This window comes from Xyrauchen texanus, chromosome 28 (genome assembly GCF_025860055.1).
Source record: "Xyrauchen texanus isolate HMW12.3.18 chromosome 28, RBS_HiC_50CHRs, whole genome shotgun sequence".
In the NCBI taxonomy this organism is placed as follows: Eukaryota; Metazoa; Chordata; class Actinopteri; order Cypriniformes; family Catostomidae; genus Xyrauchen; species Xyrauchen texanus.
In genome coordinates, this window is record NC_068303.1 from 30970382 (window position 1) to 31042470 (window position 72089).

Sequence of the window (72089 nt, forward strand, 5' to 3'; positions counted from 1 at the left end):
CAATTTGTCAGATATTGCATTAAATTCACCCTGTATATGCATGTTGTCATACTCGCATATCTATTATTCATAAAGCATTTTACAGTAAATGAATTCTTAATCATTATTAAAACCCTTAATATTAAAACTATTAACAAATTGACAATTAATGTAATGTGTCACCAACATTTTCTTTCCAAAACTTTTTTAGACTTTAGGAAATTTTAGAAATTAGATTTTGAATGTCAGATTTTCAATCTGAACTCTAACTTTTGAACCTCACTGTATCTTAGGGGATGCAAGGGCTGGCAGCTCCAGGTGTATATAGTTAGGGAATCAATCTCAGTCTTCTCTAAGAACCATTTCCCCTGATTTCACTGCAGAACTCAAGAGGTCATTTTTAGACAAAGGGGTTAAATCCCTGCCAGATTTTTTTTTTGATCATTTAACAATTTATCAACTACAAGCCTGGCGGTGTGTGTGGAAAACACTGGTGTGCAGATACAGCTGGATATCATTAGAAGAGAAATGGAGACCAACAGAGAAGACGGCAATTCATCTTCTCACAGACCCGCTGTCTTTTTTTGCTCAAACACAGGAGGGAACCTCAAGAGTACAGCTCAGCCTGAGACAGACTGACAAAAGGCCCTCACCTCACAACTCAGGAGGAACCGTCTGCTCTTCATAACAAAACCTCATCCTCTGCATCACTGTCACAGTCTTTCAGTACTCTTCAAATCATAGCCGTCAGTGGGGAATCTGATACGGTGTGGTTCCAGGGCCCATTCAGAATTAGTGTTTTTCTGCTTGTCCGAGCTCTACCAATCAATTTTCTTACTCTTTCTCCTTCATCTTATGTTTTTTATTCAGTTTTTAATTTGCAAGACTATTCCAAGTGTTAAATGAAATGCTTTTAGAAATTCTGATAAAAATGGATTGCTCATAAGCTACTAAAGATACAGTATTCTTGTTACAATGAGTGTCTAGTTAAGAATAATTTATTATATATTAATTTTAATTGCACATTTTACACTTTCTTTTTGTAGAGAAATCATATTAGATCAATTATGTGTGTTTAGGGGGCTCACATAAGACCAGTGAAAGATGTTAAGAAATATGAAAAATATATGTGGAACATTCACTGACCACTTTATTAGGTATTTGTGGCAGGGCGGAGGGCGGGGCCGGGTCGTGAGATAGATAGTTTACGGACATGTCCATCAGGTGTGTAACGTAGTTCAATGGAAAGGAGGAGATATGGTTCAGGAGTTTCAGTTAATGTTCACATCAACCATCAGAATGGGGAAAAATTTATCTCAGTGATTTCGATGGTGCATGATTTTTGGTTTGAGAAGGGCTGGTTTGAGTATTTCTGTAACTGCTGATCTCCTGGGATTTTCACACACAACAGTCTCTAGAGTTAACTCAGAATGGTGCCAAAAAAAAAAAAAAAACACACAGTGAGCGGCAGTTCTGCGGACAGAAATGATGGGATGAGAGAGGTCAATGGAGGATGGCCAGACTGGTTGGAGCTTACAGAAATGGTTTGGTAACTCAGATAACCACTCTGTACAATTGTAGTGAGCAGAATAGCATCTCAGAATGCAAAACATGTCAAACCTTGAGGTGAATGGGCTACAACAGCAGAAATCACGTTGGGCTCCACTTCTGTCATCCAAGAACAGAAAGCTGAGGCTGCAGTGGGCACAGGCTAACCAAACCTTGATAATTAAAGACTGGAAAAACATAGCCTGGTCTGATGAATCTCAATTGCAGCTGAGGTTCACAGATAGTAGGCCCACTGTAGCCTAAGATTTCTGTTCTTGGCTGATGAAGTGGAACCCGGCATTGTCTTCTACTCACAAAAATTGTGCACGAGGGTGGATTTTATCAAAATATTTTTTAAATTACATTACATCTCCACTTCATACAGAGCACCCCCACTATTTTCAGATGTTTTCATATCTCTTATAAATAGTGTGACAGACACAAATATTAAAATGCAAAAAAAAAAAAAAAATAATAATAATATTTGATGGTTTAAGTAGTAAAAGTGTATAGGGTCTCTAGAGATCCGAGGCATGAATGTATGATTCGAATGTTGAGTCTAAGTTAAGTTTACTATCACATGATGTCTATTTATTTGTGTATTACAAGATAAATGAGTACTATATTCATACAAATAAATACTATATCATGTTGACTCTCTGTGCAACAATGAACTATCAACAATGGTGAATTATCAGTATTTTATATGCATATATGTATACATAATATACATTTTATTTCTTACTCAAGGTGGCACTGATGTTTCAGTGAATGACTTGATTTACATTTGACATTGCTATATGATGAAGAAACAACATTGAAGAAAACTTATAGCAAGTACAACATGAAAAGTATGATATGACTATTGTCATTTGGGTGCACCTCTGAAATATTGTAAGCTGTGCATCTATTTGGACACAACAAGTGCCTGAGAAAATACACATAAGCTACACATAAGTTGCACACATTTGTAGATTATGTTATGTGTAGCTCAATATGTTTGACTGCCAGATGCATTTCAGTGTGAAAATAATTAACCCTGTTCTTGATTTGTCCTGATTTGTTTCATATCTCTTTAATTTATGAAAAATGAAACATCAAAATATATTTTATTTTATTGTTTTCTAATTGTCTTGGAAATATATATTTATTTATTTTTATTTACACTATCTGGGCATTTTATACATCCATTTGTGATGGATATAAGTTCTGGGTCCCTAAAGACCCATGTATGTAAGAGTGTTTTAAAATGAATTGAATTAAATTGAATTGAATGAAAAAATTACCATGCATTTAAGGGTTAGTCAACACCAAAACTGTAGGTTAAAATGTATATGAATGTATAATGGAAATGTATTTTAGGTGCTTCGTTTTATATTATGCTTTTCACCAGTTTAATCACCTTTTTTGCTTTAACTTTATCATTTGAAATGGTTCTGTGGTTTGACGAGTGCATTTTCACAAATACAGATCTTATAAAAGTACAAAGTGCTCAGTGTTATAAACAAATACAAGCATGATTATGATTATGATTACCAAAATGCTGTTTAAAAAAGTTTTAGGTGCAGTATAGAATGTCACACCACAGGCCATGTCAACTTCCAAAAGTATATCTCTCTCTGTCTCTCTCTCTCTCTCTGTGTGTGTGTGTGTGTGTGTGATCATGCCGGGAATCAGCTTAACCTCTGTCAGGGTTTGAGCTTCATTATTACCCAGGATTTTGATTGCATTCATTTAGTTGGGCTGAGTGAGGATGAGTGGTAACATTCTTCATCAACTTAGTCTGCCAGCACAAAAGTATGTCCTTTGAAGTAGAAGTATGAGTAAGTTGTGGTAATGGTCTTCAAGCTGCAGCAAGGTTCTCTTTAATGTGAATAGAGACTGGGGAAACTACATCCCTTATCAGGTACACATACCAAATAGATTGGCTTTGAAGAACAGATGTGCTTGCATGGCTGAGACACACTTAAAAAGCTTTTTGATGAAAAGATTTGGATTTTCTATTTTTGTTTGCATGCCAAATGTGGTTTTAGAGGAACAATTGTAAATGCAAAATATTCATGATATTTGTTAGTGGCCCGAATAAAATTATTGTTTTACATTAAAGGCATAAAATGTGCATTGGTTGACATTGGTCATGGGATGGTCATTTTTGAAAGAGGCTATGTGGTTGAAGTTAAAAAATTCCACAAATCCCTGAGTGTGTTAATTACCCAAAAAATTTATTTAATTTACTCATTATTCACATACCCTGATGCCATCCCAGATGTGTAGGACTGTCTTTCTTCAGCAGAACACAAATAAAGATTTTTAAAAGAAGATGGAGCTCTGTCAGGTCCTTATAATTGAAGTACATGGGTGCCAGCACTTTGACAGTCCAAAAGTCACATTTAGGCAGCATAAAAGTAATCCATGTGACTCCAGTCAATCAATGAATGTCTTCTGAAGCAAATCGATAGGTTTATGTAAAAAAACAAGTCGATAATTAAAACGTTTCTAACTTTAAATCGGTGCTTCCTTCCAGGGCTCTGATGCAGTTTGAAATGGCCAAACACTCGCATGATGTTTGTTCTTCTGTTGTAAATAAGCGGCACTTCCAAATTCTCACGTGAACTCATTGATGCGCTTACGTCACGCTTCGCATCAGCTGCTGGCAAGCGCTTTTTAAAAGTAAATAACGTTAGAATTTTTTACACAAGCATATCGATTTGCTTCAGAAGACATTAATTGATCAACTGGAGTCACATGGATTACTTTTATGCTGCCTAAATGTGACTTTTGGACTGTCAAAGTGCTGGCACCCGTGTACTTCCATTATAAGGACCTGACAGAGCTCCATCTTCTTCTAAAAATCTTCATTTGTGTTTGCTGAAGAACGACAGTCATACACATCTGGGATGGCATCAGGGTAAATGAATACTGAGAGAATAATTTTAGGGTTAATTATTCCTTTAAGGCTTTTCAGGCTTTGACACTTAACTTATAGTATTTTAAGTGCTAATATATAGTACTAAAGAACTCTGAATATTGTTTTGATTTTATTGCATATTATTGGCTACCTCACTGTCTACTCTCTTGACTGGCAGCATCCTAAAAGAAATGGAACCTCATAAGTGACGATTTCAAAATAAGGTTACCAGAACTTTCTCTAGCAACATGTCAGATTCCAATGTGATCATGTTGACATGGAGGATACATGCCATGCTGCCTTAGAATGTGAATATCATAATATCTTAAGATAGAATTTGAGTATCTTAAGAGGAAGTAGGGGTTGCATTGTCTAGTCGATTATTACCAATGTAGTCGACACTGTCAGCCTGAAGTCAACAAGTCACTTTCTATTTGATTTACAAAACACGTCTGTAGGAAATACTGCGGGTGGCAGATTTATGAAACGTAGGATGGCAAGAGAAGACTAATTTGTGTTAATGAGTAAAGCTCTACCTGATTTGTTAGGGTTAGGTTTAGGGGTTGGGATATATGTAATGCTGGGGGCTCCCTGGTCTGAGAGAACGAGGGAGGAATGTGGCAGGGCGGAGGGCGGGCCCAGGTCGTGATTCCGCACACCCGGCCCCTAATCAGGCTAATTAGATAAGGGAAAGTGATACATTTTTGGGAAGATTTACAGACAGCTGTCCGACCCCTGTGTGTGTGTTTGTCTTTTTTGTTTCAGTTTTATATGAAACTATTATTTATATTGTCAAGCCGTTTCTCGCCTCCTCCTTTCCCTTTAATCCCTTTACATGTGCATTTCCATGGCAACCTATAAGACCTCAGGCACAGCCTAGCTGGCTATCTAATGCCTGATGACATGTAGCTACATTAATATGTTTTAATTATATATAAATTTAAACCATTACATTGTAGCAAATATATATCTTTCTGTTGTATACTTTAATATTCTGTTCCACCTATGGGGTGGGATAACACCATGACTAGTTTAATTTGACTCTACTAAAGGTCTTTTGGTCACACATTATACACACAGTTTTCTTAGCACATATACAATGAAATGTATTAGTTTTCACACTGCAGTCAGAAGGTGCAGTATAGAATGTCACACCACAGGCCATGTCAGCCACAGCACCCCTGGAGCAGATAGGGTTAAGGGCCTTGCTCAAGGGAACTTTGAACCCCAGACCTTCTGGTCAGTAACCCAGAACCTCAACTACTTAGCTACCACGCTGTGTTCCAAAGGCACTTTGCATCGGGAGCATTTGTATGATGTCTTACACCCGGTGTACACCTGACGTAAGTGGTGCATCACATTGCGTTAAAAGTAAATAGATCCCATTATAAATCAATCAAGATGTCTACACTTGAAAAACACATAGTGGCGTGTCGCATAGTGCCAACAGTAAACGTAAACTCCAGCCACTTTGCTATCTGCACGTCATTTAGATTGTTCACTTTACCACTTCATTTGTAGACAGCCTCAACCCTTTGCACTGCGTCATGTCAACGAATACTCCCAGTTTAGACAGGGTGTTTTAGGCAGCTCACTGTGTTATGGAATAGAGTGTGTGATTTGCCCAGTTAGGCTCCTGACCGTAATAAAATAAAATACATAATCATTCAACTGTTTTGATTCCTTTTATTGGTTTAAAATAGCACAGATAGGTTTGTGTCTGCTTGGAACCATACTGTACTGTATGTGTGTGATGATTAAGCTGCTTTTAGAGTCTTTACACATCAGTGCCTGACAGTGATATTTTAGCTGTCCTTTGGCATCCTCTATTAACCAAAGTGTATTTATAAACCTTACAGTCTAACCTTCATCCTTTGGCTCGTGTAAATTAGCCACTGGAACCAGCCATCAGCCCTTGTTTGATTTATGACTTAAAAACTCTGGGTTCACTTTATTTCAGAATGTAATCTTGTTAAACTTATCCAGTCTGCCAGCGAGCTGCGCTGTAGTGGCCACTGAGATGCACTGCAGGGAAAAGTCTATTTAATAGCTTAACGATCATCATCAGGTAATTTTGAAAAGTGCCTTCCCATTATCACCGTAAAGATGATGAATGCTGGTCTGTGCTAGTGAGAAAGATCAATGTATTCATCACCCAGAAAAAGAGGACATGGGTATACATTGACACAGCAGATATATCACTTTCTTTCTCTCTTACTATCCTTACTGGCATGCAATAACTGGGTTGAAATAAATGTATCAGTACAAGCTGTATAGAGCTCCTCACCACTATCACACTATCATCCAAACACCACAAGATTCTCAGACATAGAATTGTCAATGTTCTGAATTTCAGGGTGGTTTTAAACCACTAGCTGATATGGTCATTATTCTCTTGAAATTAAAAGGTGCTGTAAACATTATTTAGATACAATCAGGGAAGGGTCAACTTCATAATTAAAGTAGATTTTGTAGTTTAAGTTCAAATAAACTGATCTAAGAACTGGAGGCAAGTTGTCACATGTTTTATATGCTATAAATGTAGACAATTTATTAATTACATTATTTGTTGGTCAAAACAATAGGTTGACATTTTGCATGTTACCTTGTACAATTCTGACCTTTCATTATTTGTTTTGTGTTTGACATTTGTTTTGCTGTTTAAATTTAGCTGAAAATCCTGTAAATATCTATTTAGTGGCAGGTTCCATTCTGACAACTTTATACATATAGTGTGTGACCTTTTTATGGGCAATTACAGTAGAAATGTGCAGTATATATTCTTTGGCCAAGACTTAAATTTTAAGTTCTTAAAGTTCACACAAAAATGAAAATTCTTTAATAATTTACTCTTATGCCATGGTCACGCTCTCCGATGTGTGTTTACAAGGGGACTCAGTTCATGTTGCCACTCACATGACTTACTCATTTTGGCATGTTCACGTAAGAGATGCCATCTGTCCCGTAAAATACAGGATCGTCCCTTTTTAAATATGAAATAATGCATCCTGTATTGAGTCAATACAGGATTTTGATTTGTTCAGTATTTAACCAGGTCTGACGGCATCATGGCGATTAGAATTGGGCAGTACCCAATTCTACCTGTTACAGATTTCCTCCTGCTAAATAAAGGCTGAGCACAGCCGTACACAACCAAGGAACATGCCTACGCTTAACAACAATTCATACAAGTTACAGTTGAAAAAGTACAAGGGTAGAGGAATACAGTGTACAATAGTTTAACAAAACAAAACACATGATTGTGTGATGTAAATATGGAATACCATTTTTTTTACGAATTAACCCTTAAAAATTTATTAATAAACATAAAAAATTAACACCAACATTATTGTGTAATTTGTCTACATTTCAAGTCAATCTTTTGCAATATGGTAGGGGTTATGGTAGCCACCTATGTCCAGTCAGAAGTAATTCAAGGGACTGCTCTTGGACTAAGTAAGTAACGGTCAGTACTCTGAACAGAGTCAGAAGAGACTGGTTCATGAGAATCAGTGTCAGGTATGATGTTACAGGAATCAGAGTCTGCAACAACATCAGTACCGTCAGGTGTCATGTCAAGTGAATGTTCAGGTAAGTGTTCATTTGAGTGGTCATTTGAGAGTTCATGTGAGAAATCTTCACTAACTCTAGGGTCAGCATTTACAGATTATCCTGTGTCAGTCTGCAAACTGACATCTCCATTCAGTGATAGTGGCTCATCGTCAACATCATGGAAAATTTCTTGGACAAGGCTGTAGCCCATGAGTGAAATTACTGTAGATTTACTACATGAAACACGCCGTCATCTTCACCAGTGTCTACATTTGAGAGTCTGTAATTAACATTAGACAGTTTCTTTGTGACACAGTATGGTCCTGAGTATATTGGAACCAGCTTGGCTGAGAAGTTTACTAGGGCATATGATTTAGGGTGAGTTTTCAACCTGACGAAGTCATCCACAGCATAAGAAATTGTACATCATTTCAGATCATAGTAGTGTTTTCTACACTTATGGCTGGTGTCCAGAGCTGCTCTAGCATGATCATTAGCATCTTGCAAGGAAGCTCCCAAGCTCTGTTGGTAATGCACATTGGGGTCATCCATTCCATCAACATTTGGTTGTGTGATTAAATCAAGTGGGGTCTCTAATTCACGTCCATATAACATCATCAAAAAGGATAGGCCTCTGCTATCATGAGGTGCAGTACAAAGAGCAAAACAGATCTGGTGTATGTATCTGTCCCATGAAGTGTGTTTGTCTCCAACGTATGTGCGGATGGTAGTTTTTAAGGTACGGTTCACTCTCTTCAAGGCGTTTGTTTGTGGGTGATACACTGTGTCTGTGCTCCGTACAAAGGGCATCCACCACATGTTTGAAGAGGTTGCTCACAAATGGCATGCCTGGATACAATATCAGGTAAGTTGGTGCACCATGGTGGGCAAAGATCTAGCTGAGGAATTGACTTGCTGTGCCCTGTGCTGTCCTTACTGCATTTACTTCAACCTGTTTTGAGAAATAGTCAACAAAGACAAGTTTGTACACATTTCCATTCTGGGTATGAGGCAGAGGGCCTACAAAATCCACTACTGTATATTCCCAAAGTTTATGTGGTTTGATTGGGACCATCAGACATGCTGGTTTTCTTTAGCTCAGCTTTGTCAACTGACACATGTTTTGAGCTGCTTCATTGGATGCAGGCCACAAGTCATCTTAGAGTCTTTGAAATATAGCAGATAATCTTGAATGATGTACTTTTCATCTGTACCTCCCTTTTCATTACTCTCAAGGTCATGGAGAAGATCACTGACCACTGGGTCATTACTCTGCAATTGTCTCAACTAGGCTTAGCCTGTTAGCATGACTGAAGAGTGGTTACGGATATCCATTCCTCCTATGATGGCATGGTCTGGTATGAAGTCAATTGGTTTGTCATAATTTGGAAGTGGGCTGCGGGACAGAGCATCTGAAACTTTTTTAAACACCTGACTTGTGGACGATACTGAAATCAAAGTCCTGTAGGCGCAAGGACCATCTTGCTTGGCATCCTGAGGGGTTTGGGTGGTTCATCAGCCATCTCAGGCTAATGTGGCCTGAAAAGACTGTCACATGAAGGCCTTCTATGTAAGGCCTAAAATACTCCTAAGCATTCTTTCTCAGGTGTTGAGAAAGGTTTCTAAGCCTTGTGTAAAGCTCTACTTGCAAAAGCTACAACATCTTGCCCCAACATCTTTTTGCATTAAGGCCGGCCAAAGATTTAAGTCACAGGCATCTTTGTGAATGAAGAATGGGCAGGTGAAGTCTGGGAAGCACAAGATCAGTGCGGACATGAGGCACTATTTCAAGAAATCCATGGAAGCTTGACAACTCTCATCCCAGCTGAACGGAATCTCTTTCCTGGTGAGAGTGAAAAGTGGTTCTGCTTTGCGGGCATAATTTGGTATGAAACATCGGTAATAGCCTGTGAGGCCAAGGAATCCTCTTGACTTGTCTCACAGCTTTTGGTATTTGGAACTCAGTCACTGCTTTCACTTTCGCCAGGTCTGGTGATATACCCACTGGTGTGACACAATAGCCAAGGAATATGAGCTAACTTAAACAGAACTGACACTTTCTCTGCTTTAGAGATAGACCCGCTAACTCCAGTATTGACAGGACTTCCTGAAGGTCTTTCAGGTGCTATCCAAAGGTCGGTGAGCCGATGACAATGTCATCCAAGTATACTGCACAGCATTTATAGATCAGGCCAATGACGACACTGTTCATGACCCTTTGAAATGTAGCGTGGCGTTGCTTAGACCAAAAGGAACAACTTTGAAATGAAAGTGGCCACAGAGTGATATGAAATTTGTTTTTGGTCTTGACTTATCCTAAACGCAGGATGGGCCCATCCTACAGGCGATACAGTTGACTGCGGGCCCTGACCTGCCTTGGGGGACCCTTTGAACACAGCAAAGTAAATGAACAAGTCATAAGATTAATGTTGATGAAATCTCTCACACACACAGAACAACGTGCAACACGCGTGGACCTGGTAGTTTAACATACAAATCACAATGATTGTGAAAACTAAAAACAACATATAAAGCATAAAATGAGCTCTGAATAATAACAAAAAGAGAAATAAACTGAAAGTTACTACAAATAAAACAACAGCAGTGTATCTAAAATCGGCAAGAAGTAAAGCTAAGCAGTACACACTAATCTGCATAATTTATTCATAACGCAAAGCATTGCTGGTGTAGGGTGCACAGGTTGGTTAGATCAGTTTTACTATCAGATATAATTAATAATTAATGTTTATTAATTATTAATTAATAATGAAATTAAATAATATAATTTAATTCGTTAAATTCTATCCTTGGGGCACCACTCTTCGACAAGAGAAAAATGATAGTAAGTGACTGATCAAGTCTCATAAAATTCTACCCTGAAGATTGAGTATTGTGATTGATAATCAAAATAATAAAAAAGGGAAGAAGCTAGTCAAATTATTGCCATATGAATCCAACAGCAATCTGGTTACAGTTGGCTTCTAAAAACAACAATTTAACAATACTGAAGTAATACAAGATTTCTTGACGTGGCAGAGGCTGGCTTCAACACAATATTCAAACAAACATCCAGGAGTACTTTTTATAATATAACAAGATTTATTATAATCAAACAGCAATGAACACTGCCAATACTAGATGAATATAACACAAAAACATAAAGTGGAAATCCTAACTAAATGGTGGAGCTATATACTAGTGTATGTATGTGTGTGTGTGTCTCGATTTGGTAAAAAAGACACAAAATGGCAGACTAAACTGCACGTGTAGAACTGGAGCTAACGATTATTTGAATGTGTAGGGAAAGAAAAATGGCTGGATCAGATCCAGCACAACGGAGCTAATACCACATGTGTCACGATTCCCTGTTGTCTGCCCTGTGTTTCTCCCTTGCCATTTCTCCCGGACTACACTTCCCACAATTCCCTGCCCTCATCACTGCCAGCTAGATTGTTCTCACCTGTTAATCATTATTCCTGTGTATTTAAGCCCTGTTGTTTGTTTAGTCTTTGTCGGTTGTTAAATGTTAGGTAATGTCTGTTCCTGCCCGTGTTCCTGCCCGTGTTCCTGCCCGTGTTCCTGCCCGTGTTCCTGCCCGTGTTCCTGCCCGTGTTCCTGCCCGTGTTCCTGCCCGTGTTCCTGCCCGTGTTCCTGCCCGTGTTCCTGCCCGTACCTTTCGTGGATGTTCCTCTTGTTGATATTTTGTTCCTCTTGTTTATATTTTGGTTTCCCATCATGGATGTTTTGTTTGTTCCTGTGTTTTCCAGTCATTTGTGCTTGTTAAATTTCAATAAACTGCGTGTAGATCCACACTCCTCGTCTACCCTCGTCTGATTTATAACAGAACAACCAACCAATAATGGATCTAGTAGTTCAACAGGAAAACTACAGACTTCTCTGCCTCAAGCAAGAGGACCGTCCAGTGGAGGATCACATTCGTGAGTTTCTGGAGCTGGCAAATGTAGCGGGCTTCCCAGAATATTCCTTGGTGGTGTTCTTCAGGGCAAGTCTCCATAGTTCGCTAAGGGAGCTGTTGCCACCGGCGACTCCTCGCTGGACGCTCCTCGACTTTGTGGAAGAGACTCTGCAAGTTTGCGGCTTGCCGTTCACTGTGGGCGTAGAAGAAGAGGGCTTTACCTCTCCTCTCACAGTGGTCACCCCCCAGCCTTCCATGGCTCGTCCCATCATGCATGCCACGGCCAACGAGCCAGCGCCTGCAGCCTCGACCGTCCCAGAGCCAGCGCCTGTAGCCTCCACCGTCCCAGAGCCAGCGCCTGTAGCCTCGACCATCCCAGAGCCAGCGCTTGTAGCCTTGACCGTCCCAGAGCCAGAGCCAGCACCTGTAGCCTCGACTGTCACCAGAACCACGCTCCCTGCTGGCCAAAGAAGAAAGAGAAGGAAGAAGGCACCTTCTTCCCAGTCTCTGCTAGTGCTCGTGTCCTCTGAGGTCATCCTCGAGCCTTCCACGGCTCCGCTTCTCGAGCCTCCCAGGGCTCCACCTCTCGAGCCTTCCAGGGCTCCGCCTCTCGAGCCTTTCATGGCTCCGCCTCTCAAGCCTTCCAAGGCTCCGCCTCCAAAGCTTTCCACGGCTTCAACTCCAGAGCCTTCCACGGCACCGCCTTCCACGGCTCCGCCTCTCGAGCCTCCCAGGGCTCCGCCTCTCCAGCCTTCCAAGGCTCCACCTCCTGAGCCTCCCACGGCTCTGCCTTCTACGGCTGTGCCTCCAGGGCCTTCCACGGCTCTGCCTTCTATGGCTCCGCCTCCAGAGCCTTCCATGGCGCCGCCTTCCACGGCTCCGCCTCTCGAGCCTCCCAGGGCTCTGCCTCCAGAGCCTTCCACGGCTTCAACTCCAGAGCCTTCCACGGCTCTGCATTCCACGGCTCCACCTCCAGAGCCTTCCATGGCTCTGCCTCTCGAGCCTTCCATGGCTCAGCCTCCTGAGCCTCCCACGGCTCTGCCTTCTACGGCTCTGCCTCCAGGGCCTTCCACGGCTCTGCCTTCTATGGCTCCGCCTCCAGAGCCTTCCATGGCTCCGCATTCTACGGCTCCGCCTCCAGAGCCTCCCACGGCTCTGCATTCCACGGCTCCGCCTCCAGAGCCTTCCACAGCTCTGCCTCTCGAGCCTTCCACGCCTCCGCCTTCCATGGCTCAGCCTCCTGAGACTCCCACGGCTCTGCCTTCTACAGCTCTGCCTCCAGGGCCTTCCACGGCTCTGCCTTCTATGGCTCCGCCTCCAGAGCCTTCCACGGCTCTGCCTCTTGAGCCTTCCCCGGCTCCATTATGGCCCTACCTCCCGGTCTCTACCTGTTTGTCCCTTGTAATCCCCGTGGACTGCCTGTTTGCCCGTTGTGCCCCCCGTGTACTGCCTGTTTGCCCCTTGTGCCCCCCGTGGACTGTTTGTTTGCCCCTTGTGCCCACCTTGGACTGTCTGTTTGCCCCTTAAGCCATCCTTGGTCGGCCTGCCCCTCCCGAGCTCTCCCTTAACTCATTGGATGATTTGTTTTTCATTTGTTAGGAGCGTCTAGAATCCGCTCCATTGAGGAGGGGGGGTTATGTCACGATTCCCTGTTGTCTGCCCTGTGTTTCTCCCTTGCCATTTCTCCCGGACTACACATCCCACAATTCCCTGCCCTCATCACTGCCAGCTTGATTGTTCTCACCTGTTAATCATTATCCTTGTGTATTTAAGCCCTGTTGTTTGTTCAATCTTTGTCTGTTGTTAAATGTTAGGTAATGTCTGTTCCTGCCCGTGTTCCTGTCCGTACCCTTCGTGGATGTTCCTCTTGTTGATATTTTGTTCATCTTGTTTATATTTTGGTTTCCCATCATGGATGTTTTGTTTGTTCCTGTGTTTTCCAGTCGTTTGTCCTTGTTAAATTTCAATAAACTGCGTGTAGATCCTCACTCCTCCTTTGCCCTTGTCTGATTCGTAACAACGTGTGTGATAATGAGCAGACACACAAAGGAACTGAACGAAATAGATGGGAGAATTTGAAAAACACCAGCCTGATTCGTACATAAACGGCGGTGCTGCTCGCTCCGTGAATTTCAGTGTGTTTGAGAGAGAGAGAGCAAACAAACAGGGGTTCATGCAATTTAACTGCGGACACATGCTGGTAACGGCACAATTGATTTGTTAATTCAAATCACTCTGGCTGCACCTCATCACTCCGATTCGTCAGCTCCACCGGGGACCTCCTTCCCTACAGCTCCACCTTGGTCCTCAGTCCCACCAGCTCCACCTCAGACTTCCGATCCTCCAACTCCGCCTTGCTCTCTGCCCCACCTTCCACATCTCTCTCTCAGCCCCACCTACCACGGCTCTGCCTCATGTTTAGGTTTATCGTTTGTAGTTAGGGTTTTTTGGTTTTCATTCATTTGTCATTGTCTTTGTCTTTGCCAGCTTCCAGCAGCAACATTACAGCTATACAGTATAGTGCTTCCTTTTTAGTGCTTTCTATTTTAAAAACTGCTCATCACATTTGCAGTGGTTCTATGATGTTTAAACATTTTCACACCCGGGGCGTATTTCAACGGACATTTGCTAGTATCCTCGAGCTAGATCCAGAGTGGTCAAGAATTTACTACAAGCTAAGAAGTCGGTAGAGATTACAAATATTTCTGTGTGAATTGATTTATACCACTGCAGTTGACACAAAACCTGGGTTCATCACAAGGATTTTTAACGATCGCAACTGGGGCAGAACGTGGTCCTGAAGATGGTTCAATAATGCTCTCCTCCAGCATCTTTTGAATCTGGTCTTCAATGATTTGTTTCTTCGCTGGAGAAGTATGGTAGGGTGGAAGGTCGATAGGCTTAGCATCGACAGTATTGATCACATGCTCTGCTAATGAGGTGTGGCCCCTATATCAAAGAAGCTCTCAAAGTCCTCAAGAAGGTCTAGTAATTGTGCTTTTTGCTCCTTTTTCAGGCATGTCTCCTTGACTTACTCATTTAAAGCAGATGGCTGGACATCCAGAAACACAAGAGTGGGTTGAGGCGTATTTATCTTCTGGAAGGAGGATAGAATCTGTAAAATGTCCTCCCTCCCCTGAAGTTTGGCTTCTGGTGGTCAAATTATTTGCCCTGCTCTCCCCTGTTGGCATTTGTTGAGTTCTCGCTATCTTTATTGGGACTTGAACATGGTAAAAAAAAAATGCCTCTCAAGATACGTTCTTGAATCTCTGAGTGAAGAAACACAGTTTTGAAGAGAGTACAGTATTGTGTCCAAGCTGTGATGTGTGAATTCAGTACTGGAAACCACTTCCTGGGCTCTTTGGCTAATAAGTGAGGTAGTTTAAGGATAATTTGACCATCGTTCAGGCCCAAGGAAGTTCTGTAGATGTCCACAAGTGGAAGCCAATAATCAGGTTGAACATTCCCATCACTCAAAAACACAGGGGGCTCAAGGTTTGAATGATTCAGGACTGAAACTAGAGCTCCGTTTGTGTTAGCTAGCTCAAAGAGTGGCCATTAATTTGTTCTCCGTGCACTTGTCAATGTGCATGATATGAGATATTTGTGTTGTCACTCCTGGAAGTGTCAGGTTTGCAGCATCGGATCTGTGCAGGTATGCTGTTAAGACCAATCCATAATCACTTACAATAAATTGGCTTTCAAGGATGTATACCATCATCATGATTAACACAATTGGGTGAATTTTGTCATGTGACACTATATTTTGGGTTAATGCCAATTTTCTCTACAAAAAGTGTTTCCAAACCAGTTTTTCACGGCATTTGAAGTATTGTCATACAACAAGAATATACAACAAGGTAAGAGTATTAATAGACATACAAATAATAGGAGATATACAGAATGGCATATGTGATTGTGCAAGTGGTAATGTATGTTAAAGGTAGGGATATGTACAGTTATTGAATTAAATATGTGAATTTATATATGTACATGAGATATGTATTTACATTATTGCACTATGGAGGAGTCCTGAGGCAGTGTAAATGTTCATGTGGAAAATGACCTGAGGATAAAAACTGTTCTTGTGCCTGGATGTCCTCTCGCTCAGTGCTCTGTAGCGCCAGCCAGAGGGCAATAGTTCAAAGAGGGAGTGGGCAGGGTATGTGGTGTTCAGAGTGAGTCTACCTGCATGTTTCCACACTCTGGAGACATACAGGTCTTGGAGGGTGGGCAGGGTGGCACCGATGCAATCCTCACAGCCATCCTGACTGTCCGTTGTATTTTCCTTCGGTCTGATTTGGTGGCTGAACCAAACCAGACAGTTATAGATGTGCACAGGACATACTCAATGACGGCCGAGTAGAACTGTATCAGCAGCTCCCGTGGCTGGTTGAACTTCCTCAGCTGGCGAAGGAAGTACAACCTCTGCTGAGCCTTCTTCACAATGGAGTCTTATAATCGAATAACTTAAAAATAATTCTAAATAGACTATATGGCAGTAACATATTTCATAAATAATAAAACATTACAAATATTTAAAAAAAGCAGTTTACTTTTAAACATGCTTACATAATCGTTTATTTTTCTCTCATGTAAAATACAATAAAAAAAATGTCTGGTAAGAAATCTTACTGGCTGGCAAATGTTTTCATCTACCAGCCACCTTGGTGGGCTATGAAGTTAATGGATACAATACAGGAATCCAATTTTAGCTAGAGTTCTATCCACATTTAAAATTTTATGAAAGGGTACAAGAAGAAATTTGGTTACTCATACCATATTTATTTATGCAAAACTAATGACTTATGCATCCCAATATAATCTGGTAATATGCTTCCCTCGTCTCATTCCAACCAAGTTTTCTTTCTTCCATGGTACACAAAAATTATTTCCATGTAAAAATCATGGATAGGTTGGGGTTTGGGTAAAGGGTTAGACTTTATGAATAAGTTTTGGTTTGGGATGTGGGTTAGGCCTTAATCTTGAAAAATTTTAAGAACGCTCGCTCAAAACCCTGATGTCTCTCTCTCTTCTGTAGTACACACAGATATGTTCCTTTTAAAATCATTAGGGTTTGGGTAAAGTATTATTCTTTATGGTTAGGTTAAAATTGTAATAACATTGTTCATGGTTTGTTTATTTTTCTCTATGGTATAAAAGGTTTATGTTTGTGAATGAGCCAACTCTTACAATTTCTTAATTTCTTTACTATCTTGTACTATTATTCCAACTTGTGATGAGACCTTGTTACAGCATAATAGCCAATACTATATTATTGGACCTAGTTATTTTATAATAAAGTAATAAGACACGATAGGTGGTGTTACAGTGACAGACTCGACCGAGTTGTTGCTTTGATAAAACCTTGACATCAGCACTATGATAAAGACACTATAGTTTCTTAAACCATTACATGTATTATTAATAATTATTAGAATAAACAAGTCTTGGTGCATTAATATAGAATGTGCTGTCACAGGTGTGCTATGGAAGTGATTTTAAATCTTCAAATGCAGCTCATCCCATCAGAATTGGAACTATACATTTTATAATTTCTGACATCAAGACATCTCTAATATAGGACACATGTACAGTATATAATGTTTATTGATTAACATAAGGTAGTCACGTGACAACCTTAGATGTGCCTGCTTGGAGAATAAATGTGGCGAACAGACTGACAGTGCACATGGGAAGAATAGATGTTGGATTTACGGTACAGTTTGAGGCTTATTTGTGCAGATGAGCTGTCATTCCTTCCCTCTGACACCCATGTAAATATGCTCCCAATCCAGGCTTTATTTTGCATAGAGTGAGGAAAGAGCCCACATCTTAATAAGACAGAGTTTGGTAAAAAGTCAAGAGTAAATATAAATGATTCCATCCCTTTAATTAAAGTCTAAAAATCAATCCACGTAACACATTGATTTAATGAGGGAGTTCTGTGCAGGCCTAGCCTGCTCCTCTATGATTAGAAATTTTGGCCCACAGAATGGCTTTCCAGCCTCCCACCCAGCATGGCAACGTTAATCCCAATCACCTAAACCAGAAGTCAGGCCATACTCTGTTTATGAGAAAAATACAAATGTATGTTGATTTCCCTATCTGTCACTCACTCAAACGTTGTGTCAAAGTAGTGACACTAGGGGTCAAACTTGGGAGCCCCAATCACCTCTGATATTTTAGAAAAGGTCAATGAGAATTGGCGAGTGGAATTTGCACACCCCCGGACATAAAAGGAGACGGCTTGAATCCACACATTCAGATTTGTTCGATCAGTGTAGGGATTCCACTGGCATTCCATTCACCTCGTAGAGTGTTTAAAGCTGTTGGATAAATGCTGCATTTACAGCGGTTTATCTCTCCTCGCACAGATAAGTGCAGAGAATGCCCATGGGTGCTTCAGCAGCCACACTAAAAGAGTAATTTTTTCTAAAAGAGTGAAGCACTGACGGAGAGCGTCTTTTAAAGATGTGACTGCCACAATCGCTGTCTCACGTATATGGGTCATAGTCACACTGAGACAGCTTTAGTGGATGGCTCGCTGCGAGAACATTACCATGGCAACTTTGCGATCACAGCTTTCTTTCTTTCATAGAGGGAAAGCTAATCCAGCCACTCCCCGTCCTTCTGCTTTTATGCACAAGGCTGCCACGGCTAGCGCTGGGGGCAATTTGGGGATTTCAATGGGAGAATTTCTGCCGGGCGAATCCCCACGGACCACCCATTCCCCAGCTCGCTCGTTTCTGGTCAAGTTCTGGTCAAGTTCATGGATGAGTCAAGCGGCTCGCCCCAGGGCGGGCTTAATGTCTCTTTCGGGGCTCGAGATGATGATGAAATATCAATCACAGAGTGGGCTTTTGTAGTCTGATAATGAGTACTCAACTGGGATCCCACCAGTTTGGAGTGGAACCCTCCATCCTGCCTTGAGCGTTTGTGGCTGGATGATTGGGTCTTGGGCTTAGAGCAAGGCACACAGCCGCGCTCTGCCCAAGTTCCTTTTTTCCCAGAGGTGCTTGAGGAGGTCACGAAGTCGTGGTGGGCACCTTTTACTGCCCGGTCCCATTTCATTCTTCCACTCTCACTACCCTCGATGTCGGGGTGACCAGGGGGTACATGGAGGTTCCTTGAGTGGAGCAGGTGATTGCGAAATGCTGCCATCTGGCGGAATTGTCCTAGGCTCCCACTACGAGCTTTCGGGCCGGCGATGTCCACCATGGGGGTTCAGGCTCAACGTTGCAGAGATGAGGGATGCCGACAAGGTTCACTTTCTTGACGCCCCTATCTCTCAAGGTGGCCTGTTCGGCAACACTGTCAAGGACTTTGCCCAGCAGTTCTCGGCAGTCAAGAAGCAGGCGGACGAGATCCAGCACATCCTACCCCTGCATGATTCCTCCACCACCTACAGGCTGCCGAGATCCCATACCCTGTCTGCTTGTCGCTGAGGGTGTCCACCTATGACATCAACACTGGCTCTGTCACAGCCAAAACTGACAGCTCAGCCTCAGTGCAGATCCTCCCGCAGGTAGTTGATGCCCCCTGTCCCTCGGTCTGGTGCCAAGAACCCCAGGAGGGTTTTGAAGTGTCCTTGAGACTGGCAACCCAGGGGTGAGGAGACCTGTTGTCAACCAGGAGGTGGTAAACAGACCACTCCATCCCCCGGTGGAGGGCCGGGAGGAGAATCTTTCATTCCCATTTTTTATTATTTCACCTAATACCCAAGGGGCACCAGCAGTTTAATTTTCAAAAAAAGAGTTGATTCCTCATTCTCTGGGTCATAATCTCAGTGTTCTCACAACAGCCGTACATTGAACAGTCGCAGCAGGGACGCTGTGGACATGGGGCCTGATGTCCATACATATCCATGATCATGTGCCATGAGGATGCCCAGCAACCTCTCTCGTTGCAGACTGGTCATATGGTAGGTACGAGGAGGGAGGTAAGTGTTCTAAAATCTCTCTCAGCAAAGCCACGAGTTCGGGACGCGAGACCTCTCGAGGTGCCAGCTCCTGCTGTGCCCTGTAGCGAGGCCCCATTTTCAGGTATGTCAAAGATGATCATACCCTTGGTGCCCCTTGCACGGAGTCTGGAGGCATGGTTAGCACTCTCCAACGCATCATGCTGGCTCATCAGGATGATCCGACTATGTGATGCAGTTCAACAGACACCCACCTCAGTAGCAGGCAAGGATGCCACTATTCTGCATGTGGAAATCGCAGTCCTTCTAAGGAAGGATGTGTTAGAGCTTGTCCCTCCAGCCGAGATGAAGAAGGGGTTTTACAGCAACTACTTTATCATTCCAGAAAAAGGCGGTGGGTTTCGGCCAATCTTAGATCTGCATGCGCATTCTGTCATGCGTCCGGTACGTGTACTCTCGATTTTGCCTCGACACAGACCGTTCCTTCGGTTTGCATTTCGAGGGTCAGGCATACCAGTACAAGGTCCTCCCCTTCGGTCTGTCCCTGTCACCTCACATCTTTACGAAAGTCGTAGAGGCAGCCCTTGCCCCGTTAAGGGAAGTGGTCCAATTCAGGCTGGGGCACCGTTTGTAAAGGGCACGCACCCTCAGGCTCCTGAACAGGACCTCGACTGCATTGGCATGTCAACTGCCTCAATTTGCTGACAGTATTGCTGGCTGGTTTCGGCCATTGATCCAGGGCAAGCACGTGTTAGTCCAGACAGACAACACGGTGATGGTAGCATATATAAATCGCCAAGGCGGTTTAAGCTTAACTTGCATGTCACAACTCGCCCGCCATCTCCTCTGAAATCAGCAGTGACTGAAATCATTGCGGGCCACTCATATCCCAGGTGAACTCAATCACATGGCGGACGCACTGTCGTGACAGGTGACGCTCAGAGGAGAGTGGATACTCCACCCCCAGGTAGTTCAGCTGATTTGCAGTCAATTTGGGGGAGTGCAATTAGAATTTTTGCTTTCCAGGAATTCTCCCACTGGCTGCAATGGTACTTTCTGACCAACATGTCTGTGCTACCTGGCACAGACATGTTGGCACATGGCTGGCCCTGGGGCCTACTCAATTATGCATTTCTCCCAGTGAGCCTGATTGCACAGAGTCTGTGCAAAGTCAGAGAGGACGACGAATGAAGAAATCATGGAAGTAGCACCATACTGGCCCACCCAGACTTGGTTCTCGGAGCTCACGCTCTTCACGATAGCCCCTACCTGGCGAATTCCCCTGAGGAAGGACCTCCTTTCTCATGGATGGGGCACGATTTGGCACCCGCGCCTAGACCTCTGGAACCTCCCTATCTGGCCCCTGGATGGGAAAAGGAAGACCTAAGTGGGCAACCACCGGTGGTGGTAGACAATATCACTCAGTCAGAGCTCCCTCTATGAGGCAGCTTTATGCCTTGAAGTGGCGCCTGTTCATGAAATGCCGTTCTTCCGAGGTGAACACCAACAGAGGTGCACAGTCAGGTCAGTGCTTTCCTTCCTGTGGGAGCGGTTGGAGGGGTGGCTGTAGAAAATATAATCGATATTTTCACACAACGATGGGGTAGACGATAAGTCCTAGGGGAACACAACCTGATTATCAGTTTCCTTTGAGGCGACAGGAGGTTAAATACTCCTAGGCCACGCTGGGCCTACAGAGAGCCCCGTTTGAGCCCTGGAGTCAGTCAAGCTAAAATACCTCTCTTTGAATACGGCCCTCCTGACTACGCTCACTTACATCTAGAGGGTTGGGGACCTTCAGATGTTCTCTGTCATTGATACGTGCCTAGAGTTCAGTCTGGCATACTTTCACGTGATCCTAAGACCCCATCAAGGCTATGCGATCAAAGTTCCCACTACCCCTTTTAGGGATCAAGTGGTGAATTTGCAAGCACTTCCCCAGGAGGAGGCAGACCCAGCCTTGTCATTGCTGTGTCCGTTACGTGCCTTGATTGTTTACTTGGACCGCACAGAGTGCTTTAGGTGCTCTGAGCAGCTCTTTGTCTGTTCTTTGCCGATTCCAAGTCCAGGGCGCACTGTGCCCCCTGGGAGTACGAGTACACTCCACTAGGAGTGTGGCATCCTCCTGGGCTCTGGCCAACGGCACCTCTTTTACAGACATCTGTAGAGTAGCGGGCGGGCCACACCCAATACCCTTGCAAGATTTTACAATTTCCAGGTTGAGCCAGTTTCGTCCCATGTGTTAACAGGTACGAACAGGTAAGCATGCGGGCAGTTGGCTGAGTGTACTGCTTGCACAGCACCTTTCCCCTCCCTGAGGGGATAACATGCACTTTTTTTCAACATGAGTTCCTGGGACCGGCGAACCCTGGATGTCTTTCCTCCCCAGCACCCTGCGGCAGGCGAATTTGGTAGAGGAATTTGATGCCAGGCCCAGTACTTGTGAAGTATGCCCTGTCAGGTCAGCCTGTGTACTTGGGAAAGGTGTTCCATATGTAGTGGTTCCCTGTTGGTAATCCCATATGAGGTGTTTTCCACAGTACAGTTTCCCTGATGGTAAACTCTTCCTCTGGGCAGAGCTCTGCTCTGCCACCTGTCGCTGTGCATGTAGAGCTCCTCCCTTCCAGGTAGGACCTACCGCAGGGACTCCTTTCCATGTGTGGTACTTACTGGTTGGCAAGTCCATGTGATGCGCTCTCCACATGTTAATCTCCCTTCGGGCAGAATGTGGTCTCCGTGGGGGAAAAGAACACCTTCCCTGGCGTGAATATATCCTGGTCCCAGCTTAGTGAATTTTTCATTTTCAAAGAGGAAATTAGAGAAGCTCAAAACAGCTGATGCAACCTATTCCCATTGTAAGTATGTCCTGACCCCCCACCCCCGGGGTACAATGCCACTTATGTTGGGCATTGGGAAGATTAGGATGGGGCTTTGTGCATTTGTTACTAGGAATGCGGTAGCCTGCCTGCATCTGCACCACCGATCCATGTAACAGTTCAGCTGTTGTTCCGTTTTGTATAGGGACCCTTAGTGTCACTATATCGACACAACGTTGAGTGAGTGAAAGATAGAGAATGTCTTGGTTACTGTTGTAACCTCCATTCCCTGATGGAGGGAATGAGACGTTGTGTCCCTTCTGACACAACACTGAACTACCCGCTGAAATGGCTGGGACACTGTCTCGGCTCCTCAGCACAAACCTGAATTTACCTCTGCCACATCACCATGGAATCTAAGCTCCTGCTGGTAACTGATATAGATTCGTATTAAATCTATAACTTTATTAGTCTATGACTTTATTTGTATTAAAACTGTGAAAGTTGTAGTTAATGGTTTAAAAATGTGTTAATGCTATTCTCTTTTTCTATAGCCTACTAATGTGACCTAACCATAGTAATTAGGTGACATCCATGGTCTTACCTGTGGTTATGGCCTTATTATTTTCAATAGCACTGTTAAACAGTGGAAGGACAATGGTAAACTTTCTCATCATTTTTGTCATTTTGGTTGACAAATTTTGTCAAATGCTAGTGGCTAGTGTGAGTGGCTAGAGATTTTTTGAACACCACTAGCCACTGTGGCTGATGAGCCAAAAAGATTATGTCAAAACCTGCATGTGATGGAAGATTGAAACATCAAACACTGACCTCTTGGTTCAATTTGTGTGCTTTTATTGTTGCTGGAAAGTGAGTTGTGGCATCTAGTGTTGGGTGCTTTCAAAACACGCTTTATGAAGCTTCAAAACCTTAACGAATATTTTGTTTTGAACCAATGCTTCGGAGCGCGTATCAAACTAACCAAGTCATGTGATTTCAGCAAATGAGGCTTTGTTATGTCATTCTATTTTGGTTATGGTAGGTGGCTATGATCCCAAAGTGAAACTCTGAATCAGTGTTAAATGCAAGCTTTAACTGTTCTCGAGTTAGCAATACTTAGATCCAAGACTGCTTCAGACAAGTTGAATGTCCTCAGTGTTTCGATCACTTCATGACTCATTTTCCTAAGCAATTGGTTAAACTGATTGAAGTTTCTGAGAGCTTTGTCTTTGCTATCACTAGTGGCATCTACTCCAGATGATGTGGACCAGAAGACTGGAGAAGCGAACTAGTAATTTATTTTTCCTGTGTGAGCAATGCATAGCATTTACCGCTGTCACGTGACAAAAGAACAAACGACTCGGACCAAAAGAGTTGAAAGGTGAACTAATAATTTCTGTTTCCTGTACAGCGCCTATGTTTTCACGTAACAAATGAACGGAGGTTGCACAATGCACATGCGTGGCCAACACAAAATGAATGAATCACTCTCTGAGACTCGTTCTTCTGAGTCACATCGAACGATCCATCACTAATAAATGCCACTAGTCATACTCACAGTTTTTGTGAAGTATTGCCCATTCTTACAGCAATTCTGAGTGGTTTATCTATTGTTGTTTGCTCTATCTGGTTTTGAGTAATTGCTTGAATTTCTCTGATTCTTATTTTTGACTGATTTGGATCTGTTACCTGAACTATTGGAATTCTGAATTACTGATTTCTGTCTGTTTTTTGGACTATTCTAGGAACATCCCTTTGTTTGTGTCTATTTTTTTAATAAACTATCTGCAAATGTATTCAATCCTCCATTCCAGTCTAATCTGTTACATGAGCAGACTGTATATTCGATTATATTTTCTATAATTTGTGATTTATTAAAACCAGAAACCTGCACAAGACATTGTATCTTTTATGATTGAAAAGGTGAATATGGTGTCGTTGAGGACCTTCTCCTTCGGAGCTTAAAGGACAAGTTCTCTCATCATTTACTCCCCTCATGCCATCCCAGATGTGTGAGATTTTATTTTTGTTTTTGAAAAATATCTTGGTTCTGTTGGTCCATTCAACGTAAGTGAATGATAGCCAGAATATTGAAGCTCCAAACAGTGTATAAAGGTATCATAAAAGAAATCCGGACGACTCCAGTGATTAAATCAATGTGTTCAGAAAATATATGATAGGTGTGGGAGAGAAACCGATCAATATTTTAGTCCTTTTAACTCTAAATCTTTAATTAATTGAATTCCTTAAGTGGAAAAATAATTTAGTTCCTCTTAAGGAATTCTATATAGTATAGAAATACAGTTAGAACAATATATGATTTGTTTTTTAATGCAATTTGGGTATTTTTTGAAGAATAAATGAGTTTGTGAAAAATGACCTGTAGCATGCCCCCTGAATAAGGATGAGACTTTTACTGATGGTTTTATGATGTTTAATTCCTTCATGAACCTTAATCCGTTCACCATAATACCAACGTAAGAGCTGAAATGTATACAAAACATGTAACTGATCAGCTAACATTGTTCACATTTACATTTGTGCAAAACGAACATATTAACAGACAAAATGCTCATATATCAACTGATTTAACGAACCTTTTGCCTCTTCAGAGGGGCTGCAAGTATGCATTTGACATTTAACCACGGCTCCGTGTCGAAGTTATTGCCGTGTTTGGGATAACAAGCTATCTGCTATAAAACTGCGCTATCCAGCGGCGCGCGCGCTTCCACAAGAAAAAAAAAAGCGCGCAGCTTAAGACCGGAAGTCACCCATTTCAATACAAAAATTTCAAAATAAAAGACAATCACCTTTTCTGTAACAAGATATACTTATGTTATTTACATGACCAGTGTAGCCTTTAGCATTAAAATCAAAGCCACAATTAATAATTTAATGCCTTTTTCTATGAACAAAATACATATATTATCAGAAAAAGATAATTTATTTTAGACATTTATAAACTGTGGAGTTTTGAATTATGTTTTGAGCAGCAAAAATAGTTGCCCTTTATGCTACAATAAAATGCTATTTCTAGTTCTTACATGCACCTTACATATCAGATCAGATATACAGTGTATATATGTATATTATATACAGAATATAATCAGTATATATACAGGATGTACAGTATATGTATATAATATACAGTATATAATCAGTATATATACAGTATATACATTTATACAAATATATATCCTTTAGTAAGTCATTTGATTTTAGGGAAAAGGTATACTGCAAAAATCCCATTCTTAATGAATTTCTTTTTATAGTTTTCATATAAAAAAAAATCCTAAAAATCTCTAAAACAAGATATACTGTATTTACTTGATAAGCAACATTTAATAAAATATTTAGGCTTTTGTCATATAAGTGTGTTCTGGCAGATTTTTTCACTTGTTATTCACTTTTAGTTTATAGTCAAAACAAGTGAAAAAAAATGTAATCCAAGTATTTTAATCCAGGTATTGACCTTGAGTAATCGAACTAAATATGTTACAAATTGCTTTTACAGCAGGTATTCTGTAATCTGTAGTGGAATACATTTTAAAATTAAGCCTTCCAACCATGCCTTTAAGTATTCAAATAATGTTTTTTGGGCCACTGTATGTTCAACATGTTATTATAACAAATCACTATAAACCTAAACTGGTGTTTTAGTGATTTACCAACAAGAACAGACAAACCCAGATTAATTTAACATCAATATTCTGTTTATCCCTGTGCACTGTGGTAGTCTGAGCCTTGAACATGACAGAATGCACTATAGTGCACCTGCAGCAAATGGATCTGACCAGAAAAGCTTATGATGTCATTGTGCTCTTCTCCAATAAAAGGCTCTTTCTCTCATCTGGGCTGATAGAGGGAGATTGAAGGTGGGAAGGTTTCTCTCCTGGGTCTCTTTGCTCAGATGGAATGCCCCCACCTGCCCTTATTTCCATTACATGAGCACAAGATGTGTTCTTCTGTAATCAGTGGTAGAGCAGATCCTGTGCTGAAATCGAGGGTAAAGAGAGCCCTGGAATAGTTGCTTTTTTGTGATGGGTTCATAGGGGGTTCAGTGGTCAATGTGACTTGATTTAAAATTCTCAATGAGGTTAATGAAACTGTCTTGATATGCTTTTCAAGCACTTGTGAAAATGTAATTCATATTGAAATAGTCTACATACAGACGTAGCTAATGGCAGTTTTTTTTCTCCGCTAAATAGCGCAAGTTCTTTTGTGAATAAGCGTGCCAAATGAGCTTTTAGCATAGCACTTATATACGTCCAAAGGACAGATTTTTCACTGGAAAATGGCTGAAAGTCTTGTTTTTTTCTAACCAAAACCTAATGTATGCCTTCAGAAGATTTGCAATATGATGTACGATCCACATGGACTACATTACTTACAATTTTGGGTCCTTTTTTAAGCTTTAAAATACATTTTAAAATAAAATTGAAAGAAAGAAAGAAAGAAAGAAAGAAAGAAAGAAAGAAAGAAAGAAAGAAAGAAAGAAAGAAAGAATGTTCTTTGAAATTAAAAACAAGATGCAACTCTTAGTACTTAGGGATGGATGAAGATTATAAAAAGTCAGCATATTTTTATGTTTTTGAGAGTGACAATTAACAGAGCAGATTTGAGATTATGGACATTAGGTTAAGGAGGCTTTGCTATTTTGTTTTAATTTATTATACAGTTATTACAGACACTTGAACAGAAAGAAATGCTATACACAAATAATACCTAAAACTCCTCTTCTGCTTATGTTGCTAAATTTGTGAGATGATGTTATGTGCACAATTTAGTCAATCAGTAAATAAGGCATTACACCCATTATACCTATTAATTAAGAATACGTCGATTGGACAATATCTTCTTTCATTTTTAGAGTGTTGTTTTAAAAGTTGTCCAATCAGTGGTCACCATACAATTTTTTATCCAATCCACTGGTCCCATGTCATCTGTTGTTCATTCAATAGTTGCTATGTTATATGTCATTCCCAGGGTGATGTCTTCAGTCATTTCAGCTGTCCAGCAATAAATAGATTCTTGTGTCTTGCTAGAAATCTCATCTATTGTTTGTCAGTTGCTTGTCATAGAATCATTGAATGCCTTTGAAAATGCAATTCCCTATATTCTCTTGCTTCAAAAACAGTTTTTTACAGCCTGAGCACATCCATCATTTCAATGTCCACCATTTGCCTTTGCCATTTCAAACTTTCCTGTCTGAAATAGAATGCAACAGTCAGGTTTCCATAAGTAACAATTTTATGAATTTCTCTGCAGAGAAAAATAACTTATAAAGCTTTCAAGATAGACCTACAGTACCACGAGTCTCTGTCAAAGCTTCTGTAGGTTAAAAGTGTGTATAAGTAATTAAACTAAACAAAAACATTTATATATATATATATATATATATATATATATATATATATATATATATATATATATATATATATATATATATATTTATTGACATTCCCAGTGATGTGTTATATTATGAAACCTGAAGAAAGTTTCACCAATCAGAGAAGTTGCTTTTGCCATGAAAAAGGAATGGCATCAAACAGCTCAGCTCAATCTCAAACTAGTTATGATTGTATATATTTTAATATTTTGCAATCATCTTAAAAAATTTTGTTTTTGAACAACTATAAATTAATAATTTTATTTTGTACACTCCTTTTGATCTGATTCCCACAATCTTTTATGCTTCAAATCAGTTTGTAATGTTGTGATTAATTTGGGAGCTGATTGGCTTGGAATTCTCTATTGAAAATATTTTGAAATGCTTATGGAGAAAATGAATGGTAAAAATATTTACAGAACAATGGCATCTGAAAAAGTGAGAGGTCTCTTTTGTGATCTATTCTGAGCTAAATATCAGGTCTTGTTTTTTTCTTCAGCGAAATCTTTAGTTTCAGTGACAGTCATTTCTTTGTTTTTTGTTTTTTTTTTGCAGATGCAAATGGGCAATTTCATGAAAGTTCATTTGGCAGGCCTGTTTGTTGTTGTCCAAGTGGAACTGTTTTTTTATTTTATAATGTTGATTCAATGCTCTGGCATCCCCCCATTTGACACGTACCACCTACCTAAACATTGTTGCACACTAGGGACACTGTTTCTTGGCAATGGTATTTCCTGATGGCTGTGGCCTCTTTCAGCAGTATAATGTGCCCTGCCACACTGCACACATTGTTTGGGAATGGTTTGTGGAAGATGATGAAGAGTTCAAGGTGTTGCCATGGCCTCTAAATCCCAGAGATCTCAATCTGATTGAGCATCTATGGTAAGTGCAGGACCAACATGTTCAATCCATGGTGGCTCTACCTCAGAACTTACAGGACTTGAAGAATCTTCTGCTAATATCTTGGTGCCAGATACCACAGGAAACCTTCAAGTACGCGGAGGACCAACAGCATATTAGGCAGGTGGTCATAATGTCTTGGCTCACTGGTGTATACAGGCATTACATTTGAACTTGCACTAAACTTATTGCATGCTGTTTCTTTGAGTTATCTGTGTTGTTATGCATACAAGGCCCTCCTCAACAAGAGCTGACCAGTGGTGGGGTAATTCCAATCTAATGAATGGAAGAAAATGTTAAGCTTTATTCACACCTCTGATATCTTTCCTCTTCCCTTTAAGTATTCTTGAATATGCTATAGCCTATACTTAGAAGGAAAATAAAATATGTTTTATTCTTCAAATTGATGTATAGTCATAATCATTTGAATTTAACTTTGATATTGACTTGATTTTCTAAATGGTTGTAGGTGGTGATATGAATTTATGAATGGCATGTTGCTTGATATGTCAGATCACCATGTACTTTACTTTTCCAAAATGTAAAAGTAGAAATAGAAATGTTTATGTTTGTGTTTCTGAATATGCTCTGGTCTATACATTGTGTGTTAAATAACTAGGTGTATGCCTTATATGATTGATGTATAACTTTATTTGATTGTAGGGGTGTCTCGGGTCTCTGGTGTGGAAGGTAGGATTTATACCACTGGGCAGATGTTTTTACCCAGAAGGGAAGACAGACAATGCAAGGTAAAATCAAAGGCAAGAGAATCACTCAGGAAGGCAGTGTACATTCAAACACCAAGTGAAGAGAAAGAGAACTGAGGCAACTTAAATACACAAAGGTAATAAGACACAGGTGAGGCACGTGACACAATTAGCAAAATGGCGGAAAAAAAAAGGAACAGAACAAAATGTACACTGAGGCCCAACTAGTGGCCAAAACAAGAACAACAATAGCTCAAAAGCTGACAGAACCCCTCCCTTTAGGAACGGCTCCTGACATTCCCTCCAGGAAGATCCGGACAGCGAGTGAGAAACTCCCTAATCAACTCAGGGTCTAGAATGTCTCTAGCAGGAACCCATGAGCGCTACTCAGGGACACAGCTCCCCTAGTCCATCAGATACTGCAAGGACCGCTGCACCCGATGGGAGTCCAGTATCTGGTGGACTGTATAGGCCGGTCAGCCATCAATGATACAATGTGGAAGTCTGCCTGGTGGAGCAAAAAGAGAGGACAAAAAAGGTTAACAATGAAACATGAAGTGGGGTTAATTCAGAGAGATCTAGGCAAGTATAAACATGTAAATAAGTGACTGGGTTGACTTTCCTGGCAATTCAAAATGGGCTGATGATCCTCTGTGAGAGCTTGCGTGATTCCACCCATAACAACAGGTTCTTAGTCGAAAGCCATACACTTTGTCTCAGGTGGAGGGCAGGGGCAGGTCAGCGGTGTTGATTGGTCTGTCACTGGTATATTTACAAGGCTTGGAGTTTGACTCGAGCCTTCCTCCAGTGGGATCAACACCATCTAACAAACCTCTGGGCTGATGGTACTCCAACTTCCTCCTCTTGCTCCAGAAATAAAAGGTGGGGCAAAGCCAAACTGAAACTCGAAATGTGACATGTCAAATGATCTTAAGGTGCTGTGGGCACATTCTGCCCACATGATGAAAGACCAAGAGGATGGGTTGTTGGTGGCAATACATCTCAGGGTCATCTCCAGATCCTGGTTCACACTTTCCATTTGTCCATTGGGTTTAGGATGGAACCCCGAAGACAGGCTCACCGTTGTCCCTAACAGCTGACAGAAGGACTTCCAGAACCGGGAGGAAAAACGAGGTCCGCAGTCTGAAGTCAAGTCAAGTGGTTTTTATTGTCATTTCAACCATATACAGTTAGTATATACACAGCAAAACGAGACAACGTTCCTCCAGGACCATGGTGCTACATAAAAACAACATAGGACAAACACAGGACCACAAGAGACTACACAACTAAATAAACTACCTACATAAAATACCTATATATACACCTATATACCTATATAAAGTACACGTGCAAACATGTGCAAAAAGTACGGGACAGTACACGAAACAACATCTTGAGGGATACCGAACACTCGGAACACATGTTTAATGACTAGTTCAGCTGTTTCTCTATCAGATGGTAGCTTGGACAATGGAATTAATCTTCCAGGTTTAGAACATCGGTCAATAATGACCAAGATGGTGGTATTGCCGTGGGACTGTGGGAGGCCAGTGATGAAATCCATGGGGAGATGAGACCAGGGCCAATGAGGAATGGGAAAAAGTTGGAGTAAACCCTGAGGTGTGCTACGCAAAGCCTTACAATGGTTGCACGTAGAGCAGGCCTTGAAAAAATTGCAAGTGCCTTCCTTGATCATGGGCCACCAAAACAAAATCTGGATAAACTCAAGGTTACGACTAGAGCCAGGATGACAGGTGAGAAGAGACGTATGTCCCCACTGGAGAACTTGAGTGGACTGACTGTGGTACAAACAGGTGGTACTGACTGTGGTACAAACAGTCGGTTAGCAGGACCATTACCTGGATCAGGTTCCTGAACTAAAGCTTGTTTTATTGTATCCACAATCTCACAATTAACAGATACCACAATCCTATTACTCAGAATGATGGGTAAAGCAGGATCTTCCCGGACAGAGGGTGCATATACTTGGGATAAGGCATTTGGATTGAGATTCTTGGAACCAGGTCTGTAGGTGAGGATGAATCAAAAGCGGTTAAAGAACAGTGACCAACGGGTTTGTCGAGGATTTAACCGCTTGGCTCGTTGAATGTACTCAAGTTTTTTGTGGTCAGTGAGGACTTAAAAGGATGAGTCACACCCTCAAGCCAGTGTGCCATTCTTCCAGTGCTATCTTGACTGCGAGTTCCCTGTCTCTCACATCGTAATTTCTCTCTGCAGGGGTGAGGTGATGTGAGAAGAATGCACATGGAAAGAGCCTCTCATCCTCTTGCATCTGTGATAGTACGACTCCCACTCCGACATATAGGCATATAACTCCACCACAAACGGTTTCTCAGTATCCAACAGGGAAGGAATGAGAGCTGAATTGCAGCTTGCGGTTACTGAAAGCAGCCTCATCTTTAGGATTCCAGCAAACTCAGGCATTACCTTCTTTGGTGAGAGACAAAAAGGGTGCAGCCACTGAGCTGAAATTCCTGATAAACTTTCTGTAAAAATTAGCAAAGCAGAGGAATGCTGTACCTCCTTGACAGAGGTGGGAGTGGGCCAATCAGACACTGCTTGTACCTTCTTGGAGTCCATATGCATGTGATCAGGTTTGAAGATGAAGGAACTGTACTTTGGTGGTGTGTAACTCCAATTTCTCGGGTTTGACATAAAGGTGATTGTCCAGGAGGCATCGGAGCACTCGCTTGACGTGCTCAATGTGCTTGTGAAGGGAACTTGCCATCAGAGCCTCTACATTCCAGCCACTTTCTGCTGCTGTGGTGTGAAACTGTATGGCATATTCGGTCACACTGTGACCTCCCAGCTGAAGTGTGAGAAGGTGCCTCAATGACTCATGTCCACTGAGGGGAATGATGGAATACCCGCTTGACTGCAGAGGGGGATGATGGAATTCCTGCTTGACCACCAACAGGAAATCTGTGCCTCCCAAATAGTGGTGACCCAGGCCAGGGCCTTCCGGAAAGCAATATAATGCTGAATACGATCTTGGAATGGTCAGTCGGAAACTGGAAGGTTGTAATTCAAATGTAAGAGAACATTGGGTAAGAAATCCTCGACAGGCACTCTGGTCTCCTGAGAAACGTTGTGGTGGAGGTAGACGTGATTCAATCTTGGATGCAGACATTGATACATTTACAGGGTGCAGCAGGAGGAGGTGGTGGGTCACCTGACGACGTCCAGTCAAAGACCTGCTTAAGGCCTGTCAGTAGCTCTGAATGTTTGGTCATGAGCCTACTGTTAAGTGACAGAAGGACTTGAGATGAGCTCAGGAAGGTGATGGTGACTTGGTGTTTCTCTCAAGAACCAGGCCTGAACTCAGGTCTACGGTGAGGCAGGTGGAATTTATACCACTGAGTCACAGAGCAGATGTTTAATCCCAGAAGGGAAGACACATAATGAAATTATAGATTAAAAAAAAACAAAAACAGGGGAATGCAAAAAATGAAGGTAAATCCTATTAGTAGAATACCAAAATATAAAATCCACAAAGGTAAGAGTAAATCCAACAGGGAGCAATCCAAGATGAAAATAAATCCAAGTAATCCAGTAGAGCAAAAACTCAAAAAATCCACAATGGAAGGTGCGATCAAAGGAAAGAGAATCACTTGGGAAGAAGGCAGTGAACATTCAAACACCAAGTGATGAGTCAAAGAACTGAGGCAACTTATATATACAATGGCAACAAGACACAGGTGAGGCACATGACACAATTAGCAAAATTGTGGGAAGGAAAAAAACATATTCTGAGGTCATCTAGAAGCCAAAACAATAACAACAATAGCTCAAAAGCTGACAAGGTTGTGATATATACGAATAAACAGCACTAGCTGTCTTATGTCTCAGATCACCCCATATTTCTTCTTATGATTGACTAATTAGCTTGTTAATTGATTAATTAGATGATCATATTTGTTGCATGTTGTATTTACTTGAAATTGGAAGTCAACGCCCATACCAGGGAACAATAAAAATAGAGAATTTGCAAGTACTTCTGCCTCTGTGTCATCATGCATGCTTCAACAAGCAGTGTTGTGCTAGTTACTAAGAAATAGTAACTAGTTACAGTTACTAGTTACTTCATTAAAAAAGTAACTCAATTACTTTGTTGATTACTTACACCAAAAAGTAATGCATTACTGTTAAAAGTAACTTTTAGTTACTTTTTAAAGAACGTTCATTAATGTTCCTATTAATGCCCTTTTATGCGTTATGGTCTTACTCTATACAAACACAAAACTGACTTAAACAGAAAGTAATTTTTAAACACTATTTTATTTCAGTCAGACCAGCACAAACTGAATATATCACAAGGATTTCTGAAATAAATAACAAAACAAGCTGAATAATATGTTCAGAATCAAAAACTAAAGTGGCTTCTGCATCATAATAGCTGTTGTTTTGAGCCCTTAAAAATGTTCCTTTCACAGCTTAAGTATGAAAACTATTAACAATGTACAACATAACAAAACATTTTGAAATAAATAAATGAAAGCAATCTGAATTATTCAGAATCAATTTAGAGAAACTCAGCACCAAAAAACTGCTATTATTGACAAACATAAATGATATGCATTAAAAAAAACATAAAAAATATAAATGCTGTTTAAATATTAAATCTATGAGCAATTTCCAATCCAACCACAAATTAAGAGTTGCATGTCACCAACTTATGTAAAGTAAGCTGTCTGTATTCAAAGTGCAACTGCTGTTGTATATGTCCATAAAAATGTAAAAACAAACAAACAAACAGCATTTTTCATAGCAATACAACGTAATGCATTTTATAATGCATAAAATTAGTGTTCGGTGGCGACTCCACAGTAGAAACAGGCTGCATGTTTTCAACAACATACCGTGCAATAGCTTTGTTGATCTGTCCCTGGCTGTGGCTAATAACAGTCCGGTTAAAATCTAGTCGCTGTTGTTTGGCTGGAGGGGCTTGACTCACTTCGAGTATGTCCACTGACACCGGGTTAGCTTCTAGCTTTGTCGAGGCATGTCGTTTCTGGAGGTGCTTCGACAGATTGGAGTTGCTATTTTTAGCAGTAGATAGGACATTCGAACCAGAAAGACACAGCTTACATTTCACTAAAAGATTTTTGTCTTTATGCTCAACTAAAGTGAAATAATGAGCATATTTCCACTTTGAAAAACTCGTCTTGCTCTCGCCTTGACTCGCCATGACTGTCGCAGCATACTTGAATAAACGGAAACACGCCCACAGTGCGCCTGCGTGTTTACAGTGGTTGGCATCCGCCAATCCTACAATGAGTCGCTGCTGTAAACAGGTTAGGCTGTAGGCTACACTTCAGCCAAAATTAATTAATTTAAAAAAGTAACGGACAACGCACCATATGGTAACGGTAACGGAGTTAATTTATTTAAAAAGTAATGCGTTACAGTATTAGTTACTGTCAAAAGTAACTGCGTTACAGTAACGCGTTACCCAACACTGTCAACAAGCACGGTCTCGCTCATCACATGATGCATGCTTCAACAAGCACTGTCTCGCTCATCACATGAATGTAACTGCAAGAACTATGGTCTAACAACATAAAGCAATCATTAGTACTGCAATGCAATGTAGAGGCCATGACTTGCGGTAGCCACAAGACACAATAAGCTTGTTACATTGCGGAAGTTGAAAGCGGGAGTGACCGGTATTCTTATGAGTTGTTGGTGGGACTAGGGCTGCACGATTATGACTAAAATAATAATTGAATATTATTTCCCTTGATATTGTAATCGCTATTAATAATATTTTGAATATAAATGTATTGCATGTTGTATTATTTATGTAGCTACCCATCCCAAACAAGCTGAAAACTGTGTTCCTGAATTAGTTCATTGTTGTTCTATGCATCAGTAAATCAAGACATCAGTTATTCGTGACTAAACAGTCAACTACACAAATATTATTCCTCTTAGCAGCATGAAAAACATCTCGGGTTACTTAAATGTAACCCTTAATCCCTGATAAAAGCGGAACAAGATGCTGCGCTGAAAAGGTGCAACCAGCTGTGTGCGACCAGCTGTGAATATGTGTGCAACATGTCAATGAACATTGACCGGAATTTATAGCCTCTGCCGGTGTAATCATTGGATGCACCTGTGGCAGGGCTATAAATAGATGCGTCATAGGTGCATCTTCAGATCTTTTGTCTTCAGATCACTCTGTGTTTGTGTGCTTCATAAGCCTGTCAGTACTTTCTTTCCTCTGTTAGGGGCTAGAATTTGTTAGGCAATGCGCAGAAACCTTTCTTTCTCTTTTCTTTAAAAAAGAAAAACAAAAGAAAAAGAATAACTGATTTAAAAAAGCAAGCGGTGTGTGTTCTCATGGAAACTTCTGCCAGGTATTTCTATGTGGGTCCTAAGAACAGTAGAAAAAGGCTACAGAATTCAATTCGATCGCCACCCTCCGTGTTTAAACGGCGTGGTCCCCACTACCGTAAAACCGGAGCAGGCATGTCTACTGTGGAAAGAACGTGGGGCCATAGAACGTTTTCCACTTCCAGAGAAAGAGTCAGGTTTTTACAGCAAATACTTCCTGGTCCCCAAGAAGGGTGGGGGGTTGTGTCCGATCTTTGACCATCGAGGCTTGAATCGCTCTGAGGGCGTTCAAGTTCAAGATGCTAACTATCAAGACGGTCGTGTCACAAATCCAACATCACAATTGGTTGGTCACGATCTATCTCATGGATGCGTACTTTCATATAGAAAGTCTGCCACAAAACAGGAAGTTCCTGAGGTTCGCTTTCGGGGTGAAGCTTTCCAATGTCGTCAGCCTCCCTGGTAAAGTTTACTCCAAGGTGCTGGAAAGGAGGGTTCGGCCGATTGTCGAACCTCGGATTGAAGAGGAACAATGCGGTTCTCATCCTGGCCGTGGAACGACGGACCAGATCTTTACTCTCGCAAGGATCCTGGAGGGGGCCTGGGAGTATGCCCATCCGGTCTACATGTGTTTTGTGGATCTGGAGAAGGCGTATGACCGGGTCCCCCGGGAGAGACTGTGGGAGGTGCTGTGGGAGTACGGGGTGGGGGGTCCCTTCTTAGGGCGATCCAATCCCTGTACGTCCAAAGCGAGAGCTGTGTCCGGGTCCTCGGCATGAAGTCGAGTTCATTCCATGTGGGGGTTGGTCTCCGCCAAGGCTGTGCTTTGTCACCAATCCTGTTTGTGATATTCATGGACAGGATATCGAGGCGTGGGGAAGGTGTGCGGTTCGGTGGGCTGGGGATCTCATCGCTGCTTTTTGCAGATGATGTTGTCTTCATGTCATCATCGGTCTGTGACCTTCAGCTCTCACTGGATCGCTTGGCAGTCAAGTGTGAAGCAGCTGGGATGAGGATTAGCACCTCTAAATCTGAGGCCATGGTTCTCAGCAGGAAACCGATGGAGTGCGTACTCCAGGTAGGGAATGAGGTTTTGCCCCAAGTGAAGGAGTTCAAGTACCTCGGGGTCTTGTTCACGAGTGAGGGGACAATGGAGCGGGAGGTTGGCCGGAGAATCGGGGCAGCGGGGGCGGTAGTGCACTCGCTCTATCGCACCGTTGTCATGAAAAGAGAGCTGAGCCGAAAGGCAAAGCTCTCGATCTACCGGTCAATTTTTGTTTCTACCCTCACCTATGGTCATGAAGGTTGGGTCATGACCGAAAGAACTAGGTCGCGAGTACAAGCGGCCGAAATGGGCTTTCTCAGAAGGGTGGCAGGCTTCTCCCTTAGAGATAGGGTGAGGAGCTCAGTCATACGTGAGGAGCTCGGAGTAGAGCCGCTGCTCCTTTGCGTTGAAAGGAGTCAGTTGAGGTGGTTTGGGCATCTGGTTAGGATGCCCTCTGGCCGCCTCCCTAGGGAGGTGTTTCAGGCACGTCCAGCTGGGAGGAGGCCTCGGGGAAGACCCAGGACTAGGTGGAGAGATTACATCTCCACACTGGCCTGGGAACATCTCGGGGTCCCCCAGTCAGAGCTGGTTAATGTGGCTCGGGATAGGGAAGTTTGGGGCCCCCTGCTGGAGCAGCTGCCCCCGCGACCCGTCTTCGGATAAGCGGTTGAAGATGGATGGATGGACTTCTACTTGAGTAATTATTTTTTTAAGTAATTGTCCTTTTACTTGAGCACAGTTTTTGGCTACTCTACCCACCTCTGCACCACCCCTTATCTCAGTCAATCCAACCAAAATGTGTAAATAAATATCACCAAATTATGTACATGCAAAGTTTTAAAGTAGCTTCGGAAACTTTCAGTTAGTCACAAAGATCCCTAGTTCACTGACCACATACAGCCCTTTTCGGTTCCAATGCACACTAAATCAGATATATGTTGCACTGCACAAATATAAGCCAATTACATTATGGCAAAGAGGTCTTGTGCTTGTGTTTAGAGATCAAACTGCACCTCTGCATATGCATGTTAGTTTATCACATGTACCTCTATTCATCATTCTTGCATTGTTAGACAAGAGCCAAACAGATCTTTGGTGTTCAGCACTGATTTTGTCCTCCTAGTCAATCAGTGACTGCACTCATATAATTTTCTATTCTCCTTTGGCTGTGTGGGCTTGTTTTTCTCACTCGAACAGAAATAGTGCTCTGTGTGTCTGTCAAGGTCTGTGCAAGAGTGATGAATTCATCTCATAAGCCTCTCATCCTTGCAGAAATGTTTGTTGAGGAGGCTTTATTTCCCCAGACTCCAATCCTACACTTAATTGCAGACATAATTGCACTTTATGAAATGATTACATCAGTCAAGCGCGTAGACTGATGGATTTTCCAACCGCAGGGACCTTGTTTATTTTTACAACGTCAGAGCAATGAAGTTAGGCATGTTATAAACTGAAGACTATAGTGAAGAGCAATTTTACCCTTAATTTCCCTGATGGTTGCCTCACTAATTAATCTGGGACAACAAGTAAACTAAAGGAATTAAATAATTATTTACTTTATAACTGAATAGCTCCACACTATTAGCTGTCTGAATTACATATAACCTGGGCATAAGGAATGGTTGGGGTATTGTTACATTTCTAGAGCTTTAATCCTTTCATATGTACCTTAATAACTGGGCCCTGCAGAGTAGTGTCACACATATGTGTTTCTGTAAAAGCCAGTTTTGTTTTCAAGCTGTCAGATTCGGCTTTCGCATCGATGCAGGCTGCACTGGTCAAGCGCATGTAATTTATATTCACTTCAACAGTTACTCATACAGTCTTTTAAACCACAGAATACGTTTATTTTATATACATACATCCAATTCATCACCAATGTACCACAATAAAAAGTTTACAGCTCTTTTACACACAGTCAATACATCAAACATGATCTTCCTCCAATGCGCGCTGACATTTGGTTACATTAGTAGCGGTTGTCATTAATCAAACAAACAGCTACTCAAAGAGTCTTTTCAAGCACATCATATGTTTATTTTATGTAACAAACAGTCTAACTGTCACCAAAGTACCACAATAACAGTCCACAGCTTGTATGTGCACAGCCATCACATCTAAGCGAGCAATCTTCCCATACACACAGCCACGTTTACTGATTAGGTACAGATGCGTTTTTCATTCACACAAACAGTAACTCAAACAGACTTTTCAGGCACATAATATGTTTGTTTTCTGCCAAACTGTCACAAAAGCACCACAACAGTTTAAAACTTGTATACTCACATTCAAAACATGCTGATCGAGTGTGATTATTCAATGCACGCAGCCAAATCTGTTTACAGTAGTGCTTGTCACACACATACACACACACACATACACACGATGACAAAGTGCATAGGCAAACCGGAATGCTGATATTATTTGTTCATTTGTTTTTTTACAGCTGTAAAAACTAAATAAATAAAACAAAATGAGTACAACAGACATAACCCATTTGTATATATCTGTATATATATATATATATATATTTCTTGTCATAAAAAAATATTGTATATAATATAGTAAACATGTGAACAATTGGTAGTATATATCTATATCTATATATAAGCAATATCACATGAGCAAGAGTGCGATATGGCACTACATCAGCACTGCTGTGATTCGGCTGCAGGCACGTGGCCACAGGCCGAGTGGCGTAGGTAATTACAGCAGTGATGATTTAGGGCCATACTGCATGATTGTGAGTGTGATACTGCTTATATACAACAGTTCAATGAACAAGTAAATTAAAAAAAAAAATAGGAAAACTGAGTACAGTCATAAAAACGCATTTGTGCATGGAACTACATTCTTACATGACCGATCAGAATCTGCCGTTGCTGGTTCAAACCAAATGATGCATCCAATCCTTCGTTAGTAATTCAGAAATGTCACTTCAGAAATAGTATAACGTCTTGTGCTGTTTCTACCAAGTTATTGGATAAACAAGGATGGATGGATGGATAGGTGTGTGTGTGTGTGTGTGTGTGTGTGTGTGTGTGTGTGTGTGTGTGTGTGTGTGTGTGTGTGTGTGTGTGTGTGAGAGAGAGAGAACGAGAGAGAGACGGAGCATGTGCAATCACCTTAAAACACATTAAAATACTTCTCTCTATTAAAGTAAATATAGATTTGCATTCTAGCACTAAGGAAAGGAAGACGAGATTGTAAAACCCAGAGATGTTTATTTTAATGTTAATACATATATAAAATGTAATAGGTCTTAAATATATATATATATAAGGACTAAGACATTGATTTACAAGGCTGCATGCCATTAAAATACTTCTCTCTTTTATAGTATTATTCACAATCAAGACAATATGAAATTAACCACAGACTTTATGGAAAATATCCATAAGTAATTCAGTCTACAGTCTGACTGGCTCATTCATTTGTCCAAAGCTAAGAATAAATGTATCAGTTTAATCTCTGTATGGACAGCTGTTGATTGCTAGAAGACCATTAGAATAATTAGATAATGGAACTGGTTGTAAAATCAATAAAATATGATTAGTATTAGTGCCAGCCAGAGGTTTTCTATTTGAAACTAAACTGAAACTCAGTAATCTTCAAAATAATTTATGCCAAACAGTTTCCACCGGGTGCCAAAAAGATGAGTCAACTGTCGAGTGTGCAGCTAAAGCAAAGAAAGCTCTAATGTTTCGTCATAGATTATTGATGCTTCTGGTCTAGGGGTGAAAACAAATCTTTATATCATGATGTTAAATTGACTTTTTAGGTCAGTGGAATGTGATTAAAGAGCACGAATTAAATATATTAACATTACATGATGTTGGGAGTTGGCAAGAGATAAACCAATCACATTCTAGTCACTCTTAATAATTTTTTTCAGTAAATTGTTGCATTTTTTCTTCTTTTTTTGATCGTCTCTCCCAGCAATGGTTTTCTTCATATCAGGCTATGATTATACTTGAAGATGCAGAGCAGACAGCGGTTCTCAACTGGTGAGTCACAACCTCAAAATGGGTTGCAGGTGTTCAAAAATGGGCACAGATATTACTGTAGCTACATATCACTCATGGTGCATTTCAATACTTGAACAAATACACATTTAAAATCTCTATTCGGCTGTATGTTCAAATAAAGCAATATGCTTTTTTTCTACATGTCCATACAGCAAAAGCCAGTGGACGCTTGACACATCAAGCCTTCAATAGGAGCCTATGGCACATATATGCCTGTACCAATAGAGTTCAATGGGGCAAAGATCCTTGATAATTGTTCAAGAGACTCTAAACATGTAATTTTGGGTCCCACCTGGATGCTGTGATTCTCTGGGAGTTTCATGAACTATTTGCATTGAAATAAAATATTTGATTGTTTATTAGTCTTTGGGCTTTTAATCAGTGTAATTTTGTTCCACCTGAAGGCCAAATTTCTCTAGATAATGATTGGACGAGCTCTCAAATGGTTGGGACTTTGCAACAAATGGCAATGTTTGCAATGTTAAAGCACTTTGGTCGAAAGCAGAATGTGTTAAATCCATATCTTCAGAAGCGACATGATAGGTGTGGATGAGAAACAGATCAATATTAAAGTCCTTTTTTTATATAATAAATCTCCACTTTTTACCAGCTTTTTGCACGAAGAATGTGAATCGCCAAAAAACAAAAGAAGAAGAATGTGAAAGTGAGATTTATAGTGATTTATAGTACTGTATATAAAAAAGGACTATGAAAAAGAGATGTCAGTACACCAGTGCAACTGATTTGTGCGTCCTCACTTTTAAAGCACTAGCCGCCACTGGTGCATTGTTGCACTGTAAAAAATGTCCTGTAGAAATACAGTACCTTACTGGCAGCAGTTTGCCAGTAACATACTGTAATTGTAAAAGCATTTACAGTACAGTCTGACTCCTTTCGGCTTCAATTAGAGCTTTAAATTACTGTAACACTTCTGCATGTCAATAATAATGAACCTCATTCACAAGTATGCAAGCATTTACATTATTGCAATTACATTTCAACTTTTTGCAAATTTGTTTCATTTTTAACACTCCTGAATAAATGCTGTCATTCACTTAAAACATTTTCTTACACAAACTCTCCTGAGCATACTCTCAACAACATACTCTCTTGTGATTGATTAATTATTTTGCAAACTCAAATGAACAAACTCCCTGAAGGTTGGAGGAAGCAACACGAGGATTCAGGCTAGAGTTTCTTCGTTTTCAATGTCTTGCCACTTCTGGAGCACTTGAAGTCTGGATTGATTCTCACAATGAACCTTAAAAATGTATTATAAATAAATATTACATGATACATGACCATTTGCTTTTCATAATTTCTCCCTAATGATGCTCCAATCTAAAAACTAATATATATTTATATTATTTTATTCTGTTTATCACACAAAGTGAACATATCACTTCAGACCTGGAATATGATGCTCAAGCTGCATGAAGGCACTGTCCACTGTCATTGTATTGATAAGATGACTAGAGATATTTATCAAGATACCTCCTTTTGTGTTTAGCATAAGAAATTCATATGGGTGTTGAATGATAATAAGGATGAGCAAATGATGACAGAATTTGTATATCACATCTAATAATATATAAAGCTTTTTAACTTATTTAAATATTATGGCACATTAAAAGATGTGCTTACCTTTGACTTTGCTTTCAATAGACAGCATCCAATTATTTAATGGGCAGAAATGAATCCCCTGAAAAAGTAATAAATATATATAATATCATATTTTAATCTTTTTTTAAAAAAATTAAGTGATGTCCTTTGTTATTTGTAAATGTGGGATCTTTTCTCATAATGGTTAGTTCACTCAAAAATGAAGATGCTGCCATCATTTACTCACCTAACATCATTAGGTGAAGTTAAGGAAAGGACAAAACAAAAAGCACTGTTAAATTATGTCCAAATGACATTATATATTGCAAGCGTACTGAATCCATATGATCCCAAATGTATTATTTTTAGTGAAAAAATTGTGCACCAAGTTGTTAGTACCACTAATTCATGTTTTAAAGGCTCTACCAAGAGTGATCAGCTTTGAAGTACTTGGGAGTGCAAATCTCTGCATCTGCTGTGTGGATGTGACCTAACACACACACACACACACACACACACACACACACACACACACACACACACACACACCGTTAGTTTGTAGTAGACATATTTTCTAACTGTTATATCAATTGTAATTATATCATGGATTATGTCACATTTTTAAAATGAAAAGTACTTACATCTGCGAAAAAGGACAGTGAGTCATCCTTTTCTTTCAAGCAAGTCATCAAATGGTATCTGGAAAATCAGTGAAAGGCTCAGGCCTCTGCACAGATAGATTTCTAGAAGAACATTTATGACTTCTGTGATGAAAGGGATGACCTCAATCAAAAATTATTTACGTCAAAAAATCTATCTGCTCTCTGGTAACCACTCAGATTAACACATTGTGAGAACTCCTTAAACATTAAATAATCAATTACTTAAATTTTTAAAGAACTAAAAATAAAGGTGAGGAAAAAATATTATATAAGAGAATTAAATATCAGAACTATATCAGAAACTCCCATTATGTTCTTGTTCTTTTTTTTTCACTCTGCCTTTTCAACGTGAAAAATAGTCAACTGTCATTGGTCAGTTTTTTTGCGCTCAATTTTACTGTATTTTGTGCTGTATTTTAATACCAATAAGAGTATATTTACCCATAATACAACTGTGAAATACAGTAGCATACCATGTAATCACTCTACAGTAATAAACTATTCATAATACAGTAAAATACTCGCCTGATTTACAGGAAACAGAAAACACTTACCACATCTTTTGTGGTTGACTTCAAAGTCTGTGGATTTAATCAAACTCTATGCTATTTTGGTGCAAATGTATTAGTTACTTGGTATAAGCTAGACAAATTAGGGAGATGCCAACATTGACAGGTTGCATAGCATGCCCCCATTATTGAATACCATGAACAAAACAAGAAGGAAAGAAAGAAAGAATTTTATACATTAAACTATTTCAGTATTATGTGAACTTTTTTCACTTTTTCTAAACCTTTCTCATACACACACACTCATACCCAATGAATACACACACTCTCTCACACATAACTTGACATGACTCAGTGACCAGGCGACTATGCAACTGCCTAGAGTCCATGCATCACCTAAAGTAATAAAGCCTTTTCCTCTCAGGAAAAATAAAGGATGCTTCATATACAGCTATGGAAGTTCTGCCACCTTCAATTCAAGAAAAAAAAAAGATTTATTTATTTATTGATTGGTTCAAGTTTCATTGCATTTTTTCCCCCATGCAATGAAAGTGAATGGTTACTGAAGCTGTCAGTTTCTTACATTCTACCTACCTCACCTTTTGTGTTCCACGGAAGCAAGTCATATGGATGTTAGACAACATTAAGGTGAGAAAACGATGATAAAACTTGTTTGTAATTTCACTCTGCATCTTTTAAGAGCCCCATCATACAAGCAGGAAAAAGCCTTTCCCTGTCCTGTTGGAATGACTTGATGTATATTTTAAATTTAGAGCTTAATCATAACAAGGCATACACATTTTTTCTCTTTCTTTTTGGGACTTATCTTAACATGTTCTATATTTGTATTAAATGATATCATCTGTCTTTCCTTTTATTTATTTATATATTTTTCATTTGTATTTTTCACGGCTGCAGGAATGTTTAATGGAATAAACAACAGTGACAGCCCTGCATAATGTAAGATCAAGATCAATGTAACACTGATCTGAATGGTTTATAGGTTTTATTAAACAGCGGAAACACCCATGTTAAAGGGAAAGTTCACCCAAAAATAAAACAATTCTCTCATTAATTCCTCAACCTCCTGTCATCCCAGATGTATATTCATTTCTTTATTCCACAGAACACAAACAAAGATTTTTTTAGAAGAATATCTCAGCTCTGTGGGTCCTTACAATGTGAATAGTGACCAGACCTTTGAAGCTACAAAAAAATCACATCAAGGCCACATAAAAGTCATCATTGATATTCCAAAATTCTTATATTACTTTTATGTGGCCTTTATGTGATTTTGGAGCTTCAAAGTTCTGTCTAGCATTCACTTGCATTGTGTGGACCAACAGAGCTGAGATATTTGTTTTCTGCAGAAGAAAGATGATCATACACATCGGGAATGACAGGAGGGTAAATGGTTAAAATATTGCATTTTTTGGATGAACAATTCCTTTAAAGTAACAGATGCATTTACGATGAATAACAAACAGAATAAACAATTCTACCACCAAATAATTTAGTTCATTATCCTAACTGCAGGCTGTTTATAGTTTGCACGTGCTGAATTAAATACATGGGCAGGCTGGCCATTGGGAGCACCGATTGTTTTCCCGGTTGGCGGCTGGGTAATTTGGGTCGGCCGATGCTGCGCAAGTACCGGCCTGTCCTAAAGCCAATATAGGCAGCTGCCTTGGGCTCCAATATGCCCGTGTGGACCCCATTACAGAGCGAACATTCAATAAGCTTTGTAAAGTAAAGCTAATACAGTGGCTTTTATTTTGAAATAATTGAATGTCTTTTATTTTGAAATTACTTACAGTTAGGTTCACATATACAAATGTGCATATTAACTCTGTACCTGGTGTGGAACTCATTATTTGACCAAAAAATCACAATAATGGTGTCAACTGAAAACAACATATTTAAGTATAAGATGAGCTCTGAATAATCATAAAATGACAAATAACTGCAAGTTACAACAAATTACTCTTCAACTAATTTAAACAGCATTATATTGTCTTGTAGCTATATATACATATATAACTCATATATAAAAAAAGTTGAAAGGTGATTAAGATCTTTAAAAACTTTTAAGAAATGCTGACTTGCCAAAGCATCTTGGAGGCTGTTTGTCTGAACTATAAAGTGCTTAGTTTTTGTGCTTTCTCTAAAGAAAACACTCATCACATTTACAGTGGTTTTATATGTTTTAATGTTATGATTTTTGCACTGGTGGGGCCCATTGTCACAACTAGCAGTCAATAGAAATTATTTATTTTTATTTTATTTCCAACACAAAAATTAGAAATTGAGCCAGAAAATGAAATCAATGAAGCGGTGTGTTATGGTGTGGTGTGTTGCAGGCCGGTTTGGCCAGAAAGTCCAGGGCCACTTTTTAGTCAGAGTCCACCCCTGATTTAAATGTACAGTCACAATAGTGCCTTAACAGTCATTGTATAACTACTTTGAAAGCAGATTATCCAATCAGAATATTTAGTTTGAGTATCTGTTTTATTAATTACTGATAACACCCTCTTTAAATATCTCAGGCTTCTGAACATTTCTTAAACTCATGTCACACAAGACTGCTAAAACATAAATAGAATACATTTTGCTGTCATGGTATGGGTATGGATGTACTGTGTCTAAAGTAGTACTCTAAGGTAAAAAGAAAATAAATAATAAAACAAAATCCTTATAAATTATTCTCAACATGGATTTTTTTTATAAAACATTCATTTATTGCATTTTATTAAAGGCTGCTCAAGAAACATAAAAAAATATATATTTTATTCTACCCAAAAGCCCAAAAGGAATGTGCCCATTTAAATTCTTTGAATCATTAATGATGCAATTAAATTAACTAAACTTCCCCACCCAGTCCCCCCTAATTACAGTCAATGTATTAAGTTGGATTCACACCTTTCTCATCCCCCCCTTTTTTAAGATAATTTCACATCGTAACATTACCCAATTCTGCAGTCAGTGGCCCCTGGTTGAGACATACAGGGAGAGTGAGAATGTATTTTATTGACTGCAGTAAGTGGAGTCCAGACCCTGAGCACTCATTTAAGACCTGTCTGCCCCCTGAGAGATGAACTTACACATTTACCATCTCACCGTCTCCAACCTGCAAAATGCTAATCTATAAACAGAGGCCAACAAAATTAACACAGACATGGGACAAGTAATCTGAAAATCCCATTATATACCCTAATCTTATTAATGTAGGCTTGGCTTCTATTTTATTTATTTATTTATTTTTGGAGTAGAAATCAGTTTAAAATGCTGGTTGCGTCGATAACATCACAGCTTCACAAGTCTTGGAATGTGGTGCATGAGTTTATCGATTACTTTAACTGTGGTTTTATAATTGTTTTTATTTATTTTGTTGGTGTTCACTTTAAATCCAGTGATGGATTGGATACGGAGTGGTGGTGGTGTAGTGGTCTAAACCACATAACTGGTAAACTGGTAATCAGAAGGTCGCTGGTTCGATCCCCACAGCCACCACCATTGTGTCCTTCAGCAAGGCACTTAACGCCACGTTGCTCTGGGATTGTCCATGTAATAAGGGCTCTGTAAATCCCTTTGGATTAAATCGTCTGCCAAATGCATAAATGTAAATGTAAATCCAGAGAATACATTTCTCCTAATGTGTTCCACAGAAGAAATAACTAGTAATATGGGTTTTACTAAATACATTTTACATTGTGATTCAAAAATGTGATTTTCACAATCATAAATAGATAGCACTAGTACTGCTGTGCCCAGTTTACCCTTCGATTGCTGACTTCTTGGTCAGATGACACCAGTTTATGAAAAAGTTATATAAATCCATTTAAAATAAATTATATTTACATTTTCTATGAGGTGCAATCCAGCAAATCGTCAACATATCCAGCAAGGAATAGTGCAACATATTTTAAGCAGTATTTATGATTCTGAGCTTGGATGCTTTGGTAGTCCACATTGGCATTTAGTGTAGGACTCAAGATGTCTTCATACATGATGTTTAATAATGATTTAATTGGTGAATCTTCTTGAATGTTCCATATTTAATACTGTAATGTTTGTCTAATGAGTGTAGTAAACCTCACCATATTTTTTCAAGGCTGTACAGCAATAGTGTATACTATCTGTTGAATGGAATTCTTAGTAAGCATTAGATATCCCTTTGGGAATGACATGTCAAAGGGTGAAACAATGTCCTTCCAAAGGGACATCAGCAGCTAAAACACAAGTATGTCCTCTGGGTCACAAGCCATCCAACAAGACAGATGCTGGATATAGATGTGGACTAGAATAAAAGCTGCCAAACAGTGAAAGGCTTCAGGGACTTCAGGAAAATGTATAATTCACTATGTACATAAGCGAAGAGCACCTCTTTCAGGTCCCACTTTTTGGTCTTTATAATGTGACTGAACATCATATAAAATGACAATTGCACTTTTAAAGTAAAAAAAATTGTATATAGGAGAGACTGGGGCTAGTTGTCCCACTTTTAACATTTTACTCCAATTGATATTGCTCAGAGTAGTTTTATTTTTGAAAGACAGCTTCTACACAGACATATACCTTAAAGGGATAGTTCACACAAAAATAAAAATTCTCTCATCATTTCATGAACTTCATGTCTTCCCAGATGTGTATGGCTTTCTTTCATGTGCTGTACACAAACAAATAATTTAGAAGATTGTCTTAGCTCTTTAAGTCCTCACAGTGCAAGTGAATGGTGGCCAGAACTTTGATGCTCCAAAAAGTACATAAAGGTAGCATAAAATGAATCCATAAGTCTCCAGTGGTTAAATCTATATCTTCAGAAGCTGCAGAATATTGAAAATCTATGATAGGTGTGGGTATGAAAAAGATAAATATTTAAGACTAATTGTACTATAAATTATCCTCCCTGCCCAGTAGATGGTGATAGAACACGTCACAGTATGGGTCAGCCTCGCTGAGGTTAAGCTGTCAGGAACGTATGGCAAATAAATCACGCCCCTGCTTTCAATCAACCTCTAAAAATACAGGTGCGAGCTGGCCGGCACTTCTCTTTTGCTGACAGGCGCCACGCATTTCCCCGATTGACAGCACTGGGTGGCGTATTGACCTTATTCATAGAACCTGGGTTACCTGCATAACCCTCTGTTCTATTTCAGCTCTGTCAACATGCCACAGTATAGGTCAACAGTGTACCAGATAAGGTCAGGAGGGGAAAAATAGTGGGGCAATAAGACCAGAATCACAATTTTATTTGTTTCCATTTTAATTGCACAAATAAACTACCAGGTGTCAGACACCTTGAAGCAAATGAACATGGCAAGGACTGTTTATGTGCGCTCCACTGCCTGTAAGACAGTAGATCCCAGTGTTGATGAGACGTCCAGGCGAATGTCAAAGAGGAAGACCAACTAGCTGCTGTACACACTTCCTCTAGTGAAGCACCCCTGAATAGTGCCCAAGAGTCAGCCATCACTCAAGTAGAGTGGGCCACCACCCCCATGGGAGAAGGTACCCCTGCATTACAGTAGGCTAACTATCAACCTGACCACCCAGTTGGCCATTCGCTGTTTTGACACAGCCTGGTCTCGCACCGATTCCCCATGTCAGACAAAAATGTTATCCATTTTCCTTACAGGTTGCGTCACAATTTTATTTGTTTCCATTTTAATTGCACAAATAAACTACCAGTGTCAGACACCTTGAAGCAAATGAACAAAACATGACATGGACTGTTTATGTGTGCTCCACTGCATGCAAGACAGTAGATGCCAGAGTTGATGAGAAGTCCAGGCGATAGAACCTGGCGAACGTCAAAGAGGAAGACCAACTAGCTGCTGTATACACTTCCTCTAGTGAAGCACCCCTGAATAGTGCCCAAGAGTCAGCCATTGCTCTAGCAGAGTGGGCCACCACCACCATGGGAGAAGGCACCTCTGCATTACAGTAGGCTAACTCTATCATCCTAACCACCCAGTTGCCATTCGATGTTTTGACATAGCCTGGTCTCGCACTGATTCCCCATGTCAGACAAATATTTTAGCAATGTACCTCCCCAGTGCTCTGAATGGGCAGATTATATGCTACCTAGCTGCTTCAACAGAGTCATGAGGAGGTGGATGAAAAGAATCTTGGACCAAGGGTTTGGATATATATATGAGCGGAGTAGTACCATTGGCAGGAATGTCGGGTTTGAAAGGAGAGAAATAGCGGAGCCCTCTTCTCCTAATATTAAGCATGTCGAGTGCACAGACAGGGCATGTAACTCACTCAGCTTGCTGAGGTACTAGCAAGAAGAAAATCTTAAATGAGTAAAGATCTATCTCTAAATTCTCCAAGGCTTCAAAGGGGGGCTTTGTCAGAGCATCCAAGACACATCACAAATCCCACAAGGGATTCATTCGAGCTTGTGATGGGCAAAAATCTATGGGCCCCTTTTAGAAAGCATCTAATTAGAGGCTGGGAATCTACTGAAGAGCCATCAAAACATGCATGGTTATCAGATATGGCTGTTACATACCCATCAATGTTTACTCTGGCAGACCACTCTCTAACAGGGACTAGAGAAAAGACAAGATCAACTCAACATCACGAGGGACTGGGTCCATCCCCCTGAACTGTAGTGTCCACATTTGTATGAAATCCTCAGTTTTTTTGCAATTTCAAGCATTGTATAGCCTTCATTCCTCAAAGCAATGATTGACTGTCAAGTTTCTAGAGAAAGCTGTTTCTTTTTTGCCATTTTAGACCTAATATTGTCCTTAAGACATACCAGTCTATTGCATACTGTGACAACTCAAAAGCAAACACTAAGACTTAAGCTTAATTTAACAAACCAAATAGCTTTCAACTGTGTTTGATATAATGGCAAGTGATTTTCTAGAACCAAGTAATTTATCATGATTACTCAAGGATAAGGTGTTGGAGTGATGGTTGCTGGAAATGGGGCCTGTCTAGATTTGATCAAAAGTTACTTTTTTCAAATAGTGATGGTGCTGTTTTTTACATCAGTAATGTCCTGACTATACTTTGTGATCAGTTGAATGCCACTTTGGTGAATTAAAGTAACAATCTGCCTGTAAATGGGTGGTTGTCAACTTGCATGTTGTTATGCTCAGACCTAAATGTTAAGTGCATAATTTTGAAAACCCCTTTCAGAATCTATAAAACTATAAGAGATAAATTATCCTAATTTTACTGGACTGCCCTTCAGAAGCAATATAACAAAATGTTATATCCAACAAGACAAAATAATAACAATTTACACATCAACCTGTCCCCTAGGATCCTAATATGGTGTGTTGCCTTCTTGGGCATCAATGAAAGTTTCCACCTTATGTAATGCCTATTATTACAAAAGCATTACAGCAGCATAAAATGAATCCATCAGACTCCAGTGGATGAATTAATGACTTCTGAAGCAATCCAGTTGGTTTTGGGTGAGAACAGACCAAAATGTAACTCCTTTTTCACTGTTCACTTTCTTCGTGGCGATCATGATTTCAAGCTTGATTACACTTCCTATAGCGCCATCTTGCACTCTGCACATAGGAAGTGTAATCGAGCTTGAAATTGTGATCATACCTAGACACTGCAATGGCAAGATGTAGCCTACAGTGAAAAAGGAGTTACATTTTGATCTGTTTTGTCCCAAAACCAATTGGATCGCTTTAGAAGACATTGATTAAACCACTGGAGTCTTATGGATTACTTTTATTATGACTATGATAGACCTGCAGCAGAGATATTCTCCTAAAAATCTTAATTTGTGTTTAGCAGTAAGTCATACACATCTGGGATGGCATGAGGGTGAGTGTGACGAGGAGGAGGGCAGTCTTACGTCTTTTCATTAGACATTATTTTGACTGTTCAGCTTGTTCCCGCCTTCTCGTTGCCCATTTTAAACCTTGTTACAATGAGTAAATCATGAGAGAATTTTCATTTTTGGATGAACTATTCCTTTAATCACAAACAAAATGCATTTTTATGAGCCTTTTTTGTTTTGTTTTAATAATAACATTCTTTAAGGTGGATGCGAACTAATGCTCTCAACTGTATGCAAATATAACTCAGGGACATGAACACCTGAATAATGCAAGAGTAAGGAACATTCATTTTTTTAGAAGTAGATGTTTGAAATGAAAACAATGTATCCAATGTTTTACATTTAATGTGTAGCATTTCTTTTAAAGTCCTTAAAGGGCACCTATTATGCCCCTTTTCACAAGATGTCTTTTAAATCTTTGGTGTCCCCACAATGTGTGTGTGAAGTTTCAGCTCAAAATACCCTACTGATCATTTATTATACCATGTTGTAAATGCCAATTTTTGGGTGGGAATAAAAACGAGCTGTTTTTGAGTGTGTGTCTTTAAATGCAAATGAGCTGGTGCTCCCAGACCCATATCCAGAATAGGGCAGAGTTTTGACATCTCTGCTTTGGATAACTAGACATATTAAGCAATATGACTGACAGCGAAAATAGTGGTGTTCAGCCCTACATGTTTGAACCGGAGTCAGACACTGATCAGGGAGAGACACAATCAAAAGTAACAACTTTGAGAATGAACCAGGAAGTTTCCAAATGGTTATATGTTGTAGAGTTTTTTCAGCAATTTTGCAAAAATGGATGAACAATGCACACACAAACACACACACACACACACACACACACACACACACACACACACACACACACACACACACACACACACACATACAAATACAAATACTGTTACAATGTTCGCTATGCGCTATAACGAAACAACACACACAAACAAACATGTCCGTCGTCAGTGGGCATCAACAGTAGTGATGCTTATGATACATATGATTAATGGAGATTACAATAAAAAGGTCTGGGTGGATTTTTATCATTATAGGGTGGTTGCGTAAACACACACTGCCAACACACATTTATGTTCAAACACCATATAAAAGTGAATTTTGAATAATAGGTCACCTTTAATGTGCTAAGTATGTCTCTTTGTTATTAGTTTGTCTAGTTTGTTTGCTGTTATAGGGTAGGCTGAGGCTAGTTGTCACACTTTTTACTCCACTGAATAATTCCTCAAATCAATTTCTGAATAACCACATACCATAAATTCTTGGCTATGAAAAAGAAAAGCCTTTGAATATTTTCACCAGTAATACCCAGCCAAATATTTACTATTTGTTAAATACTAACAGCCAGGCATGTAGTTGGGAGATACATCCTTCTGTCACTGCCATTTAAAACCCATGTAACAATCTGGTCTGATTAATATGTGATGAAATGCCCCAAATTGAATTTAATGCATAATTCAGTCTTCATCATACAGTTTGTCCTTTCATTTAATGTATGCCAGTGTGGTTTGATACCGTTGCTTATTTACCCAAGAGCTATAACAAAAATATTATATATACTTTGGAATAGAATTAACAAATTTATTTTAATTTTAAAGAGTTTAGAACAAGGTGTTTGAAACCAACTTTCAAAACCTCTGCTGGAGAAAACACACATTTGTGCTATTGGACTTTTGACTCCAAATTTTACAGAATCTTATAGTATTGAGATCTAGCCCTTATGACTACTTCCCCATGGTACAACTAGCCCTGGTCTCTCTTACATATATTTATCAGTGCACAAGTGTTTAGGCAAATTTTACTTTCCATGTGTTTGAATAAATACAATGAGTAAATAAATGTGTTTTGTGTTAAACCTAATAACATATGCTGATATATGTGCACAAATGAAGAAATTTAAAAAGACATCTCTTCAGTCCCATATGTGATCTCTTACCATCAGTGGTACTGTTAATAATAGTAATAATAATGTGGTGAAAAAAAAACCTTGAATATAATACCAGGTTAGACGTGGTAAGTACGTTCCTAAAACGTCATGTGTTTACGTGATAAAAACGTATTGATGACATTTCTGCATTGTTGTGAAAATACATAATAACTGTCGTATTAAGTACATCGGGAAAAAACCTTTATTGTGTCTTTGGGGGAAAAACTTTTTTACAACGTAGTATGTTGGGAAGTTGTTGGTAAAACTTTTGCTTTGGAAGACAACATAGTAAAACTAACTATTTTGATAACAGCACGTGATGTACTACTAGGCTGGACATGGTAAGTTGGTTCCTATACCAATCGGAGATATTAAGTACTAAGTCTTTTTAAGTACGGCGGATAAAAACGTTATCACAACCTTTTCACAATGTGAAAAATAGTTTTTATTACAAAGTAATTGTGTTTGCTGGGAGCTTGTTCTGCAGGTCTGTGGGTAATTATATTTACACTGCTCTCTGCTGTGTACCGGAAGGACCAGATTAGCATATGGAGATAATGAATACAGAGGCGCTGTTATTATAAATTAGGCTTCACTATGGTGTTTATGAAGTCTCAAAACCCACACACATAAAAACCAGGCATGTGCATGTGATACAAACGCACAGTAGAATATCTGCAAGCGAAAAACCATCATAGCAAGGGAGCATTTCTGCTCTGCGAGCGCAGAACAGTATCCGGGAGCGGAAAACCATCCTTGAGAGGGAGGATTTCTGTTCTGCGTTGCCAAATGCTGTCCCGCGAGCACTGGGCTGTGACGAGTGCTCGCTTGACCATCTCTAGGCGCTCACAACTGCTCAACAACACTCGCTCGCTCGCACATCTAGTTGACTTTTGAGACTTTGGAGGTGGGTACAGTGGCTGATTGACAGTGGCTGATTACTACGGTCCTTTGATTGATCACTGTCAACACCCAGTCACCAACATTCTCTGGCATGTCTCTTACCCCCTGACCCCTTTTTGTCGGCAGAACCAAAATAAAGATGTCGGAGAGGGGCCTGGGTAGCTCAGCGAGTAAAGACGCTGACTACCACCCCTGGAGTCGCGAGTTAGAATCCAGGGGGTGCTGAGTGACTCCAGCCAGGTCTCCTAAGCAACCAAATTTGCCTGGTTGCTAGGGAAGTAGAGTCACATGGGGTAACCTCCTCATGGTCGCTATAATGTGGTTCTCGCCCTCTGTGGGGCACGTGGTGAGTTGTATGTGGATGCCGCAGAGAATAGCATGAAGCATGTTATAAGAAATATTTATTTTTGCTCTGAAAAGATGAACTTATATACATATATTTAAATAGTTTTTTTTACATTAATTGTATAACAGTAATCTGTTATACTCTCTCTCTCTCTCTTTCTCTATTGACATGTCTGTGCCAGTACTTCTGTCTGTTAGAAATGCAAAGTCAGACATATGTTCCAAATTAGATCATATTTACTGTTATTCATACTGTTTACACCCTAATATTTTTTCATCATTCATCTAACATTTAAAGGACTCCACAGTTTTGGATCTATTAGTTACTATACTTAATCTTCTAAAAAATATTAACTAATCAGTAAGAAATAGCGAACTGATGACTGTGGTAGGTATAAGCACTCTTACTAAAATCAAGAGTCCATGGCAAACTTGCAGTGAAGAGCTGCAAACTTCTGGCAAACATTTGCAGAATCACAAGCTCAATAAATTACCCATCACAACATTAATATCTCAAAGTCAATAGCGATAGATGTTATTTACACTAAATGCATCCCAAGTGCATCAGTCTATCAGTTCAGTTAAGAGACAGAGCGAAAAGTAAGTGTTAATGAACTAATAATCTGCCATTTAATCTTGATTTGTGTAAATGGCAATAAACCAGACATTTTCACTCCTTTCAAATACTGCCGCTTGTTTGAGAGCCCTGCAATGCAATGTTTTCTAACGCACGTGGCAAATAAGTAAGGATGTACAGATAAAAAAAATTTGAGAACGAGTATGAGTACCAAAACATTTGGTACTAGCCAAATTACTGATACTGAGTCCAATACCTACGTTTTTGTTTTATTTTTTCTGAATTCCAAATCAAAAGCGTATTCCAATTTTATCAACAAAATGATGTTTAAATAAATGAATTAATTAAAACTTTAATCAAATGAAAATATAACAATTAATTTTAAACATAATATTGTATTATGTTTATCAAATGAAGTGCTTTTATACAGAACATAATTTGAGTTATATTTTGGTCAAATATGTGCTGCAGAACAGAGCATCACAGATGTGAGTTATTGCTTAATTTACAGTTACTATTGATCTATTATTATTATTATGTAGTAGTAGTAGTAGCAATAGTAGTGAATATTACATAACTTTACATTATTGATACGTGTGGCAGGGCAGAGGGTGGGGCCAGGTCGTGATCCTACACACCCGGTCCCGTATTAAGCTAATTATGCCTCCGTGAGGGATAAAGGTCGACTGCAGGGGATCATGCGGGAGAGATGGATCGTTAACGGACATGTCCGTCATGTGTGTGTTTATGTTGTCTTTTGAGTTTATCATTAAAACTATTATTTATATCGTCAAGCCGGTTCTCGGCTCCTCATTTCCATTGAATACCTTTACAATACGTTTCTGTAATTCTTTTTTATTATTATTTATATTTAGCTTTTATTTTGACAGAGCTTTTATTTTGGAGTGTTTCTGAGTTGATATGATGGTCAATCCGGAAAAGCTGGTCACTTCATAACTCAGTGATTTTTAAACCGCAAAAGGCTGCTATTTAATTAAATAAGTATATACTTCATTTGTGCCTCGTGCGCACGAGGCTTATGATGGTGTTTACCATGTATGAGCCATGGAGGAGCATTAAAAGGTACGTGCAGCCGGCTTCTGTGCAACACTGTCTTCTCTCCACACCTTCACAAGCGCTCAAATTCTAAGCGCACAGGTAATCCAAACTATATATTTATCTCATTAAATCGCAGCTTTTGCACCTAAATAAACCCACTAGGACATAACATTATTTTTATTTGTGTGCTGAATATTTACGGAATGTCATATATTTAAATTTCACTTTGAAATGATGAAGAACCTAACCTTCAGCAGGCAATGGTGACTCTGTATTTGTAACATTGTTGCTGTCAATGACGAAGACGATGTGTAGAACCCAAGTGCAATTTATTTACAAAACGATGATTATGCAAGAAACTCTAATTATACCAGTGAACATAAACTTGACACGTAAACTATACCAGTGAACATAAACTTGACACGTAAACTATACCAGTGAACATAAACTTGACACGTAAACTAAACTAGACATAAACTTGAAACCTGACTATGAACTTGACATGACAAGACTTGAACTCTCTTACACAAACTAACACCAATACTAAACAAGAGACGATGGCAAACATGAGGGCTTAAATACATGGACATGGGGAAACATAAGCCAATGAACAAACAGAACTCTAAACAAGATACCAATGACAAATTAGAACTGATAAAGTAATCAAACAATGAACCAATGAAAATAAGACACATGAACATGGAGAGAAACAGGAAGATCACATGACAAGGAAACAGGAAAAAAACATGACATGAACTTCAAAATAAGAGACATGAAAAACAGGAACCAACAGAATAAACATGACATGGCTAAGTGATAACTCCCTGCAGCTAAATGCAGACAAAACAGAAACACTGATCATTGCCCCGGAGGTTGCAATCCCTGGGATTAAACAATACTTGGGTGATCTAGGCCAGTCTGCTAAGCCAAGACTTAGAAATTTGGGAGTTATCCTGGACAAAGACATGTCATTAGTGCATCACTGCAAGCAGCTGACGAGAAACTGCTTCTTTCAATTAAGGAAAATCTCGAAACTTAGAAATATGGTTTCACAAAATGATTTGGAGCTTATCATTCATGCCTTTGTGTCTTCGCGTTTAGACTATTGCAATAGTTTATTTTCATGCCTAAACCAGAAGGAGCTCTCTCGACTGCAATTACTGCAAAACTCTGCAGCCAGAATTTTAACACGTACAAATAGGAGGTCTCATATATCCCCTATCCTAAAAGAACTTCACTGGCTACCAGTGTCTTATAGGATACATTTTAAAATTTTGGTTTTAGTTTTCAGAGATTTGCATGGTCAGGCACCTCCCTATATTAGTGACTTGATTCAGCGTTATACTCCTGTGCGTGCTTTGAGGTCTGTGGATCAGAACCTGTTGATGGTTCCACGCACTCGCTATCGTACTAGAGGTGACCGATCTTTTCAGGCTGTTGCCTCTAGGTTGTGGAATGACCTCCCACCGTCTATGCGCTCTCTTGACTCTTGTTGATGCCTTCAAATGCAGACTAAAGACCCATTTATTTGTTCAGGCTTTTAATTAGCTGCTTGTGGGTTGATATGATCATGTACTGTATATGCTTTTATTGTGTGTATTTTATGATATAAATGTTTTAGTTGTGAAGCACTTTGTGGCCTTATACCTGTGAAAGGTGCTATATAAATAAACTTTTACTTACTTACAATATCGTAACACTCTTAGTAGGATCAGTTTATCGTGACCTGCTTCCCACATGAGGGATGATGCTTTTTATATGCTCAGGGGCTCTGACGGACGGCATCCAAGAACTCCCACACAGGTAATTACTTCCATCCTCTCTCCTCCCCATTCCATTCCATCTATTCCAAGGACTGTATTCACTTAATAATAATAACAAAAACAAACATCACCAGCTTCTTTTAACAGTACGTGCTTAAAAAATCTACACTGGATGTGTGCTATTACCAACCTAGACAGAGTATTTCACAGGTGACTGTGTACCAAAGTAAATATACAGTTCTATCCCTTGTAGCTCATGCCTCTTGGGTCCTTAGAGGTATAGGATTTTGAATGATTTTTATTCAGAAGAGGTACCAACATCTAGCTTGATTTTGAAATGACAGACTTAAAGTTTTGCTGTCATTGCACTCTGTCTACCCTTCTGCAAAGACACATGGCACTTATGATGTTATGGGGGAGGGGACCTTGGTATTCCTGGTGCATCATGGAAAACTGTTTTAGGACAAAAATAAGGCTCAGGGGAAAACTTATTTTAGTAACTGCATAAAGTATTTTTTATAGAATCCTACAATTAATAATATATATAAATTCATCTGTATAGAGCTGTTCAGGTTGTAGTCCAAAAACCTGAGTATTAGCCATGGGCTTCCTCGGGATTTATCTATGTGGTTTTATAATGGGCTTTTTGAACTTATGAGTAAAATAATATTTGTGGTAAACATTTCTTGATGTGGACATTTCCTTCTACAACATAAATTACACACAGTCATACCTCAAACGTGAATTTCGATGTATGCATTTAAAAAAAAAAGTATGTAATTCAATACGGCTTTGAAGTTCACGTTTGAGGTTTGAAAGTGTGTAATTTATGTTGTAGAAAAAAACGTCCATGTATTGTCAAGTAATGTTTACCACAGACCTTATTTTACACATAAGTTCAAAAACATCACTATAAAAACCCATTGGAAAATTCTGAGGGAAACCATGGTGAATTAGACTTCTGTGTTCACCTACTGTACAATTTGACGTCATGGCTGAACAGCTCTATAACACACTGTAAACCCTTATGTTGCCATTGCTGGAAAAATATAATTGTCTAAATTAAACATAACTGTAAATGTCAAGTTTTGGGCTCATAACTCAATGTATACATTCCTTGAATTAAATTTTTTTAAAAATCCATAGACTTAAGATTTTAAGTGGTAATAACTCAAGCTATTTAGTAAAAATTTGAGGCTATTGGGAATACCCACAATGCTTTGCGCTTGAGATTTTATTGAGAATTCATGGAGGTTTTAGCTATTTTGTAGTACTAATTAGGTTGTTTTGTTGCAAATAGTTGTTTCGTGTGATGCCACCATTAGGGTGATCTGTGTCCCTTTTGGTCAAGTTAGACCCTCTTAACACAATCTTAGTTTTCAATCTTAGGTGTCAGTGTAAGACTTTCTACTATAAAAACATACTGTAAATTAAAAAAAAACTTAAAATCATTGCATACTTGGCCCCACCAACGTCCGCTGTGCTGTTGAGGTGGCCTGGGCTATGAGTGGCTCACAGCGAGTTGAGCCGGTGCTGACTCCAAAGGAGGAGACGGCGGGCGAGTTGCGACATACGGCGAGAGAGTAGGCCGCCTTGGCGGTTGATATATGCCACCGTCACTGTGTTTTCCATCCAGAGCAACACATGCTTGCCCCGGATCAATGGCTATAGCCTACTCAGGGCAAGTAGTACCGCCAGCAACTCGAGGCAGTTGATGTGCCAACGCAGTCACGGGCGGTCCAAGGGCCGGTGACTGATTTCCCGTTGCATACGGCGCCCCAGCCCCGTTTGGAGGCATCTGTCGTAATCACGATGTGCCTGGGGAGCTGGCCTAGGGGAACTCCTGCCTGTAGGAATGCTAGGTCTGACCAGGGGCTGAGAAAATGGCAGCAAGCCTGCGTAACAAGGATGCGGTGTGTGTCGTGGCGCCATGCTCGTCTCTCAACTCGGGTCTGTAGCCAGTGCTGAAGTGGTCTCATATGCATCAACCCAAGCAGCGTGACCATCGCTGAGGATGACATATGCCTCAGGAGCCTCTGAAAGGATTTCAGTGGGACCAACGCGTTCTTTCTGAACACATGCAGACAGTTCAGCACTGACTGTGCGCGCTCGTGGGTGAGGCGCGCTGTCATTGAGACCGAGTCCAACTCCATACCGAGAAAAGAGATGCTCTGAACCGGGACGAGCTTGCTCTTTTTCCAGTTGACCCAAAGCCCCAAGCGGCTGAGGTGCCTGAGCACCAGGTCCCTGTGAGCACACAACATGTCCCACGAGTGAGCTAGGATTAGCCAGTCGTCGAGATAGTTGAGGACCCGGACGCCCACTTCCCTTAGTGGGGCAAGGGCTGCCTCTGTGACTTTCATGTAGGTGCGAGGGGACAAGGACAGGCCGAAGGGGAGGACTTTGTACTGATATGCCTGACCCTCGAAGGCAAACCGGAGAAAGAGTACGCATCCTTCAGGTCTACCGCCGCGAACCAATCCTGATGCCGGACGCTCGCTAGAATGCGTTTCAGCGTGAGCATCTTGAACGGGAGTCTGTGCAGAGCCCGGTTCAGAACTCACAGGTCGAGGATTGGCCGTAACCCGCCGCCTTTTTTTGGGTACGATGAAGTAGGGGCTGTAAAACCCCTTCTTCACCTCGGCTGGAGGGACAGGCTCTATCACGTCCTTCCGTAGAATGGAGACGATATACAAGGCAGTGGCATTCTCACCTCTCACTGTGGAAGAGCAGACGCCATTGAACCTGGGAGGCAACGGGCAAATTGAATCGCCACGGCCCCAAGCTCCGTGCGAGAGGGACCAAGGGGACTACAGCGTCAGACGTACCAGCGGGCGGGGCCTCGCAACGGGTCGGAGCCCGGGGTGCTGAGTCTAGAGACATCGAAGCACTTACCTGGCTCCTTGTGACTGCTCCTGGTCAGCCTGGGACGGGGATGAAGATTTTCATCCTCGTGGCCCTTGGAGACCGTCGGCTCAGGTGTGGGCTTGTGCCACTGCTGGGCGCGTGGAAGCGGGAGTACAGCAGCCCGTTGGGCGTGCGGTGAAATAAAATTTGTAAAGAATCAAGGATTCTCCACCCGACCATCTGGCGGGGGAGGGAGTGGTCTGGTTCCTGAGTCCCGGGGCTGCCCGTCTCAGGGGTGCTTTTAAGCCTTCTTGCGGTTCTTGGCAGCCGGCCGTGAGGCAGGTGGCATCGCTGTCCTGCGGGTAGCTCCGCGCCGGGGCCGGCCCCGAGGGGCGGGCTGTGGTGGGGCTGGTGTCGGTGTTGGCACCGCAGAAGGATGCCCTGGGAGACAAGCAACGGAGTGCAGGGTCTGTGGCTCCTCCTGGGCAGGATGTGCTGTATGGCCTCCGTCTGCTTCCTCACCGTTGAGAACTGCCGGGCGAAGTCTTAAATGGTGTCGCCAAACAGCCCAACCTGGGAGATGGGGTGTCAAGGAAACGCACCTTGTCAGCCTCTCGCGACTCGAACAGGTTGAGCCAGAGGTGGTGTTCCTAGACCACCAAGGTGGACATCGCCTGCCCCAGCGCTCGGTTGGAGCATACGAGCGTGACGGGGAGTGGGAGGTCCGTGGGGGAATACCCAGTGGACAGGCTCCCACTGAGGTCCCCATATTGCCCCAGTGGTAACCGACACTGCCTCATACCCTTAGGTAGAAGGACTGAGTCGGGGAGCCGCTGGGGTGGCTTGCGCTCTTACGAGGGCGAGCCGCGACTGCAACGTAGCCATGGTCATGTCCTCGCAGTGAGGACATGAACCATCCACGAACGCTGACTCCACGTGGGTGGCACCCAGACACGACAAGCAGCGATCGTGACCATCAGACGGGGAGAGACATCGACCGCAACCAGGAAATAAACACAAATGGAAAAGGCATCTTGAAAAAGACGCTTTCCATTTGCGCCACTTTTTTTACAGAAAATACAACTCTTTTGTGTGTTATATATATATATATATATATATATATATATATATATATATATATATATATATATATATATATGTGTGTATATATATATGTGTATATATAGACAGGTATATATAAATATATATATATATATATATATATATATATATATATATAAACGAAGTTCACATCGTGAACTTCTTGCTTTTCTGCTGCTGAAGCGCCCAGGGGTGTTTGCTCAGCACAACCTGTGTGCGAGGGGGAGGACAGCTGAAAAGTGCTGTAGATCCAACAGCGTGGAGAGATGAATGGAGGTGGCAGAGGAATTCAGCTCTGTGACTTGCTCGCTCGGCTCCGAAGAAGATATCTGATGTGTGTTTGCAGCGTCACTCCTTTTATACCGCGTGTCCGGGGGAGTGGCATGCAAATTCCACACTTCAATTACCATTGGCCTTTTCTCAAGATCAGAGATGTCTGTACGCTGCAGGAGCGACCCCTAGTGTCAACCCATCGACACAACGTCGAGTGAGTGACAGATAAGGAACAATATTTTTAAGCTTTACTATTGTGCTGTATATTGATTTTTGTTTAAGGAAAATTTTAAAAAATTGTCCATTCAGACTTTTACATTTGAAAAATGTTCTCTCAGGGGATACCCATGAACACCCACACCATATATTTCCTTCTAGGACTTCTATGCCCCTTGATTATATGTATTATGTGCTACAGTTTCAAAATATTGGCTTATTAAAAATATTATATTAAGAACAGAAAAAACTCATGTAACTCATTCACTTGTAACATTGTACTACATCACACCATTTTAAGACTATAAAGGAGACTAAAACTTCATCCATTTTTGTAATATATTATGTGCTACAGTTTCAAAATATTAGCTTATTTTGACCTTTACAAATAAGCTTTTCATAACGAGTCAGAAAAAAATACAACAATTCAGTCATTTATAATATTGTTACATCACACCATTTTAAGTCTATACATAATACTAAAATTACCAAATTTGCTGTAGATAAATGTGGAATTGACTAGTGAAATTTCTAGAATTACTAGCAAAATTGCTGACCTATTTACAAAAAAAAATGCTCTATGTTGCTGACACTACTTTTAGTGGGGACAAATAGAGTCAACCCATTTCATAATTCTAGTGCTGTGCACAGTGGCACCACTACCTTCACCCTTTCTCTAAGTTCTTTCAACTTAACAGTTGACGTGCTAATGATGCACCTCCCTGCTATGCATTCAACAAGCAGAAAAGATGCTGGAGATTCTTTTTTTCCAGAGTCTGAACAACAAACTTGAATGGGGCTCCTACAAAACCATCTATCAGGATGGACCTTCCACCATGAACCTTCGGCAACAACATATTTATGTTTCACTCTTTGTTCTGCAGTCAAGTTCCATATATACAGTATTTTTAAAAGCCCAGGACGAGTGTCTGCCTGTACATCAATAATGGGCTCTTCCAAGCTAGGACTACTACTACAACACCATTTTGCATATACACATGAAGATCTTTCAGTTCTGCAGCCATCAACAGAATAAGTAACACCTTTATGTCTAACTATTTGGATAATTTTTTTATTATTATAATTTTAGTTATTATTTTGATAGCTTCCCAACATGCCATTGTAGCGCTCAAATGAAAAACACAAAAAGGAATACACTGGCCCATAATCGAAGATACATTCCTTCAAACGCATGTGCAAGTGCATATTGGGTGTACAGTGCTGTGGACCACACAGTCTCTAAAATTTCTAAAGCAAAGTCTCAAGGTAAACATCTGCCTTTTCAACCTTTTCCAATAAAATGATACAGGACCACAAAATTAATCAAACCTGCACAAAATCATACCACATGTCATACCATATTCTCCAATCAGTCCTTTCAGGCAAAATAGTGAATATACGGTTGTCCAATTTTTCAACTGGTCAGCAGAGAAGCCACAGAACCATGAGGCTATTTTAGAAGGGATTCTTCCCACGTCCTGAGGGACTTTGACACTATCAATTCTGATCTGCAAGGTCTCAAAATCCTTCTTAGAGAGAATGCTTAGAGAGAATGACTGAAAATACATTGTGGAGCAGAGGGGGCGGGGCCGGGTCGGAATATCGCGCACCCGGTCCCCAATCGGCCAATCGATTGTTCGAGAGAGAGAGAATTACGGGCATATCCGTCATGTGTGTTTGTTTATGTGTTTTTGAGTTTTAATTAAATTATTATTTATATTGACAAGCCGGTTCTCGCCTCCTCCTCGCCCATCCTTTGACTGTTTTACATTGGTGCCGAAACCCGGGAAGGAGGAGGGATGGCCGTCGCAGAGTCCTCGACACTGCCGTCCACCCAGGGGAGCGCCGCTGCCATCTGCCGGGTGACGGAGTAGCCCGACCGTCCGGATGTGGGTACGGCCGTCGTCCGCGGGGCAAGTGGGGACTGGATACCCCGACCGCCTGGAGCGAGGGAGCCGCTGCCGGGGGCGGAGGAGTGCCCTGCTGTCCCCAGAGACGCGGAGGGGTCGAGGGAAGGCCGCCGTCCGCGAGGGGAGGAGGGAAGAAACTCTCCGACCGCCCGGAGCGAGAACCGGCTTGTCAATATAAATAATAATTTAATGAAAACTCAAAAACACATAAACAAACACACATGACGGACATGCACGTAATTCTCTCTCTCTCGAACAATCGTCACCGGCCGCCTTTATCCCTCGGGCGCCTCATCAGACTGATTGGGGACCGGGCGCGATATTCCAACCCGGCCCTGCCCCCCTCCGCTCCACATACATGTTTTGCAGTTCCCAGCAAAATATTGTGAATGGGGTTGATGACAACAACGAACCTGACATCATCAAAATATGGCCAAATATGGCATCTTCAATTCCTTTTCTGGCTGCCTTCGTTGGTGCTCTTTTACCCATTTTTGCAAAAGTTGAAGTGCTCAGCTGAGGTGCGTGGAGTCCACTTTGTATGGTCAAACCCAGAGTAGCCTTTGTTCCAAATCGTGCTCTGGTGAAAGCCTTAAAGCACTTGCTACCTACATTGGAGGAATATAATTTTAAAATTACAATTTAGAAAAGACCTGTCACAGATTTTCAATGAATGCCAGTAAAACATTTTAAAGGCTCATGAAGTATTTAACCCCATAACACATACCTGGAATCTTACAGTGCAGCAAAACAGCAAAATTGAAGTGGACCCCCATCTCATATTGAAGTGCTCAAAATGCTCAAGCATCCTGTATTCATGTGAAACATTCAACAGCCTACTGTAATGCATTGTGGTAGCTTGCAACTGTTGTGGGTTACCACACATCAGTGCATCTCTTTGGGTGAGTAAAGCCAATGTTTGAATTATTGTGAAATAAGTTTGTACTGCTTTGGCTGTTTGTGGGTGTGTACCATTCAGGAGTGTTCATCCATATGCCTTATTTATTTAAAATTTTTACTCAATAGCACCATTATATTCAATTGCCTGTAGGCCAAGTAGGCAGTTCTGCTTACATCTGCATACAGGATTTAATCTTGAGATACAAATGTAGTTTATTTTTATTTTATTCTCTTTTTTTATTTTTTATTTTTTTTTAAACAAAATTGAAGCTTTCATTTCTTATGCCATTGAGAGATAAATGTTTACAATTTATTGACTTTGTGTAGCATTCAATAAAACATTTAAAAAAAAATAAAACATAATTGGAGGCTGTTCAGACAGAGCACGTTCTCAGGTTCTCTCAGGTTCAACAACAGAATTACAAAAAAATGACAAAAATTGTGTTGGTCCTGTAAGAGAACCTGAAAAAGAAATATGTGGCGCAACAATCAAAGATGATCATCTAGCACAGTGGTTTTGCTTTGTGTTTTACATAGGAAATCAAGTGGCGACCACCATAGTAAAAATTTAACCTGTATTTAATGTATCCTGAGTCACATTTCCTTTTATCTTGCATAGTTGAAATTTTTAATATGTTTGTTCATGTGTTTCATGCCATGTGGTCCCCTGGTGACGTGATTTCATGTTTCCCTCCATGTTCATGTGTCTTGCTTTCAGTGGTTTATTGTCTTGTTACCTTGTTATCAGTTCTGTCTTGTCATTGTTTCTCCCTTGTCCATGTATTCAAGCCTCATGTTTGCCATTGTCCATTGTCAGGTATTGTAAGTGTAACATTGTTGGATTGTTTATGTCAAGTCAAGTCAAGTTATTGTGACAAGTTAGTTCATGTTTGTAATTTGTTCACGTTGGGAGTTCCGGGTTTGGCATTTCACGTTTGATAATAAAACTGCACTTGGGTTCATCACACATCATCGTATTTGTCATTGCCAGCAACAGCATTACAGAATACCTGACCATCGCAAGATGAACTCAGCAGTTCAACTCCTGCTTCTTAACCAGGGGAATCAATCCCTGGAAAATTATGTGGAGAAAGTGCCCTCAAGGACAGGTGGAATTGGGCCCTCCGGGCCACAAAGGTCACTGATGGCCACCCTCGTGGTCCAGGAACGACATCTGTGGCTGAACCTAGTCGAGATGCAGGATACTGACAAAGCCTGCTTTCTCAATGCCCCCATCTCCCAGCTCAGCATATTCGGCAAGTGCTTTGAGTTTTCTTTCAGCACAACTGTTTCCGGACGCAACTTTGCTCCCCCATATAATATTACCTGCTCCCCCCTCTGCGAAGTCAAATAAGATATAAATGCACTGTTGACAGGTGTTATTTATTATCTATGGTAGTTGTGATCACTTCTCACTCCATGCTCTCTTCGTGCTTGTGGGAGAACAGTTGGTAGAATCAATGGTTGTTAATAACAGCTGAGGCGCACTCTTTCCTCCTGTGTACATACGCTTCATAAACAGGGCCTTCATACACTAACGCGAGAATGCACCTTTTAATGCAAATATATATTTCTCCTGCGTTTCACTTGTTTCAAAGTCGTCCCGCATTATGTTTGTGCATCTATCTCTGTGTTTGTTTGTTCGGCTCTCCATCAGCAAGGTTTGCGCAGACAATGCATGCACAGATATGTAAATACCACAATATAGACGAAATAGAAACATTTCTACCAGTTGACATTTTATTCCGCCGTCATGATGGTCAATAGTATATTGCCATTTCGCCCAGCACTACTTTCAGTTGAAGCAGTGATTACCAAACCTGGCCCTGGAGTAACCCCAACACTGCACATTTTGAATTTTCTCACTACAAACTTTTAAAAAAAATGATGTTAGCAATAATTAATGTTTTTGTGTTCTTTTTAGCTTATAGATCTACATTCTACAGTGGTTCAAGAAGAAAGTAAAATCTGAGTTGATCACATGAGTGACGAGGAAGATGGAATGCTGGAAGGAAGGCCTGTGTGGCTGGTTAAGCCACCATGCTGTAGCCCAGTTACTGATGATCTCTGCAGAAAATTACAGGGGTGACTTGAGTGTGATCCTCAGCAACCACACCACCCATGTATACACTGGTGAGATGTCCTCTCGGACAATTCGGGACTGCACAGGGGACATGGAACGTTTGGGATGTGCTCCTGTTGAGCATGTGTCAAGCACATCATCTGTTTCTCGGGAAGTGGTGGACTCCTTTGAGAGGACATTTACACCTTTATACTTGTTTAATTTTTATATTTTACACATGTATATTTTATGTTTAATACTTTGAAAGGATGGTGCGTGTGTGTGTGTGTGTGTGTGTGTGTGTGTGTGTGTGTGTGAGAGAGAGAGAGAGAGAGAGAGAGAGATTCCCTCGTTTTATACCCGTAAGGTATAAAATGAGAAAACAGAAAAAAAAAACAGAATATGTGGTCACTGTTTGACAGGTGAGGTCGAGACAGAACTGCACTTCCTCCTAAAATGTGAAACATTGGAACAGTGAAATAAGGAATGTTTACCTAAACAAGTTTAACTCTGAAACTTCAGACTTTAATAACCTAAATTACCTCTCAAAATTAAAAACACTCCTAGGAGAAGGAGACATGGCGCATCTTGCTGCCAATATGTATCAGCATACCACAATCTGAGGGACAGTGAAAGATCTGGACAAACACACACACACACAATGTGATGCGATATGGTCAAATAAATAATAATAATAATAAGAGAGAGAGAGAGAGAGAGAGAGAGAGAGAGAGAGAGAATGTGTGTGTTTGTGTGTGTGTGTGTGTGAGAGAGAGAGAGAATGTGTGTGTGAGAGTGAAGACTGGCTAGCCATATACAATCTACAGTTAAGAGAGTTTATTAACCAATCAAAAATCTACAGACCAGTCTACAGATGAAACTATCCTTCTGCTCATGATATGGTCATCCAGGAAGGTCCAGGAGAAATTAAAGCTCTCGAAAGGAGATGTGCCTGTAGGCAGAATAAACACAATGTACAAATGTTTCACTTGTTCAGTCTGACATGTCTCATTTATTGACAGTCACTTGATGTCCTTGTTGAATGTAGAAAGTCCTTTGCAAGGATGTTCATTGAGTTCATTTTATTTTTTTGTATAAAAGTGTTATTAAATTAGATTTTCATAATAACAAATGAAAAGTTTTGCTTAAATTGTTTGATTAAGTCAATTCCTGTTAAGTGCTTTGCAAGGAAGTTCATTTGATTTTTAGTGTAAAAGTGTTTTTAATTTAGATTTTCATTTTAACAAATGCAACATTTCTTTAAATTGTCTAAGTCAACTCCTGTTAAGTCATTTAAAAGAATGTTCATTATGTGTACATTTGACTTTTAGTGTATTTTTTCTTCATAGATTTAAAAAATATTTTAATTTAGACTTTCATTTTAATAAATGCAAAGTTTTGCTTTAATTGTTTGACTAAGTCAACTTGTGACTTTTTCATAAGCAGACAAGTACCATTTGTGTGAAAGACTCATTTGTAAAGACTTCATGTTTTGTAAATAATGATTAAACTCTTTAAAATGTTTCATTTTTGGATTTTTTGTCTAATAAAATTACATTTGATAATTAGACGCACTTCTGTGCTTGAGGCCAGCAGCATTTTAGCATTTAAAATCCATTCAGTGTAGGTAATTTATATGCATTTATCAAGACAAGATGGGTTGTTTCCGGAGATGTATCTGCTCACACTCTGCAGTCTGCAGAGATTTAACTGCTTGTGTTCTGGCAATTGCGGGCATTCATGGGTAAGTGAGTAAATGTGTCCGTCTGTGTCTGGAAGTTTATCACGGTGGTGTGCGGACTGAGAAACGGACTGAGAAAAATGGTCCGTTTCTGTAAGTGTTATGAAACCAGGCACGTCAGGATACATGTTCGAAAATGGTCATAATTGTATCAATTACCGATTTGTGCGCTGGCATGAACAGTCTAGAAACGAGACTATTCTTGCAGTGTAAGAAAAAAACGTCCTGGTTACTTTCATAACATCCATTCCCTGATGGAAGGAACAAGATTTTGTGTCGATATAGTGACACTAGGGGTTGCCCTTGGGAACCCCAAACACCACTGATCTTTGAGAAAAGGCCAATGGGAATTGGCGAATGGAATTTGCATGCCACTCCCCCGGACATACGGGTATAAAAGGAGCTGGCTCACAACCACTCATTCAGGTTTTGTGCTGAGGTTACGAAAATAAACAGTACATTCCACAACTAGCTGAACTGTGTTATATGGACTAGTGGTGCAAGATGGGCAAACTGTTGTGTATCTCATAGCCAGTGCACCCAACCATCACGTAACCTCCCCCAACGCTCCTACGAATGTCGTACGGTCCACCGCACCTTGGGTACAAGTCGACTGCCCAAAAATGAGCACAGGCTGCCCCAGCCATGGCCTCTTCTATTTGTTTCCCAAAAAAGAATGGAAATCGTTCAGCTGGGAGCCATAAGTGTCCGTGTCGGGGAGGTGTCCTTTCCAAAGGGGAAGACACTACGGAGACCACACCCTGCCTGAAGGGGAGGTAATTGTGTGGAAATACGTCACATGGCCTTACCGAGTTTTTTCGGCAGTGTTGCATGTGGAGAAGTCCCCTTTGTTGGTCCTACCCAGAGGGGAGGAGCTCTACAAACACAGTGACCGGTGGCAGAGGGTACACTGCACAAGGAAGATGAGGGTTTACTAACAGGGAAACTGTCTGTTACATACAGGCAACCAGCACATGTGGAGCACCTACCCCAGTATAGGGCCCGTTTAGCACATGTACTGTGCTGGCATCAAGTTTCTTCACCACAGGCTAAGGAGGAAGGACATTCAGGGTCCATGACTTCATCAGCATGGCTAGTGGGTAAAAAGTGCACGTCTCAACCTCCAGGAGGGGAAAGGTACTATACGCAAGCGGTACACTTGGCCAGTTGTCCCTGTTCATACCTGACAACACACGGGACAAAACCAGCTCAACCCAGAGATTATAGAACCTCACAAATGTGTTGGGTGTTGCCCAGCATGCTACTCTGCAGATGTCTGCTAAAGAGGCACCATTGGTCAGGGCCCAGGAGTCCGCCACACTCCTAGTAGAGTGTGCTCGTACCCCCAAGGGGGGTGGCACACCCTGTGTGGAATATGCCAATGCGATGGCGTCAATGACCCAGTGGGCGATCCTCTGTTTGGAGACAGAGCTCCATTTCTGCTGTCCTCCAAAGCAGTCAAAGAGCTGCTTAGAGCATCTAAAGCTCTGCAAGCGATCCAAATAGATGCATAAATCACGCAACGGACACAGCAAAGACAAGTCCTCCTGGGGCAGTGCTTGCAGGTTCACCACCTGATCCCGAAACGGAGAGTATTCTGGACCAAACTCCAGGCACGTGTCGCTGACAGAGAACGCCTGCAGTTCCCCTACCCTCTCGATGGACGTTAGTGCAGTGAGGAGGGCAGTCTTCAGAGAGACTGCGTTTAGCTGCGTCTGACTCCAGGGGCTAAAAGGGGGACCACAGAGAGCTCCCATGAGGGAATGAGGCTTGGCCTAGGAGGATTCAGCCTCCTCATGCCTCTAAGGAACCTGATGTTCTCTGATTTCTCAAAGGTTCGCGATCTCCGCATGCAAGGCATTTGCATTCTCACCCTTCACTGAGGTAAAACGGGGCGGGCGGGCCCCTGGCAATTGAACCAGGGCGGGCCCCTGGCAATTTTAATCGCATAGCCGAGTCGGACGGTCCTAGTCAGCCACCGCGATGGGTTGGGGAGTGCAAGCAATGCCTCCAAATTCCAGGCAAGGGGGTCCTTGCCGTTTGTCACAACAGCCCTGGAGTGGGTGTCCTCAGTGTCAGACTGAACCAGCCCACTCTCCGATGCTGCATTCAAGAGCTCATCCGCTTCGCGAGCCCTGAGTGAGACCGCAACGTTGCCATGGTCATGTTTTCGCAGTGAGAACATGACCCGCCCAAGAATGCTGTCTCCACGTGGGCCGCGCCCAAGCATGTGAGGCAGTGATCGTGGCCATTGGAAGCAGAGAGGTAATGACCACAACCAGGAATTATACACAAACGGAAAGGCATCTTTAAAAAGACGCTCTCCGTGAGTGCCACTCTTTTAGAAGGAAATATACTCTTTTAAGAGGAAGAATATACACTTGTAGACTGCTGAAGCACCAAGGAGTGTTCTCTGCACTCCATTGGTGAATGAGGGGGAGAAGACGCTGTAATGCGCTGTAAATCCAACAGCTTTTTGTAGAGGTGAATGGATCGGTGGAGGAAAAAATCTAAATAAGTGGTTGTGAGCTGGCTGATTTTATACCCGTATGTATGGGGTAGTGGCATGCAAATTCCACTCACCAATTCCCTTTGGCCTTTTCTCAAAGATCAGAGGTGTTTGGGGCTCCCAAAGGCAACCCCTAGTGTCACTATATCGACACAATGTTAAGTGAGTGACAGATAGGGAACTAGTTTTAGCCCATTTTCTTTTGTATAGAGTTGCTATATGGCAACACTTCTTAAAAACTAAAACTTTCTCTAGAATTAATTTTTTATATATC